General features: G+C 32.2%; 1 protein-coding gene and 2 long non-coding RNA genes across 3 annotated transcripts; all 3 read left to right on the forward strand.

Annotated features, from left to right (window-relative positions):
* The first annotated feature begins 27,675 nt into the window (after positions 1-27,675).
* On the forward strand, positions 27,676-31,307 carry LOC133176706 (uncharacterized). Its single transcript, XR_009719542.1, has 4 exons — positions 27,676-27,774; positions 27,926-28,016; positions 28,435-28,547; positions 31,251-31,307. It is a non-coding gene; the product is annotated as an uncharacterized LOC133176706 (long non-coding RNA).
* Positions 31,308-42,868: 11,561 nt separating this feature from the next.
* Positions 42,869-47,048, forward strand: LOC133176755 (transient receptor potential cation channel subfamily M member-like 2). Its single transcript, XM_061311825.1, has 8 exons — positions 42,869-42,891; positions 42,987-43,035; positions 43,394-43,522; positions 44,037-44,282; positions 44,871-45,048; positions 45,774-45,933; positions 46,647-46,945; positions 47,035-47,048. Exons 1-8 carry the CDS (start codon positions 42,869-42,871, stop codon positions 47,046-47,048), a joined length of 1,098 nt encoding a protein of 365 aa, XP_061167809.1.
* A 1,185-nt stretch (positions 47,049-48,233) lies between these two features.
* LOC133176808 (uncharacterized) lies at positions 48,234-49,205 on the forward strand. Its single transcript, XR_009719552.1, has 3 exons — positions 48,234-48,304; positions 48,633-48,669; positions 49,120-49,205. It is a non-coding gene; the product is annotated as an uncharacterized LOC133176808 (long non-coding RNA).
* Positions 49,206-72,089: the final 22,884 nt, after the last annotated feature.

Here is a 72,089-nt window from a genome sequence, read left to right on the forward strand (position 1 = left end):
GTGCTAAAAGCAACTAAATAAGGAGTAGAATTCCTGCTCTAGAGATATATTGTACAAACTATCTTTAATTTTATGTGTTTAAATCAAGATTAAAACCTTTTGCACTACCCGGACCTTTAAACGTAGGCAGACCTTTTCTTATAGGGGCCAGACCTTTTTTTTTTTTTTTTTATAAAAGGCGGACCTTATATGTTATCGTATTAGCCCCCCCCCCCCACCTTTAAACGAGGCGGACCAAATATCCTCCATGGTACAGTGAACTCGAGTGTTTTTAACGTCCGTGTATGCCCTGCTCACGATTTGTACGGTTTCAACATAGGCACTCCCCAGCTTAATTGTTAAAAAAAAATATATCTACTATACTATAAACATAACACATGTTTATACATGTAGTATAGTAGATATATAGTTTTTAACAATTAAGCTGGGGAGTGCCTATGGGTTTCAATGGACTTTTGAGGCTTATTACTGTTCGTTATCTCAATATTTGATTTAAAATATAAAACATTCAAATACCTATGAAGACAAGAATCCTAATCAGTGATGAGAACGGTGGTAATTAATGAATAAAAGGCACAAAAGGGAGTATTTTGCATTCTTTTTTGAAAATGTCCCCGATTAGATACAATGAATCAAGTACTGGTGTGTGAATATTAATGAGTGTGAAATAGGTCCCCGTTTGTGCTGTAAAAAGTGCTTGGCTTAAAATAAGAGATATTGACATATTCTCATTATATTCGCAATCAGAGTTATAGGAGGACTAATATTTTTGGTCAAAAGTCAATGAAATAATAAAAATAAAGAAGTCCCCACTTTGACAGTCTTTAACCCCTGTCCCCGTTTGACACCTTTCACATGTATGTGTGTGTGTGTGTGTGTGTGTGTGTTTATTACAATGTAAATTAATAATCTTTAAACACACTATAAAAGTACATCGCTCTGTAGATATTTAATCCGTAAATTATTTATAATTCTCTGAAATAGTTGTACCTGTATTTCTATAGTAACTGAATAAAAACTGTTAGAAATGTATAGTTTTGGTAATTAGTTCCAGTTCCATTTGGATAATCAAGCGCCTTGGATTATCATCTCTCTATCAATGATTTGCGGTCTTTGACATAATATCAAAATATTGCACTTGAATTATCCGTATGTTGCCGTATTTAAATTTCATCTTTTAGAATCGTACTAAATGAATACAGTATACTACCAACATTTATTTTTAAGATTAATTTAATAAATAATCAACAGTTAATTAAGTAAAAAAATAATGATAAATGTTTGAAGGTATTTTTTTCCAGAAAATAATGATACTTTAAACAGGCTAACCCTTACTTTCACGTCCTTTTTCCCTTTAAAAAGATAAGTACTTTCACTTTGGAGTTCCGAATAGCAATGAAGACTGAACGATGAGTGAAGACTGAACGATGAGTGAACGCTGAACGCAAAGTGAACGAACGGTGAACGAACGCTGAACGCTTTGTGAACAGAGAGCGCATGGTGGACGCTGAACCCAAAACTGTAAACGGAGAGCGAACGGTGAACGCACGCTGAACGAACGGTGAACGCACGCTGAACGAACGGTGAGCGAACGGGAAAATGGGAAAGTAAAACGTTTCAGGGACTGTATATCCCAGTGAACTTGAAATAAAAGACACCACAGAGTCTTGCACACCTGTTTCATAATTGGATATTTTACTAGAAGAGGACGTTAATAGTAACCTAACAACAAAATTTATGATTTTTCTATCGTCAACTTCCCTTACTTATGTATCAATATACCTTTTTCATCTGCATATGGAGTTTATATCTCCAAGTTAGTTCGATACACAGGAGCAAGCACTACGTACGATCAATTTTTAAAACAATACAAGCTATTAGCCAACAAGCTCATGAAACAAGGATATCAACAGTCTCGTCTGAAGTCATTATTTCGCAAGTTCTTTGGTCGATACAATGATCTTTTCAGCAAATACTTTCAAATGTTGACTGACTTTTTTCATACTTATTCTTAGGCCATTATTTACACACTGAAATTTCTATGGATTTTTCCATTTACCCGATAATTACAAAGAGCAGACGGCGGGTGTGACCTGTCCACAGGGGATGCTTACTCTTCCATGGCACCTGATCCCACCTCTGATGTTTTTGGAGGTCAGTGTTTGTTGTGCTCCTGAGTTGTATAGTTTTACTCGATTTATGATCTTGAATATTGTTCGTTACCTCCATATTTGATGTAGATCAAAATAGCTGTTTCCTCCAAAACTCAAGAACACTCATGTACAATTTAATTTCACAACGCCTGTTTTCCAATAATTAAACTCTAAAAGGAAATTTATTTAAAGGAAATGAAGCACTAAGTATCTACTTAATACTGATGTTTAAAATGGAACATATAGTGATAGTCAATTAATTGGTATAAGGACATGACCATTTAAGTGTGTATTCTATGTTTTCCCATTCGCGGAAGAAAACTTCCGCTAAATAAAGTACAGATATTTCCTATAAATTTCATTCATTGATGAAGGTAAATATATCTATATTACATTTATCGCAATGCAATTCAAATGACATGATGGTATATTATGATTATTATTTTTTAACCTGAATTAAGAGAGAAGTGAGAAGTTAATTATTACATTATCCTATTTCTAAGATTGATTGATTGATTGTATGTTGTTTTACGTCTCTTTCGAAAATCCACTCATATAGATGCGTTACCATTTACTGATGAAGGGCTTCAAATTTAGACCTTTACTCGGCACTGAGAAGTGAGGGTTCTTTATCGTGCCAGCACCTCGGTATTTAAGGTCCCATGCGAAAGACCCGCAACTTTCTTTTAAAATTGCCGAACGCTTGGGGAAGGAACAGTTGATACCTATTTTTTATCGACTTAAGACAGTCGCGCACGTGATTCGAACACACGATCTTCCGATCATGGAGCAAGTGCTCTACTGACTGAGCTACCTCGGTGCCTGCTTCTAAGAATAGTTTACCAAAATTTGAACATTTTAATATTAATATATTGAACTGGAAAATCACATAATACAGATTTATCTCATTTTCTTTTCAGATTTATGTTGTTTAATAATTTTATTTACATACTTCAATGGATCACATACCTCGGCTATCAGAAGCTGTGTATGTAGGATTGTGTCGTGAAATAGGGACTCCTACAGAAGTGAGGATGCGGAGGGAAGTTATTGACACTTTGGATATGGTGATAAACCCCGTGTACATCATGAGGGGGTTTGACAGAATGAGGAGTGGGAGTATGCGTGAGGGATTCGGACTAGTTACTTCTCATCATGATTCCATGTTCTGGCCTCCAGATCACAAGGTAATATGTGATCCATTTCAAGTCAATCTCTCTCGTACCCCACAACACACGGTGATTCTGATGGAATGTGATGATTTAATACCCGGATTTACCAGACTAAATCTAGTGAGTCCATCAAATTATCCATACATCAGTTCCTCCTGTGTAGTGATCAATAACAAAACATATATTTCTAGTACTTTATTCCGCAATAACTTCTTGCGATGCCTCTTGACCATAGATTTAATCACTGCTTCATCTATCCCTCATAGACCCTGTTCTTCATTTACCATGAAAAGTACTGAAGTTGACAACGCATTCTGTTTCCATTCACATTACTGGCCGACAATAGCTATACCATGGAAACAAAGATCTCGTCAACACGGTTGGCCCTCCGAGATGGTTACATGTTGTTCCTATTGGCAGCATACCTCGAAAAGGATTAGAATTGAGAATTTCATTCTCAATGGCTGAACAAAAACTTGTTTATGCAATGAATCACTGTCAGTTTCTGTGTTATGGTCTCTTTAAAATATTTTTGAAAAAAGTAATTAATTTTCAGAATACTAACCCAGCTCTCTGTTCATACTTCACAAAAACTATTTTATTTTGGGTCATTCAGACAAATAATTCCTTACTTTGGACACCTGAAAACTTACTGTCTTGTTTCTGGGAATGCTTTAAACTAATGATAAACTGGGTACGTATTGGAGCATGTCCAAATTTTTTTATTCCACAAAACAACTTATTCCGCATTAAAGTTAGGGGGTCTGTACAAACATCATTGTTCAATCAGTTGTTCGAATTCTATTGTGAAGGTATATCATGCCTTCTCCGAAGTTAAAATCTAAGACCTTTCCTCATTGATGCTATTCTTAGTAGAACATTGAGAGTCTGCACTCACGAAAGCAGTATCATATCTAGCACTGAGCTAGATATTAGGTTATTTCAAGAAATCTCTGAGGCTAATGGAATCATTTCTTCTGTTGGACAATTTGCAGCATACATGCAAAAAATAGAGAGAGTTATTAGTGGAGGATTGACACCTAACCAGAAAGTTACAATACAGTGTGTAACATCCGAGGTGTTACGAACTACCGCCATGATGTTGCTGAGTATTATGTATCCAAATAAAATGCTTAATAAAGTTTATAACAAAGTCAATAAAGTAACTGTATTGCTAAAACTGTCATGTACAATGGGTTGAGTGACAGATATACTTTATCTTTCTATGTATTTGTACAGAACATGTCGATATGAACAATCACTCAGTTGTTTAAAGGAAGCACAGGAAAGCATGACACCGCCAAATGTTATGTATAATGGTCGTATAAATGGAGATGTGACGTTAATGACTTTGGATAGTAAAATTCGGAAAACTCCAGTGAATAATTCAGTGTTACACTTTTATTACAAATACGTTGATGAATTAGAGGTAGAGCAGACGTATTACAAGTACCACCTCTAGTGATGTTACATATGTTGTTAATACTGAATCACCACAAACTTGGTGACACAGTCAGATCACATGAAATATATGGAGATAACGAACAGTATTCAAGCTCAAAAGTCCATTAATTAATACAAAATAGGAGCAGAGCAAACACGGACCTCCAAACATCAGAGGTGGGATCACAACAATCTCTACAGGATCTACAGACTCTGGTTATTTATGATGACGGGTTTTTTGTACCTCCTCTCTTCAGAGATATTTCATGGCAAATACTGGGCATATGTCAACAAATTTGTGGGGACTATTTGGGAGCCCGAGAGTCTTACCAGTACTCAATCCAACAAATACCGTATCACACGATTCAGGAAGCGACACTATTAAGAATAAATGAATTCCCATATGAAGTGATGTAAAAGACATATTAGTGCAAATTTGGACAAATCATATTAAGTTACAGCGAGGTACAAGGTGTAATTTTTCCTTTATATATTTATCATTTTCTATGGGATGGAAAAGACCTCGTACTTTTTTAGAACTCAGTGTCATTTTCTTTTATTTTCATATCTTTGTTATACATTTAAAAAAGTTAATTTTTTCGACAGGTAAAGATAAATTGAAATGTTACATATCATTTTTTGTGCACGCAACATGAGGCATAAGAAAATAATAATTTGACTTTCATCAAACATCCACCTATGTGTAGAATGCAAATAAGATTCATAAGTACATTTTTGTGCATGCATCATTAGACCCGCGTGTAATATGAATCTAATATTGGAAATTTTCAGTATCAATGTGTTTAATTCAGGATATACTTCATTGATTGTTTTTTTTATTATAGTACGGAAAGGTGTGGGCGAAAAATAAAAATATAAGAAATATTTGTATAAGAAAATATATATTTCTAGAAAAATATATAAATGTATTGAAATATATTTACTTTTTTAATATTCTTGATCCATTAATGTTTTACTGGGATTGAATATTTACTAAAGATTTTAAGAAGACATTCAATGTCACTTTAATATTTCAAAAACAAAACATTTTTGAAAATAAAGATCGTATAATCTTTTAATATGTTTCCTTTATACTTGATTGATTGATTGTATGTTGTTTAACGTCCCATTCGAGAACTTTTCACTCATATAGAGACTTTCTTTAAATTTGAATATCTTCTAATTCCTTTGAACTGGAATATGTTTTAGTTCCTTTAAACTTGAATATCTTATAGTTCATATAAATACGACTCGTATACTTATTTATTGTGTAGAACAGAATGTTGGCCTCCAGGGGAAAGGCAAACAGGTTTTACAATAGGGGATCAAACATAACATAGAAAGATGTATCTTATGATCTTTAAAAAATCTTCTACTAATGACAGCAGAGTCATGATTAGCCATATTAAACTGAATCATCATCAGGTAAAGGAAATTAAAGTTCGTTCAAATCATGGTTGCTAAGAGTAAGAGGGGCTAACAATAGGGAATCAAACAGAAATGGGAAATAGAATAGAAAATATATCGTTTGTAAATCCTATTCAGATAAGTCAGATTGGTATTAAAAATCCAAATATAGTGTGAATTAGGTTTTTAATTAAATTTCATGACCACTTTGGGGCAACAATCCTGGGCCAATTGTGACCTAAAATTTAAATAAGATTAATAGATTATCTTTGTTTGGGATATTGTATTTATTATACCTAAAATTCAGCTTAACTTAGTCAAAAAACTGTTTAAAAAAACAAAACAAAACAAAACAAAACAAAACAAAAAAAAAAAACAAAAAACAAAAGAGGTTTCAGGTACTTCGCCCTCTGGCATCCCACCCCGAACCCCAACTGGTTGCCTCGCTCCATTTCAAGAATGCTTTATCCGCAATTGGTATGTCTATAAACATGTATAATAAATATATTTTTTTTAATTTGGAATAGAAAAATTTATTGTTAATCGTTCTCATGCCTCTTTTTTTCAATGGAGTCTCGTGAATGCATATTTTATTTCTTTATTTCTTTATCTATTTGTTTATCTATTTACTTACTTTCTTTGCTTGTTAACAGTATGTTGTTTTTACGGGCATTGTTTTTGAGTAACGAAAATCCTACATGTATCTAATTAATTAATTTAATTTGATGTTAATACATTTTATTACATTTTCAACAGTGAAATGCTATAATTTATTTACTGAATAAAAGTGATATTCTGACAGAGTGTGAAAGGATATCAAAATGGTATTCTCACAGTGTAAAAATATCAAAAGTGGGACAAAACTTACAATTTTTCTTCTCTTCATGGAGAGTGTTTTTAAAATAATTCACAACCTGTAATAAGATAGAGTTAATGTACCATCCTGACAGAGACTAATACTTATACTGCCAAAGTTTTACAAATATGCTGTTAAAAATCCTTGTTTACAACGTTTTTCAATCTCGCAACCGCTTAACTATGACGTCTCAACCGCTCAACTATGACGTCACAGCTGATGACACTGTGTTACGAAAAGACAGAAGTGAAGGGAAAATGTAAGAAACAGAAAACTCAATGTTTTGTAGATGAATATGGAATTTATTTCACTCATGAGACAGGGATTTTTTTTTAATATTTTCACTCGTGTTTCGCACTCGTGAAAATATCAAAACAATCATGTTCCACTCGTGAAATAATTTCCATATTCATCTATAATGACTAACGCTGGATTCAGCGATAACATAGTCAGTTTTTGATTTATGGTCTTCAAAAATATATTTAATAGAAGTTATTTATTCTGTAAACGTATTTCATTTGGCTGTATATTCTTTTTAGCGCTTTGGGCGGAAAGAAACATCCGCTAATTCAAGTACGTCGCTAAGTTTCTTGTGCACATATTCATAAATAAAAACATTAAGAAGTGTGCTAAACGAAATCCACGCTAAGCTGTTCAAATATAAATTTTCGCTGAATATCGTACACTCTAAATATAAAACATTTACAATATTCAGAACAGAACACTCATTCCTTGTTCACACTTCATAAAATGTATTGTATCTTTTATGTCCTCAGGCTTTAGTTTTTGGGTCGGTATTTCTCAAGGGAACATGCTTGAAAAAAATCATTCAAAATTTTGTCTTTTTATGAATGTGGCCTTAAGGTCTCTTGTTTGCTTTATGAAGAGAGGGAAAAAAAATGATATTTTACAAACTAGGTGCAAGAGAAGCATGCACCTACTAGTATCTATTTTCTGATTAAAGGTAAGTTGTAAGTACATCCAAGGTGATACAAAAATTAAAAATGAAAAAAAAAAGATGATTGTAGACCCTTTCTTTTCCCTATTAAGCCAATTCAAAAATATGGTTCACAATATACCTAAAACTTTCACTGCCAAAAATTAAGGACAGATGATACAAACTTTTATCAAAAATTCTGAAGATAACAACCTAAGTTATATTTATATGAGTAAAATGAATAAGTTTAACCGCACAGATTTTAATTTTTCATTCCAAGTTTCACAATATTGGGATTTTATGTGACAAAAAATTTTATAGATTAATAAGGATGGTTGCAGAAAGGTTGAATTTTGAACATCATAGACAATTTAAAAATCTTAATATCTTAAATATTAATTAGTCACATCTGTTACAACCAATATAGCTAAAGATATATATCCATATTTTTGTTTGTATGATCTGTCCCTAAGAGCTTCCCCTTGTGATTTTTTCTTGTTAAAACATCATGCAAAATATTATCAAAAAGTTTTCAAATTGATTTTAATGGTTGGCTGTTTGATTGTGTATTGTTCTACGTTTCGTTTTTCACTCATATAGAGACGTATCCATATACCGGTGAAGGGCTTCAAATTTAGACCTTTACTCGGCACTCAGGGCCATTGAGCAGTGAAGGTTCTTTATCGTGCCAACGCCTACAGTGACATGGAGCCTCGGTTTTTAAGGTCTCATCCGTGAATGGTTGGTATATGGAAAATGGAATAACTTTTCAAATTGTGCTTCATTCGGAAAAGTATTTTAGCATCCACTCATGTAAAAATTAATTTATGCTTTAAATAAGCAATTCTAGATGACTCCATTTATTAAATGATACATTGTTCTTTGTCTCCATATCTCACAAATTTGTATCATAAAATAATTTTAACGTTATTAAAAATAATGTTTTAATGTGTAATATGATACAAATTACATAAATTATGGAACGCATATTATCAATTAAAATTTGTCCATAAAGGATGAAAATGATATGAACAAAAATACAAATAGAAATTAATTTCATATCACTTGTGTATTTCACATCATATGTATATGCTTAAATTCCCATCTAACAGATTAAAACACTTTCATTGGAATAAAAAACTCTCTTTCCATGCCAAAGTTTTTATTATCCGAAATTCGTTTTTTAATATATCGTTACAATATTTTTTTTCTTATCAGTGGTCAATACTGCTTCAAAAGAATTAGTTCCAATTCTTATATCTTACAGCAATAAAAAGATCGTAGAGATAGAATTTGATAATCTATCATTTACTGCATGAAATATATGGAGATAACGAACAGTATTCAAGCTCAAAAGTCCATTATACAATACGAAATAGGAGCAGAGCAAACACGGACCTCCAAACATCAGAGGTGGGATCAGGTGCCATGGAGGAGTGAGCATCCCCTGCCGACCGGTCACACCCGCCGTGTGCTCCTTGTCATGATCGGGAAACGTGAATTGTTTTCCACAAAATATTTTGTTCCAGAATGAAATATTTTACCATTAAATAAAAACTTCTGAATTAAGTTTATTTTCCCCAAGAGAGCGGCTATCTACAATAAAATTTTTTACCATATATTAGTGTATTGTCCGTGTTCCTTTAACAACTCAAGCAATAATTTATAATTAGATAAAGATTTGATTAAATTTTACGAAAATAAGTTGTTTGAATCCCCCTCCCCCTTTTAAGCATAATAAAGAGAGAAAGTTATTAGCATTTCAGTAAATAAATATTCGTTTCAACATCTGCTGAATGTTTAAAAACTCTCTATATTTTTTTTCCGTTATAACCATAACTGCCTCAGTTTTGTCAGGACAAAATGTCTTTTACAGAAACAATAATTGTTGAGGGTATGAGCAAGCACTGACAATACTATAGCCGTCTTATTTTAAGGGAGATAAACATTTCACGTTTATTTCATATTCAATGTTGAGGTAAATGGGAATTTTTTTTCTAAATATACTAATTTGAAAACATATGCAATGTTTTGAGGGGGAAAAAAGTCTACAAAAATGAATGATTCAAAGAGCCTGAAGACTTCCGACCTAACCAGTACATATTCAATGCAAAAAAATGCCAAAATAGTGACCATGGAAGTTTCTGATATGATTCATGTACTTTTGCATCATTGATACTTGATTCATTTAAAACAGGTGCTATTGAGAATACTGTGGCTGAACTCTGCATTCTTCAATTCAAATACACAATTCATTTCTAATGACATGTATAACTGTGTAAATAGATGCAAGTCACGGCGATAAGATATTTTAAATGGAAACCCTTGTTCTACCAATCTTTGTTAAAGTGAATCAACCCTTTGATAAGGGAGATAACCTCCCGAATAAATAAGCCTTAAATGTCTAATCTGACCATAATTTAGTAATGAACCCTTTAAAGATCAGTTTAATTCAAACCATTTTAAAACTGCAGCAAGCTATCGTACACAATATATAGAATTTTAACAAGACAGTATGGATAGAAAACATTGCGATATTACTTATAAATACGATTTATAATGTTTTCTTATACGAATTTAACTAAATGTGATTTTCAAATATATCTCATATTTTTATTAGACATGTGATAAAAAATCATTGGTCTTTCTTTATTCTGAGTCAAACTTTCTCAATGTCATGGTCAGACATAAAATCCGTCTGTGAAAAAGTAAGTATTGATTCGTACTGTATATTTTCCATTTGCATAAATTGCTATAATTGTTGATGAAAAAAATCAATGTTAAACGTTGGCAAGTTTAAAGAAAATGTAAAATCTATAGCATTTTACTCCCTAATAATTCTTGCTTTCAACCTATATCACTCTAGTAATGGACAAATACGTAAGTTTGAATAGCTCTTTGTACATTTGAACTGATTTTCGCGGGGGGGTGGGGGGTGGGGTGGGGGATGGGGGGGGGGGTGTTAAATTCAATCATAATATATCCACCAGTTTGAAGTATTTTTGTGGCAACTGGAGACACCTACGAAAATGTTTCCCCTTATGTTTGTCAATATTTGCTTGGTGACGTGTAACGGAATTATTATATATGAAAAAATAATTGTGTGTACACAAATTACAACAACTAAGAAATTACATCAGTATAATTTTCTCTGAAATTAAGCTGTTATAGTGCATCTTACTTTAAATCCCTCGATAGTCGCCAAACACATCGAAGTTCATTCATCCGCAAATGTTCGATATGGATATAAAGGGTTTGATGACAAGGAGCAAAAAATTAATGTCATTTATGGATTCCATATATTCAAGTTTTGTTGTACATCTATCTGTCGATGTTTTTAAATTTAACGTAAATATAATTTCTGAAATTGCATTTTGTTGTCCAAGTTCCACGATGAACAGCTGTTTTGTTTTGTCTTCTGTTTTTTTTTTTTTTTTTTTTTTTTTTTTTTCAATCTAAAATAATTGTTTTACTGAAATGCAAAAAGAATTTAAAAGGCTATTAAGCGAAAAGCCAGTCTAGTGTGGTTGATCCAAAAAAAAAAAATCGCAGTTGCATATCATGTACCTTAATCAGTGGCAGTTTAAAGGTAGGTTGAATTTGTCATGTGTAGCCTTGTCTCTTTAAATCTTTATTGACACGTGACTGAAATAAATGCATCCATTCACCTTTTATCTAATAACAAGAACTTATCCAAACAGCTTGTCATTTTTTTAAAGATCACGGATCTTATATCTTGTTAGGTAAAGAATATTTGCACTTGAGTTTAAGCATAACGTGGTCGTCCAAATTCAGTTTGCAGAAATTAAATTCTCTTCACAGAAAAGGGATTTGAATTTTGTCAACGCAGGAAATATAAATATAATTAGGAATGATAAAAGATGACCTTTTCCTATATAATATATATGCCAGTAAAAGACAGCTTAGATTCTAAGATCCATAGAGGAATTCTTCACGAAAATACAGTTTGAAGTTGTAAGTTATTTCTTTGTTATTTAATTTTACAGTTGCTAGATGGAAAATTATACTGGTGTAGAAATTTCATAAAAAATGAAATCAGAAATAATTTCTTTTAAACGGGACGGGAAATGATTGTTTTTTTTAAACCCTTCTGATAACTTTTTATACTGAAAACAAATTCAGTGTCGTATGGATTCATTTCCAATGTGGTGTAAGTTTCTGTGGCAGGATTTTTTTTTTCAGTTTTCCTTACTTCAGCAACACTTACACATTATTCTTCTGTCTCTGTTTCTTCTAACGCTATCTCAAATGAATTATACTTTAATCATGTGTCCTTGACCCTTTACATGCATTATAAAATTAATAAATTCTTCATCTTTTTAATTAAATATAAATATGGTTTGTAATCAAATAAGCGTATGACATATACATTACAAAAGTCTCAAATTTAATGGAAAAAGTTATTGGTTACTTTCTATTTAATACATAAGTTAGATACCATTCAAATTTCCACGTGTTACAACTAGTAAATGTTATACACCAATCAATGCAATCAAAGACAAGAAGAATCTTTAATTGAAAACTATATAGTTTATTTTTTATTTTAGATTCTGTGTTACTGCACAAAGAAAGAAATTTACATAAACACCACACTAATCATGAAATCTTCTTCAAACTTATTTAAAGGCTTGAAATTTAGGTACGCCTGAAAATTTTAATGCACCTGTCGACTTATTTATTTATTTATTTATTTATTTCAGAGGAAGCGTTCTTCGGGAATTGTGCCCTTTTTTGACTTGAAAATTTAAGGTAAATGTTTTATTTTAATGTCTCTCTAGGGATTCCAAAATGTGTTAAGTATAATAATTTCCTTGCTCTCCTTGTAATTATTTTGTACATATTTGTAATGGATTTAAGATTTCCAGTTTCACGAAATGTGTTGACTTTCGAAAATCCTCAAGGACATCAAATTTTTTGTGGGTCCTTCTTCCAGAACACACTAAAATCATTCTCTAAATTTAAAATACATATCTGGATTTACACCAGGGCACCTAGCATTTAAAAAAACTTTAAACGTCAATGTCAATAGAAATGAAGTGTATTTGAACAATTTAAATCGAAGTGATTTTTTTCTGTTTTGATGTTTTTAGATTCGAAATAATAATTATCACAGGAACGTCTTCTCTTTAAACACGCCTTCATATTTTATTCCTGACCTTGTTACAAGATTGTAACTGCCCATTAACAAATTGAATTTCTAAAGGTATTTCTTACCAATTCTTTGTATTCTTGTTTCGCTTACTTTCTGGAGGTGGAAGGAAATGTGAATTACGTAGTCGCTACAGGTAAAGCCAACCTCCTCTTGCTAACATTGCTCAAATTATTCATTTCAATTTTTCGTGATATCTGTGTTTTGCAAGTTTATAATGTCCGAAAAATTTAATGTTTACATTTTTAGTAATACCTTAAAGAAATAAATACATCAATCGTACATGTATATCACAACTAACTATTCAGTTAGGGTTATTTTGGCATTTTTTTTAATTTACAGGCGTAAACAATTAAAAATAAATGGACGAAACAGTGTTTCAGGTATGCTTGACATACTTTCTCGTACTTAAGGAAAGTTTATTTGTTTTTTTAATGTCTCTTCGATATCTTTTCAATTATACTGAGTTGCCGGTGGACCGATGGAGGGTTGCAAAATTAGACTTGTACTCAGCACTCACTGCCTTAGAGCAGCAAGGGATCTTTTTTGTGACATCACCTAATACGTCATAGGACATCTGTTTATAGGGTCTTATCCGAAGTAACGGTCTCCACGTCCCGCATAGGGATTCGAACCCCGTGACGTCAACTCCTTACCCTGCGACTCTAGAGCAAACGATCTAACCACTGCGCCACGTGGGAGACAATTTAGGAGAGAGAGGGATACTTAAGAAGACCGTTGGTCATTATATTGCCCATCATATTGCCCATCAGATCCATTTAGAAACATGAAGAATTGTGTATCTAGTTATAACTTATATCTAGTAAATAAATAACTTCATGTTCCATGGCTTTGATATTTAAAGCATTTTCCTATCTAATTATTCAGAGCTCTTCTTTTTCAAAATGTTTAAAAAAGCCCAAAAATAGTCACTACTGTTAAACATTCTTAAATTGACATAATATTATTATTACTGACGTGTATCTTATTAATTATTGCAATAAATCTTTTTTTTTTTTTTTTGGGGGGGGGGGGTAAAGGGGAATGATGTCGTAATGCTTTTTCTCGATCAAACATTCCTAAAACAATATACTAGTAGTCGGTAATCCCAGATATTTGTCTTTGAAAATATTATTTTTCCTTTGTTAAATTTAAGATTTAAATAGGTAATATATGATGCGGAAATCAATTTTTGTCTAAATTCGGATAAGCATCATTTAAATGTTAAAGAAGGTTTACTTAAATCTAGATAATTATGTACATAAATAAATATAAGCTCATTCAAAAGCTTAACAAACAAACAGAAACATTAATTATAACAGTTTAAGTAATATTAAAAACGCATTACAGTCCTTTATGATACAATGAAATGTCAATTATACCCTTTCATTACGTAAGAGTTACAGTACTTTTGCCCCGTTAACCACTGTGTTCACTTCATAATTATTTACAATGTGTTTAAAACAACAAACGCATTGCAAAATGTTTTAAAAAATGAATAAAATCTTTGAAATACACAGAATATCTGCTTTTCTTAGATGGATAACGAAGGGCATAGGGATAGTGAGAAGAACAGCACAGAGGAAACCGAAGTAAGATTTATTCTTTTTAATTGTTATATTATAAATTATTGCAATCTTTCACCTGACAACTAAATTTTGTAGAGAACATTTTGGTATAAGACCTTTAAAAATTAACTTTGTAATACCTATCTAGCCATGCTAATTACAATCATTCTAGCCATTCTAATTATAGGACGTATAGAACATTTTGGTATAAGACCTTTAAAAATTATCTTCGTAATACCTATCTAACCATGCTAATTATAGGACGCGTGCACTGTGTGTCCTAAAATTAAGGGTGTATTTAATTTTTCAAAATGGGACCACAGAAATAAAAAAAAAAATCTATGCCTTTGACTGAAATTTGAGCAAGTTAAACACACTCAGCATGCAACAGACTTAATGAAAAAAAAAATCCTTGTCTACAGCTAAGACGTCAGGTCTTAATGAAATTGGAAATGTACGTTAAACAATTATAGTCTATTTGGAATTATTTATGGGAAAAGTTTTGGGAGTCATTATAATGATGTTACGAATTATAAGTCCTGAAAAAAAGTTGTTTGATTGTTGCAATTTTTGAAATACAACGGTATCAAGTACTAAAAATATCAAGAAACTACCCATTTCAGTATTATGTATTAACGGTAGATATTTGCAGTTGTCATAATTATTTCAGAAAATATACCTATATGAGAATTTGTTTTCCTTACTTTTCTCACTCGTGTCGTTTCAATTACCATTATCTATCTCTTTTGATCTGTAAAAAATACAGAAATAGTGCATGCATTTAGAAATTATTTTGCTTAAAGCAAGGGGTTTACGTTCTATTAGACTAAAATATGCCTTTAAAAATTATTATTTTCGTTCCGTATTAATTTGAAAGGAGTTACTTTAGCATGCCTTTCAAATAGTAAGAAGTTTTTTTGTTATTTAATAGAAAGCTTAAAACAAACTATATTTTCGTTTCAATTATTTTTCTGAATTTCTTTGTATGGCGTAGGGCGAATGAAAAAAGAGGCATTCCATGTAAACAAAACAATGATAATTGCATATATTTTTCAGTTATAAACTTAGGAATATGGATAACAAGTTATGTCTGCATTTGATATTGAATCAGCAGTTTTTGGAATCATATATATATATATATATATATATATATATATATATATATATATATATATATATATATATATATATATATATATATATATATATATATATATATATATTCCATTTTGAATTTAGGCAGTTGGGCAAGAAATGGAATCCGATGATATCAAGTTTGAGGTATGATTTTGCAATATACATTTCATGCATTTATCAATGCAAAATAGTTCTAATTGAATAAAGGATGGATTCTTGTCTGGTTTCTGACAAAATGAAATATTCAAAGTATATTTGCTTATATATTTTATATATTTAGATGTAAGAGATTTAAAAGATCATATTTTTCTTTCCTCATCACAATTTTACAACTTTAAATAGAAATGGTAAACTGAGTTTGAAATCTAGCAAGGACTATATTTTTGGAGGAATGACGGAGTGTGAAAATATCTTATTTTCTGCGTCTCAAAGTTATTATAGAACAATGAATTTAGTTATAATTTTTACACAATTAAAGACTTGAAAAATTTTTAAATGAAAGTTGATTTAATAATAAGGGACTAAAGTTTTAAAAAATGTCAAGTAAATATGATTTTCCAAACAAACTACAATTATGTTAACTTTTAAAAGCTTCCAATCTAAGTTCAAATTTGAGCCAAAAATCCGTATAAAGTGTTTTTTCTCTCTTAATTAGCTATCAAAATATTCTGTTTTTAAATAATCTTTTTGAGACAATTTTATTATATGTGAAAATAAGAAAAAAATTAGATATCGGAAACATATGAAAATAACTAAAATATCCTTTAAAAAAAATTAAAAATAAGAAAATTCGGAGTAGCCAATATCCATTTTGTTTGAATTATTTATGTCAATTTGGTTATATCATCGTACAGACCCTATATGGTAATATCTCTTTATGCAAAAAGAAAAACATTTAATCTTTTGAAATAAAAGTCGGCATTGTATGATTGGCAACAGTAATTTTTTTTTTATTCCTAATGTCCAGGGAAAACGTAATGACCTTGACTTGACCTTGCCTCTAATATAAAACGATCAACTGATATCATCACTTAGTGATGTCTTACTGATTCTGTGAAAATTTCATTGATTTTTACTAGAAATATGAGAAGATTTCCTCCTTAAGTGTTTTATCAAACTGTATTAAAATAATTTCTGGCATTTAATGATGAAATTAAGTAAGCAAACCTACTGTTTTTATTTTTAAATAAATTCCTAAATTTAAATTAAAACTGGGGTTCATAATATGATAATTAATGGCATTTTAGACATCCAAGTCTTTTCTTTCTAATACTAAGACCGTCAAGGTAGCTGAGTCGGTAGAGGGTTCGCTCCGTGATCAGGAGGTCGTGTGTCCAAGAACTGGCTGCGACTGATCTGAAAAAATTAGGAAGCACTACTTTGGAATAAAAAGTTGAGTCTTTTGGATAAGACCTTAAAAGCCGAGGCCCCGTGTCATGGCAGGTGTTGGTACGATAAAGATCCCTCATTGCTCAATGGCCCTGAGTGCGAGTAAATGTCTAAATTTTAAGCCCTTCACCGTTATATGATGATGTCTCTATATGAGTAAAAAATTCTCGAATGGATCATACAACAACGAGCAATCAATCAATCTAATACTAGGACTAAAACACCGACATCCTGACGATATGTTAAATACATGATGATTTCAAATTTAGCTTCATCTCCTAGTGAGGATTAAATAATTTATAGATTAAGATAATGTTTACATAAAAAAAAAACTTGTACCTTTATATATTTACATTTACAAATGGTTTCTTTCATATAACACTATTGAAAGCAATGCGTATCTATATCCGTATAAACACTGGTTCCTCACGTCATAAATGTTCGATGTAATTTCTCAGTGACGTCAATAAGGGTCGACACGCAATCAATAGATCACACTCGTTCCGTAGAGTTTGAAAAATAAAACAGTTCACGCGTTAAAGATAATAATCAGGCAAATATAAAATATGAATAAGTCACAAATGTAAATATAAGTAATAAGGTATCATTTTAAACATCTATCGGGCTTTATGGAATTTGATCTCGTGACCAACCCGTAGTTATATCCCGATAGATTTTTAAAAATGATACCTCATTTCTTAATTGAATTCCTTTGCAATTGTTAGAATGAAATATTTATGTTAACACTTAGTCAATTTACTGAAACAAGTAAGATTTTTTTTTATGTGAAGAAATTTTAATTTTATAATCATTACATTTTCCCATTTTATTTGCTTGTGTACAGGAAAAAAACGATGCTTAATCTTTACATTTTTATACCTTTTATTGTAGCTACATATTGAACCTCAAGAAGAAAACGAAGACAGCAGTTCAGAGAAAATAGAAGTAAGATCAATATTCTATCACACTTTAAATTGCTGCAATGTTAAATATTTTTCAATAAAATTTTACTTTCCCCAAATTTATTGATTCAAGAAGTTACAGTTTTATCTTAAAATAATCACTTTACCCAGGCACTAACAGAACACATTCACTGGAATTTACGGAATAGTAAAGGTCAATAATATGTTCAAAGTAATTTCAGAAAACATTTTAAAAGTGGCGGTCGGCCAGGTGGCGCAGAGGTTAGAGCGTTTGCTCTAGAATCTCGGAGTAAGGAATTGATCCCTACGCCGCGGGTTCGAATCCACTTCGTTACGTTGAGCCCGTCGTTCGGATGTCCCGTGTCACAGTAGGTGCCGGATTGAATAAGATCCCTCACTTCTCAATGGCCCTGGATACCGAGTATAAGGTCTAAATTTGCAGTCCTCCGCCGGCAATTAGTGGCGTCTACATATGAGTGAAAAATTTTCGAGAGCGGGACGTTAAACAATCAAACAAAAATGTCTTTTTAGAATGAAATATGCACTGAGCTTGTAACAAACTTGAGATTTTTTTCACCAGATTATCCAAAAAATCAACAGTTGTATTTTAAAATATTTTTCTAAGGGAGTTGTAATTTTTGCATTTTACTTTTGGAGAATATAAAGCAAGTTAAAATAATTTGTTAAAATACTACAAATAAAGCATGAATTGTGTGATTTTTATAGTATTTCATAAAGTAATTTTTTTAAGTGCACATTCATATCATGATCTTGGTATTTGATGTGGAAATAATACTTTCTATGTCTGATGAAAAGTATTCTTGTGATGAGTACATGGTTACTATTCTATATAAAACCTTGATACCTTAGATCACAACCAGAGTTTGGTGAGGATAACAACCGAAACCAGCGTGAAATTAGTTCCTGATTTTTTATATAGGTTACATGTAACAAAGGCACTACAAGATAAAAGGATTTAAATAAAAATACGTTTTGATTACATTTCAGATCATGGAAAATTTGTTTTTGTTTGTTTCCTTATATGTGAATAATAAAAAGAAATGTTTTACTGAAACAAACACACGTTAGAGCCTTAATAATTCGATTTCGCTTAAAATGTCACGTATAATCATAAAGAAGGAGAGTCTGAGTAAAGTAAGAAAAATGGCGGTTTAGCGAATTTAATTTGATTATGAATGGATCTTAGATTGAATTTATTTGTATGTTGTAGATGTTAAATCTATACATTAAAGTGTGCCGAGCTCTTGAGTATATGTATAAAATGCATGTGTGTAAAATTCCAACGAAACAGAACTCGAACAATATCTTGAGATGTCCAGATCTTTGTAAGAAGTATCTTCGAGTCAAACAGGGTCATCTGTTTTTATCTGTAAAATGATGTCAAAAAAGAATGAAATTTATATTAAACTTCATGATATTGATTTTTGAGCGAATCATGTCAAATTAGCAATTAATACGTTCCTTAATGGTTGGGATAATGAGGGAAAAGCAAAGGCTTCGTTTTCGTGTAGCAAAGAAGATTAACTGGATTTATCTTTCTTATATCGCTTTTCACATGTTAAAAAATGATTTAGTTAACAAATGATTTAGATATGTGTAAGAATAAATCTAGGAAATATACCTTCTTCTTTTTTTTAAATTCATTCTAGGTAAAGAGTGAGCCTCATAAAGAGGAAAAAGAAGACAGTACAGAACAGTATGAGGTAAGATTGATGCTGAATAGTTTGATTTGAAATTTATATTAGTAGAAAAAAATACTTCAAATCATAAGGATAGTTACATTGACAAATTTTATTGAAAAGAAATATGTAAAGAATAAAAGTAAAATAAATTCAGCGGGACGTGGAGATGGGTCCTTCGGATGAGGCCGTATAAATCGAAGTCCCTTGTCGCAGTAAGTGCTGGCACGAAAAGGATCACTCACTGCTCAATGGCCCTAAGTGTCGAGTATAGGTCGCAATTTGTAGCCCTCCACCGGTGAGTGGTGACGTCTCCATATCAGTGAAAAATTCTCGAAAAGGGACGTTATATAACAAACAAACATGAATAAAATCATATGTTTATAATTAAGTGGAATAAGAGAATAACATTGTTTTCATATTATGTTTGCTTGAAAAAACAAAACATTTGTATCAAAATAATTCTGTTTGTATTTTAAAGCTTTTACCAAATAATTAATTGTTCATCGTAAAACTTAAATTTATTCAAGGTTTGGTTCCTTATCCAGTTTTCAATTAAGTGAATAACAGGTATTGTTAAAAATATCTTTTGAATGTGAACAAGTTTCTTTATCAAAGTCTGAAATTTGAATCTGGCAGTTTGGATGTCGGAGAACGTCCTCAAATATATGCAAATGTAAAAAAAAATGTGTGATTTTTTAGTGTTATCATAATGGATTTTTTGTTAGTCAAGTTTTTTGAAATATCATAGCGTTTATGGTGTTTGTTATTTTGGACGTGAATAGCTAGGATCTTTCTCAGAACCCCTGATTATCTTATGTTTTGCTTGCATAAGCAAAATAATAAAATGGCAGCTGTATGGAGAAAAAAATCAATTTAAGCAAAACATTTAAAGTGGAAAATATGGAAAATTAAAAGTAAAATCATAATTTCAGAAAGAAGTCTACAAAGAGGACGAAAACAATACAAAAGAGAGTAGTGAAGAAGATTCTTCGTCACTGTCGTATGATGAGGTAGGGTAACGTAATGTGCTTATTTGCTAAGATCAACGATGCCAGAAGTATTGCTTGCACATACATTTATCAGGTTTTAACTTTCTACTTAATAGAAGTGGTGGAGAGGATGGTTGAGTTCTGACGACAATAGAGATAAACAAAAGAAAGGGGTACCTTCTTAAGCTTCTTACACTATACGGCAATTCATTACATAAGCTTATTCAACATGGACCTTTATTTATATATCAGAAAAATCCGAAATATATTAATTTTATAGGAATATACTGAATCTTTTGCGCAAGAAATTTTCAAACTATTGATTAAATGATTTATATTTTACAATATTTGTAAATGTTTGAAAATTAATGCTTTAAATAGGATATCCAAGATCACCCAAAGATTAAAGATAAGATCTATGAGTGTGAAACATTCGCAGGATATGATGTTACAGAGGCATACGAGGGAGGTACGTGTTATTCATTATTTTAATGAATTGATTTATTACACAGTAAAATACTGTACTCTATACTCTTATAAAGTAATACATGTATTTTTTTTCAACCGAGGGCAATAAACGCTTTTTAAAGGATTATTTTTTTATTTAAAGAAAAGAAAGTTTCAAAAGATTTTTATTTTTTCCTTCAATTTTTATTAGATAAAATTAAGCAAGGACAACGAGTTGTATTAAATCCGGATGTCGAAAACAAAAACAGCGATTTCAAAGGAAAACACTGTATTGGAACAGTGGTCAAAGCAAGAGACACCAAAGTTCTTGTTCTCTGGGACTCAGAAGACAAACCGGAGGAATATAACGTGCAAGATAAAACAGGCAAAAATCTGAAGAACAATTTGTTACTACTGGATAATGCTCAGACTGGTAATTCTTTTACCATAAATCAAGATCTGCTCAATAATCAAACCATCCATTTTATTCCTTTACATTCCTCTGAATTTAAGAGAAAATGTCAAAAAAAAAAATCCCCAAAAGGAACCTGAACAGAATTATAACCTTTAACCTTCTGTGTCAAGTCATATCAATTATCTTATTTGGTAAAACACTAATTGAACAAACATACTGAAGACTTTGAGAATCACAAATCGTCACATAAGAAAAATACTCAAGAAATATATGCACCAAGTTTAAAGTTTAAGGAGTGTCAGGTTTGTATTGTCTGAGGAAGGTTTCGTTTTTAAAAAAACAAAATGATATAATTTGACTGGCTTGTTACTAATAAACAAAGTCACCCTTATGGTACAATGGTTATGGCTATTACTCAGAGTCACGGAGTAAAAGGTTGATCCTTCCGTCGCTGTTAGAATCCCAATATAGGACTTGGAGACCGGTCCTCCGGATGAAACCCTGAAGTAGTAGGTGCTTGTACGAAAACGATCGAAGACAAAAAGTGTCGAGTATAGGTTTAAATTTGCAGCCCTACAAAGACAAATGGTAGCTTTTTAATATGAGTGAAAAAATCTTGAAGGAACGTTAAACAAATAAGTGACAGGGATCCAAAAATGGCACCCCACTTTTCGACTGATGACAATGCTTGGTCATTTGCTGAAGAAAAAAAGGTGTTTCAAAAGGGTGTTTGATTTATTTATTTCATAAGTGGGTCTTCTACCATGAATTTAGTCTGTGAGGAAAATAGTGATTTTAATAGAATTGCAGGAATCAAGGAAATGTTATTTAATTACGTTTACAAGCAACAGAACACTATTTCCTTTATGATACATTCATACATATATTTCGACATTTTGTGAATCAAGATAACAAAATATGACTATGGTATAAGCAAATAGACCTCCTATTCTTGTTTAAATAACAATTTGATATTGTATTCTGTATTATAAGGAGCTATACACGAAGCCTACGAATGTGACAATTGCAGAGAATTTCCCATACGTGGTATAAAATGGAGATGCCTTCACTGTAAAGACTTCGATTTATGTACGCGATGTTACATGCTTGATAAGCATAATATCAACCATCCATTTCACAGAAAACTAGACAATAATTCTAGGAGGTAAGAATTGAAAGACAATAAGAGATGTTAATTTCAAGTCATTTAAAAAATCCATATTTATAAAAATGAGAGAGAGAAATATTTTTTAATCAATGAATTAATGTCTCAGTATTGAAGTTGGAATTCGTGGTATGGACTCAAAAGAAAATAACCACAAAAATGTTTATGGAATATTTCCCGGTGCAAGAGTAGCACTACGAAGAGACAATAACAGAACAGGTAACCCTCTGCCTAAAGAAAAGAAAATGATTTAAATTCAAAATTCAATCCTCTACGTAGATGAAATGAGGTCTCAATGATTGTTGTACATATAATTTATGCTGCATAAAACAAAACAAAAAGAATGAAAATCCTGAAACAACAACCAAAAATTCAGAGGAAATGATTTAAAAGAATGATGATGCATTTTAAAAACATCAACAATAGAGTCATTCTAGTAAACTAAACTTATGCATTGCAATAGCTCGCATTGCATGATTGTAATAATAGAAATAGCATCTTATCTTTAATGTACACTTTGACGCCATAGTTTTTAAAGAATGACTATTTTTAAAGGTACAGTAAAAGAACTTAATAACGAAGAATCGAATCTGTTTAACTGTGATGCGTTCGTTAAATGGGATGATGCAAGGAGCGAGGAAAGATACAGAGTGGGAAGAGAGGGAAAAGTAGATTTAAAATGTGTGACGCCAGGAAAAGGACTCAAATATTATGAAGATCACTTACAGATTATTACAAAAGGTTTGTAAATTTAAATGTAAATAAAAATCATGAAATTTTGAATAAATGGACGAAAAGTCGGTACAGCATACATTTATTTAATGATATGAAATATATGGCTATGTTAGATTTGATTTTTTGCAAGAATTTTTATGCATAATTTTAAGGCATTTAAGTTGTATACATATAAAAGGCTGGGGATCATGAAATAGACATAGACTTGTGGATTAAAAGCTTTAAATTTGCAGACAATAGGAATTTATTAATGAATCGTTAATTACTACTTTTAAGTGTAAGGAAAGGAAACCATAATCCAATGAGGTTTGTCGGTAAATCAGTCAAATATATAAGTAGTATTTTACGTTTCATTATCATATTGATATTCAAAAGCTTTTTCGAATAATCTAGACAATGCAAAACCCGGGATGAGAGTTGTAGCAAAACACAAAGATGGAAAAAAAGAACAATATGTTGGAACAGTAATTTCAAACGAAGTAAGTTTTATTCTTCAAAAGTACCGATAATTGACACTTTCTATCGAATAAAGACACATACACACCGTCTGTATCAATAAAAAAAAAATCATATTTTTTTCTTATAGTAAAAGTGCAGACTAAAAGAATGTTTCAACACATTAATTATTATTTCTATAACAGCTAAACAGTGTTTTTTTAATGCAAAATCCAAACATTCAACAGTACAGTTCTTTTCAGTTCTTATGTCACCATTTTATTGTGAATTCAAGTCTGAGTATTTCTACTTATATTAAGAGAAAAACTTTCTTATAGACTGAAAAAGATTCCAAATTCTTCGTACAGTGGGATGGTGACGGAAAAGTGAAACACATTGGAAAGAAGAAAACAATTTTTCTTTACGATAACAGTCAAATAGGTAAAATATTTACTATAATAAACTCCATTGATCAAGGTTTTTCATAGCATTTTTTTGAAACATTATCTACTTTACTATTATTCAGTTTGATTTTACAGGTGTTGAACATAGTAACGTACGATGTGATGAATGTGGCAAAAAAATTAAAGGCGTGCGTTGGAAGTGTGAAAACAAAGACTATGACCTGTGTTCAAGATGTTACATGTCTGGTAAAGGAGAAATGAAGTTGAGGTTCTATCGAATGATTGATCCCTCTCAAAGGTATTAATTTTTGACAAAAAGAAAATTGCTAAGAACTTAAATACGATAAGGACATGACTTTTCCCATTCGTTGGCCCTTTTTGCGGGATTTGAGAAGAAATATACTGAATGATTATTGAATGTCTCTTGAAAGTACCTCTTGTTTCTTCATAATCTCACTATTTACGAACACTTATACTTATGCTAAACAATGATAGATTCCCTATTAATGAATGTATACGATAAAAAATAATTTTACTAGATTTAATTCATTTACTTATGCCACGCATTCCTGTTTAAGCGTTTGGTCTATTTTGCAGAGAAAAATTAGATCATCCCAGATCGGCATTTTCATCAGAAAACAAAATCCAAGCACTTGGATTATTTGAAGGTGCAACTGTCTGCGAAATCGAAAGTGCAAATGGTAAGCTTTTTGATACCAATAAGGAAGAAAACAAAGTACTTATTAGTCTTTTTTGATTGACATTCTGTTATTATCATCTACAGAAAATAAACAAGGAACTATTTCAACAATTACCAATTATAAAGTGAACGCAGGGAGGAATGTTGTTTCTGTGGAATGGGACGGCGATGATTATCCTAGGAGCGGATGGAAATTTACTGACCTGAAGTTGCATGATTTATTGCCAACCTTTAGATTTTATCCTGCTCATCTTCCGATACTTCAAGACGGTAAATCAGTATCTTTCAGAATAGTACAGTCAATCTGATTGGTCTAGAGCATGATACGCAAGTGCACTGGGGGGACCACCCTATTCAGACCTGATAATTTGGGACGTCTAAGTACTTAACAGTCCATAATTGTAAATTGTATCACATGCTTTATTATAATAATTAATCATTTGTAATCGTACACAAAAGATTTGATTCAACAGTGTATATCTTTTTAGAAGTCGTTTTATTTGACAAACGTACATGTATAAATTTCAGAGAGGGAAAAAAACCCTCGGTAAAGGTATGCAGAAAAGAGTTCTTGTAAAGTTTTAAGAACAGTAAGGTTATTATTTTTTTTTTATTAAGGACATGTTTCATGAAGAATAATTTAGACTTTTTTCAGAAAATATTTAGGAATTTTGAACGACGTTAACTTTATTTCGAAATGAAATTTTTCATAGGAAGTCAAAAATCTCGCATGAACAAAAATTTTGTAATTATTCTAACGTAAATTTTATCAAATTTTGCATACAATGCGTGTAAAGAATTTAATTCTTTAAAATGAAAAAAAATTATTTTACAGCACGATCCATTTTGATATTTCCCCCTCAAGAACATCTGACGATATTATGATTTTAAATTAAGAATATCTTGAGCAATTATTATCAATGGCTATGGTACATTTTACGATATGCTAAAAATAAAAATCAAAAGTCGTTGATAAAGTAAGCCTTCGTTTTATTTTTTTTTCCTTCAACGTTTCAGCTCCATAACTTTAAATATTGCATTTAAGTAAAAACGACGTGAACATTGATTTCAGATATGCATGGATATATCAAGGCTGGTGATGGAAAAACGAAGGTATGCAAAAATATAAAAGGAATGCCCTCAGCCTTTATTTTAAAGCAATTTACATGTAGATAGCAATGTTTTTATCCACATTTACAGAATATTACAAGCCAATCTAGGACAATAGAATTCATTCATAATTATTGCACTGAAATGCAAAACCATTATCAAAAGAATGAAATGTGCCTTACACAAAAACTAAATATTTTAGTTTTATCAATCTGCATTTATTGATTTGTATCACTTATAAATGAAATATAATTATTTTTTGAAAATAGTATGTAAAAAAAAATATTCATGAAAAAGATAGTTTATCATTAACACGTGTAAATCCTTTGGTTTTAACTAAAGAATGTTTCTCAAGCAGAAGTAACTTTTGAGTCTCTAGCTGTACTGCTTACTATTAACAGAGTGTGATTAAAATACACTTTAACTTTTTTTTTTTCTTTCTTTTTTTTTTATTAAGAATTCAATATTGATATATGAAACTGTTCTCCAAACTTGACCAAGGTGTATTTGAGTACTGAACAATTATCTGGGAGAAGAATAAAATTCATAGCTTATTTCTTTTGTTAATCATGTACAAAAATTCTAATTAAAATCAAACAAACGTAAACTAAAATGTGTTTTCTCTTTAGTTTGAAAACTTAATAACTTTATAACGAATATACTGTTTAAATTTTCTTCTGAGTCTTTTATCTTTTAGCTTTGGAATTATATATATATATATATATATATATATATATATATATATATATATATATATATATATATATATATATATATATATATATATATATATATATAGAAATATATAATATAAATCCACACACTTCGTAGTATATATATATATTGATTTGAAAGAAACATTTTATGGTCTTCAAGCAAGGATTGAAGAAATGTCTATAGAATAGTAAAATCTACAGTAACAAATTCAATGTTGTTTATTTTCGGTTGTTTAACGATACAATAAAAAATAATATTTTAAAGATATCTTTGAGTTCTACCTAATCTGGTATATAATTTGTTAGCTATTTTGTCCATCCTTTGGGAAAGCTATTATTTTTTTCAGAATAATACTGTATTCTTGTAACAGCTTGTGCTTTTAATTGCCCCTTCGCTTGACTTCTAACGTTAAAATGTCTATTGCTTACGTCGTTTCAGATTTCCGTCGATTTCTGGTTAAATGAGAACGAACCGCAGCTTAAACAAGAGAAAGTCCTACTGTATCTTCTGTTTGCTAGCAACCCTTACAAAGATATAGACAGCGAACAAGCAGAAAATGAGCGCAAGACGATGGAGGGTAGAAACAGACTCCTCCGCAATATACGAAGTGTGTCAAGTATGTAAAAAAAAATCGGTGGTTATTTAAAAAAATTATAAATTTGACTCTTCTGTGATGAGACATATTTGTTTTTTTTAATTAGAAAAAGCGGGGTTGCCGTGCTTGGACGTCGTTGGGAAAACCTTGTTCTATCAGGATAAAGTGATTATTCACCAGAAAACAACCAAGGAAACAATACAAGTATATCATTATTAAGTGATTATGATATTTAGAAATCTATCATAGTATTTTTTATCCTATAAGTAGTGGTGTAAGGTAAAGGGCATATGTTATTAAAGGTATTAGTTATGATAAATTTTGGATATATTTTAAATCCTTATTCAATGTCTAGATGTTGGTTAAAATGGGAGAATATGCATTTGAAAGAGGCGATTCAAAATGGAAAGAAAATGAAGTGAAATATTTCCAACGCATGATCGAAGGTATTGCATTGACGTATGATTAATATGAAAATGACCGTAGTTGGTTTCTTTTCTAATGCAATTTTAAATGGATTGCTAAGTTTGTACGGTCTACCTTTTTTTTTTTACTAATGAAGAATCTTTATATTTTAAAGAAATTTTAGTACACTTTCGTTTGTGTTTTGTATTTCATTTATGTACAACAAATATAAAACAATTCCAATTCATGAAAGACAAAGTTAAGAAATCGAATTAAAACATATACTGTATAAACATTGACGCTTTTAATCAACATTCTTACAAAAATGCAATAGATGAATATGAAAATTAAGTCAAACCATTTAAAATATGAAAACAAATATTGAAAATGAAGTACTAATTAAAAAAAGTTTTTATTTATTTTGGATATTATGTAAAGGCCATTTTCACTAATTTACAGCTATTTGTGGACACGTGGTGTTGCCTGTTGCTTTATCGCTTGACAACGGAGGTTTCCAGAAACAAATTGTTGCAAATGCAGTTGACATGAAATTTCCTATATTATCTTCCAAGGTACATGTAACAAATAAACAATATCTCAAATCTATAAATATTTGGTTCTCTTGAATCTCTCTGTGCCGCTTAGAATAAGGTTATTTGTGGGTGAATTAAAATAAATGACCACCAAACTGAAATTTTTGGGAAAAATTCAACTATTTATAACATATTTTTTCACTTATATCATCATATTGCACATGCATTTTAGCTTAAAATCCTGAAGTGGCAATAGAATAGACAATTGGATTAAAAAGTTTCAGAATTTTTGTTAGTAAAATGTCTTTTGAAAAAAGAAAATATCATTACACTTTTAAAGACCCTCTAAAATACATGATCACAAGAAATTATAGTTTTTTTATGCTTCAAAATGGTAAAAGGGGTATAAATGATTAAATCTAGACATTGATTGAGTATCCAAAAAATTGGCTTTTTGATTGTTATTTTACATTATTATTTCAATTCTGGTTTGAAAAGTTTTAATATGAAAAACATATGAAGCAATAAAATTCCCCGAAATTCATTTGCTTTTGTCTGTTCAAGTCAATTCTTTGAATCTAAGTAAAAAAAGAATTTTATATACGAGTTCTCTTACAAAAAATACTAGATTTTGAGGTGACCCTATGTTACATTATTGTGTTGCACTCCTGACATATGATATGTATTTTATTTAACATTGTTATAAAAATCATAACACACAGTAACCCATTCTTACTTTGTAAATCAATTTGTCGTTTTGATATTTTTCATCACTTACGGCATATTTTTCATATTTTTAAGACCTTAAAACATGGTTATTTGCAAAGTGTAATATATACAAATTGCATTTAAAAATATATGTGAAAATGATGAAAACTATTCCCTGAATTGACTGAAAATTTCTGTAATTTGTTGATAGACATAATGTTTTGAACATCAAATAGTATCAAACATTTTTTTTTCAACTTATTTTTTAGTAAAGATAGATAAAAACATTGGTAATTATAAAAGAGTTTTGTTGCTCTCCTGACTGCAGTAAAATTTAAAATTAAAACCATAGAACATAAAAATTCATAAAGTGTTGGCAGTATCAAGTGGTAATGAAATTGTGCAATATTTATTGTCCAATACTTCATAATTAAAACAGATGAAAGTATTTGAAATTCGCATCTTTTTGGAATTATTCCCTATTTATGCCAAAAAAACTAGCTTAAATGTATATTTAGAAGATAAAATATATTTTATAGCATATTTTCCCTTAGAGGACAAACACAGTAACCCACTAGAAAAATTCTACTCATCATTTTTTCTGTATTTTTATTCTTATTGGATGATTTATAATTCTAACATATTTGTTGCACTCCTTACAAAAAGCATTTGGGCCTTTAAAGTAAAATTGTGAAGTGAAAATTACATAAGATCTTGTTCTTTTTTTTTCGGTGAAGTTGAATAGGAATTACTTGAAATTTTTTAACAATTTTTAGTGTGTTTATTTTTAATATTCAATCAAAAAAGCACAAAAAGATAAAAACACATCTGAATTGATAAAATTGGAAAAGGAAGGATTTTAATAATAAAACTGTCAATTATTTAGTATCAAATTATACAAAAACATCATTATCAATTAATGAATACTTCTAAGCATGAATGGAAGTGTTTTAGTCATACAACTTGAATCTTTAAAAAATGTGTTGCACTCCTGACCATAGAAATATAGACCTGAAGCACTGAGAGATCCTGTAATTGATAAATCTATTTGGTTAAAATGTTCTTTGTGTCTTTATTTTCCAAAATAAAAATCAGAAAATCATATAATGATCATAGTTTTTTCATGCTTTGGAGCAAAATATCAAATGTTGCACTCCTGAAATTATTGGGTGTGCACATATACTTGACTCTCATTAATGCTGCTTGTGATTTATATAACAATATTTAAGTTTTAGAATGTTTATCAGTTATTGTTTTACACTTAAAAATTCATTTTTGTTTTAATTTTCTTTCAGAATTTTACAATTGATGTTTTTTTTTTTTTGGCAACACTACATTTTTTCTGTTGCACTCCTGACATGGTATAACAATTTTTCAAACATCAGTCATGATCAAAACTTGATTAAACAAAAGTTACTACAGTCCACATTTAAAGCTCAATACTTTGACTATTATCAGGAAAGTCTTTATTTCCAACATAAAGCATTATTATTTATTTCACAAATCTCCAAAAAATATTGAAATTTCAAAAAGTCACAAAAAGCTGTTGCACTCCTAACAATTTTAGCATCATTTTTGGGCATAACGTTTTTGTTAATTGAGATATCTACGAGATATTCGGCAGGTATTTAAACACAATCTAAAGACATATGCTAAGACATAGAAATCTATTTTCATTGCCTGTATTTTTAGTGTGGGTTGATAAATATGCGTTTGGTCATTTTTTTTAATTCAGCCCTGTTGACTCTGTAATTGCTTTTAAATTATCAATGACATGACGAGAATATTTACGCTTCATCGATTTGGGTAGAAATCAATCCACATAGTTTCACAGAGATAAACAGATCATCTAAAAGTATGTGATTTGATATATGCTTTATCCAACGCGTTGAAATGGTGTATCTTCGCTCGGCAAGCCTGGCGAAAATACACCATTTCAAAGAGTTGGATGAAGCAAATATCAAATCACACAATATAGATATATATTGCAATGACATTTTTTTTTTATTTCTTGTTTTCATTTTTGCTACGAAGAAATCTACCAAAGATGCAAGCGTGACCTTGATTGATTATTATCGGGATAATTTTAACAGAGAAGAATATACCCATGTTTTATTAGCAACGGAATACTTATTTAATATTAACATTCCTTGGAAAGTAAAGAGGGAATTCGACGCCCGAGTGTTTCACAATACGGAGTCCATACTCAAGGATGACGAATGTGAAATTTCCTTCACAGATGAAATTCCACATGACCTTTACGAATTGGATGCAATAGTATGTTGCATGGTTATTGCTGGTATGTATATATAAAAGGTGATTACTAAATACAAACAACTGAGATAGTTCCTGAAAAGAAAATAGAAGCTAATTATGCTTAATAAAATTTTACCTTATATGACAGGACGTTTTTCATCAGGAATTTGACTCACTGGAAGGAGTCTTACACAAATTGTGTTGATTATATATTATTCCTAATTCGCAGCTCTGTTAAGGCTGAATAAAGGGGGCAAGGCCTAATTTATACGGAAAATGTCTCCTGTGACATCACACAAAAATAGCAATTCCTCACAATATAAGAAAATGAAATAATGTGCGGTTTTAAACTGGCTAAAATTGATGAACTACATCAAAACTTACCACTGCATTCATTTTTGTCGCTAGTTAAATCCCACATAGGAAGATATAAACAAATCACTGATCGCAATGCACTTGTCGACATGACGCCATCATAGTAAAATTTGACGCATTTTGAGTGCAGTGAGAGGTGGATCAAGTAATTTTTCAACAGTGAAAAACGCATTTTATTATCAAACAGAATATTATTTTCAAATCTTAGGTAGACCATTAATACAAATCTGAAACCTTTGTTTAGAGCCATTATTTAAAAACTATCGAGAGAATGTATTGAATTAACTCTACGTGTTTTTGTTTACAGGGTGTGTATGTTTCATGCCGAGGTGCCTCATTAAATCGCCTTTTCGCAAGGGCATATACTTAATAGATCCTGATTATTTTTTGAATATGCATAACGGAAACATTCCTTAACTTTAAAAGTGCTGCCGCTTTCCCGAATTCGAGAACATTACTTAAAAAATAAATAATATACCTGGTAAAGGTCACACATATTTCGACTAGAGCCAAATAACTTGAAATTTAAACTAATAAAATTCGAATTCTATTGAAAGCAGCAGCACTTTTTATAAACTACAAGTTATATAGATACAATATATTACTGAAATTTTTAATTCTAACTAGGGTATGCCATTGTGATATTGAAATTTGTTTATGACCTACATACAGTAAATATTTTATGCATTTATCACGTGACTGTCAAATAATGTGACCGAACCAAATTCCGTACAGAGGGGGGGTATACAATGTTATTCCAATTAATTAAAGTCATGTGATAAGATAGTAGCTTATAGAAGAAAAATCACAGGTTTATAATATAATTCAAGTAAAGAGCCCCTCTATACACTGATGAACGATTTCTTTGAATATAGAGAAAATTATATGATGTAAAGGTGTAAATAATGAGTCTATTGGCATATAAAAATGTAAAGTATGCTTGGATATATTACAAATTGAGAAATACTCCGTACATTTGTTTATATATCAAAGACCAGACAACTCTTAGTTGATGAAAATATAATGAAATTAAATTTCTTTAATGTGTATTGTAAAGAGGATCCTTAAAAGAAAATGTTTCATTCAAATGTTTGTATGGGGTCTATGCCTTAGTTAGTACATAATACAGTATTCATGTTTTATTGAATGTTTAGGAAAAACAAACACATACTGCCATTCTTTTTCTTTTATTTTTATGTGAGTGTGGGGGTGGTTCTATAGTAAAAACAATAAATTAATCAATTAAACAAATTATGATATAGATTTGCATGTCTTGTGGCTTTTTTGAACCATGTATTTCTTACAGTGTGCATGACAGAAAGAACTCCAACGATGTTCAAGGTAAAAACAGTTCCTAGGAAAATTCCTTTAAAAAGCTTTTGACTTTCTGTCTTTTAATAAAATTATTTAGGCTCTATTTAATCATTATTTTATGAATGTTATCTTGAGGATTGAAACACACATTTTTAAAGATATAGATCCCTCTCTTTGGAAACGAAATTCTTTGGGGCTTTCGTTCTTAAATACTTGGGAAAAAGTACTATTGATGGGTATTTTAATAGCTCATTTTGGTATTTTTTGCCTTTATTTCCTATTTCTTTTTATTTTGTTTCAATTGACATACATTTTTGCCAAAGTAAATTACATTTATTTTATTTTCTTATCTGAAGATAATGATAAAATGAAGAGATCAAACGTCTTTGTTTTCTCATATAAGATCAAACTTTGCTGATTAACAAATGTTTAAAATAAATAAAAAGAGTATTAAATATGGAAAACCCAATTATTAAAAAAATCATTTTATAATTTAGGAAAAATATGCCAATCCTCTTTGTATGTACCTTCTAAAAACAGGAAAATGGAAAATTCCAAAAGACAACATAAAGGACTTTTTCAGCCATCGTTCCATTGAATATATATTTGAAAAGGTATGCAAGGTTCTGGAAAAAGTTCGAAATACTCGAACAAAGTCATTATTTATTGCATCTTTTGGGAATAATCTCCCGACCTAAAGAAAATTATGCATGTTTTTTGAAAGAACAATTTGCTATTTTTTTTCTCCTGTTAATGTATTTCAAAGGACATGGCACATGAGTTCGAAAATGGTCTTTGGGTGGATTTAAAGGAGTCAACAAAAAATGTATACCTGCCACCTGTTTGGAATGGTAGGTTTTTATCCGTTATTTAATTCAACTTGCAATTTAATTGGATACAGTATTTTGTTAATATCGCAAAAACTAATTTACATACGTCGCAATGTTTTGCGTCAAAAAACGTATAATTTGTTTTTAGAAGTTACGTGTACAATTAAAATTTGTATACTTTGAAAGCATTCTTGGGGGAAAAATAGTTTTATACAATATAAATGATAGCAAATTAAATCATATGGTTTATACAGCTTAAACTGCCCAAATTCAAGTAATACAGTATATCTTGGATAGCTTATGAATTCATACCTAAATTACATGAATAAGTGTTTAATTATGTATTATTTCTGTTTTTCTTTCCTATAACTGATTTATAATTATAGAATATCAATTTTGTTCTAGGTGATAAGCTACAGATCTCAATCTCTGGCTTGTTTGGATTGATCTTTCTAGCTTTGTTGAAAGAAAAATTTTACACAGGTGCTAAGCAATTCATTGAAACAGGATGCGTAAGTTTGTTTTTTTATTTTTTTTTTAATTTAATCACTTTTAATCATTTAATTAATTAATTTATTATTATTATATTTATTTATTCATTGCATGGATTGGAAATTAAATAACTTAATTATGACTAAAAATCCTAGCAAAACGATTTTCTATATAATCTTTAAAAAAAACGACAGCATAATTTGACTGTAATGAAAAGGTGCTCATTTTATTCTCTTCAGCTGTATAACTACTAAGTGCGTATTTGCTTATTCTTATTGCCTTTGTAATTAACAGGTGCGAATTCCCTTTATTCTTGTTGTTTCTGTAATTTACAGGTGTGTATTCAATTTATTCTTGATGCTTTAATTAACAGGTGCGTATTCACTTTATTCTTGTTGGCTGTGTCATTCTACAAGAAGCCGTTGATGACTGGAGAACAAGTGAAGCAGATAAAGAAAAATTTCAGCTAATGATAAAGTAGGTGTAGAGAATTTCAGAAAAAGCTTTTGACATATACATTAAAAAAACGATAACAGAAGAATAAAGCTAAAAACTTCTTGTAACATCATCTCCAGAAGAGTATACTGCAAAAACTAGATACCAATTATCTAAACTTCATTCAAAGTCAACGTTATATGAAAATTAATATTAAATTCAGGAACATCGAGATGTTATTTTCATACCAATTTAAATAGAAAGTAAATTCTTATTTTAGTCAGTTTGTTATTTTGAATATAAATTAATCTAACTACATGTATAACCATTACATGTCAATAAATCTCATATCAACCACTTATTGATATAATACTAGTAAGGAAAACAGTTTATATACCAAAGAATTATATAGACACTAAGATGGTTTCTTGTTTAATAGACTCGCACTTATGCACTGCCTATATTTTTTAATTATCTTCTTATGTTTATCAATGTTTATTATTTTTTATTAATAGAAAATTCACACACCAAGCAATTCGTATCATCAGCTGTGTTCATGAAGCTGATAAACAAAAAGATCAACAAGCACAAACAGAGGAAAATAAAAAGAATGAAGTCGATAAAAAGGAGAAAATAGAAGTAGGAGCAAATATTCAACATTCTGGCAGACTTCTTCTTAATCATGGTTATCTTACTGGTGGCATTCAAACGGAAAACCGAATTTTTCTTGACAATGAAGTTGTGAAAAACATTCTTAACCAAATGTGGTACGGGGGAGAGAAGATAACCAAGCTAAAAGTTAGTATTTATAATTTCAAATCTTTATAAACACACGTCTTTGAAGAACTTGGATTTAAACATTTGTAAAATTTAAAGGTTAATTTATGATCAAAACATATTTCTCTGATTATCAAACACCACGTTTCGTTTAAAAAAAAGTAGGAGAGTGTGCCGTGGAAAAGAACAAACAACAGCTAAGTTTGATATTCATTTGAGCAGCTAAAGTAAATGCTTATTATAGCTGCTGTACAATTAACATTTAAAATGTATCCGGTCAATGGCTATACATTTTTAACATAAAGTTAAAAATTCCCATACCGTAAATCTGGAAATTTTTACTGTAGATAAATTTTTAGCAAATTTGTGCGTGCATTGCATTCGCAAAAATATTATTCTTAAAAATAAATCTACAGCAAAAAATATAAACAGCTGACAGCTGGTGTCTGTTTTGAACCTGGTGAACCCGATATCTGAAGGTTAGTTAAAGTTGACATCGTTTTTATATATTACATGTACATGCGTGATTTCATAAAATGTTATGAAATCTTTAAACAGTTTCGATGATTTTTCTTTTCTAATATTTTTATCTGATAATTGAACGTTGACATTGTTTAATATTGTATGTACATTCGTAATTTATTGTATGTACATGCGTAACTTATAAACTGTTATGAAAATTTTAAGCTCTTTTTAATTTTAGCGCCGAAGATAATTCGCAAAACTTTAAAACGTAAAAATTAATCAGCAGCTTTTTGATCCAGTTTCGCAAAAATAAATCGACGTAAAAATTTCCAGATTTACGGTATTCTAAATTATAATATGCTTTCTGTCAATTTGTCTCCATATAATTACACGTAATACCCAACTATTTTCGCATATTGTTCTAAGGATTTATATAGCGTAAGCATACTATGCCAAAATAGTGCACAGCTTCTTTTCTAAAGAAAATTCGACAACACTCACGCTGGGTATCGAACTCACGACCTCAAGATCGTCAGTCTGACGCACTACCGATTACGCCAGATACTTCGTTATCTGAAACACAATATTTCAATATATATAGACGTAGTTTCATACATTTGTCACATAAAATAAAAATAAACAAAGTAATTTTGTCGAAAATTGTTTCATTTTTTTTTTCTTTTACCCAACTTAAATTATTTTGAAGCTATCTGTTCATCATACCTAACTGCATGAAACACTTTTAAAATTATGGCCTAATTGCACCACAACGTGACGTCATAATCTTGGATTACTAACATGTTTATTAGATATGATGAAACATTGGAAATGGAAAAAAAAATATTGTCGTTTTTATAAAAGTCAGCATAATAATAACAAAAGTGCACGAATATTCGGGTTACATCAAAACAATTGATATTTTCTAAAACTACAGAAGAAACTAAACAATTTTTCTACTCAAAGTTTTTCTGTGCGATGTTGAGAAATTATCATAAACTTGAATTGAATATTGCATATCATTGCAGGAAGTTGATAAAAATACGCATAAATGACTGATTTTGTGCTATCTTCTGTTAGAATTTTCTTAATAACAAACACAATAAAATAAAAAATGAATGCCATAACCTGAAAGCTAGGACTTTTCCCTACATTTTTTATTCCGGACATTATAAGGTACTTGCATCCGTTACAGAGATATTTGTCGTTGAATATTGGAACTTTTACGAGTAAAACACACAAAATGCACTATGACGTCATTTGACCTTTCACATGCACAATGAAATCGTTCATGAGCTCAGTGTAAAACAAACTGGTTCTTTTGATATTTGGAAAATATTTATTTTTTTTAAAAAATGAATTATTTGTAAAGAAGAGTTAATGTACGACACGTTTTGAGCCATAAACATGTAATAAAAGGATTTTTCCATAGCTTTAGGAGACACATATTATATACATGTATAGTAATAGTCTTTGGCCCAACGCCCCGATTGCGTGCACCCATTGTATCAGAAATCCCTGTTGAATTTTGTGTCAGTCCTACATGTAGTAGGAATAATCAATCAAATAATTAAATATTTACCTTTACCATTTTCCTAATCTTCAGATTTATTATTAAGAGTGAAAAAAATGTAAAAATAAATTTCTAGTACTTGGTGTACTTTGAAAGGAAAAGTGCATTTTTATGAAAGCGACAGGATAGATAACGCAGTTAGTCTTTTTTTTTCTATGATAAAAAGATAATAAAAAAAAACTGTCACAATGAAAAATATATCAAAAGTACTACGTAGTACGTCGTAAACGTAGACAAACAAACAGCTGATTTTAATCAGATTGCTATATTTACAGAAATAACTTCTGAATAAACACACAGGAAACTGGGGTTTCTTCGTTCGTGTTAAATTCATTTTTTCAGTCATCACAGAGCTAAGAACAAATCTATATCAAACTGGATAAAATGGAAAACTTGGGATAAACAAACAAATTCTCCCTCACTGCCTAATCCTTTACAGATTAGCCGGGATTACAAGTATGTGTATTGAGGAAGTTGAAAAGTTGAATCTACTGCTACAACAAAAATAGAACGGGACAAATACGTAAAATATTTGCCAGAACAGCTCGCAAAAATAGTAAAATGCGCTATTGGATATAAAAACCACCATTTTACTATTTTTCAAAAGCTGTGGAGAAATGTTAATGAAAGTACAATCAGAAGTATTCGGAAACTATGCCTAAGCTCTATAATTTTGGTAAAACCTGTGTTTTTTCACTATAGAAATCAACGGAAAATATTTTTAAAACACCCCCTTTTTCCCTTTTACAGCAATTATGAGTTATTTAACAAATGTATACCAAAGCTCTTGTTGTTTCATGATGTTTAAAGATAAATTAACATGAGTTAAACATATGGAAAAAATGAAGGATCATTTATCCATGTCCATGAGTATTTTAAAATCTGAGTACTATTTTAAAATCTGGTGATGTTCTAAAGCCTGATTTCAATGGATATACATCTTTTAGCCCCCTTATAAAAAGAATTGCAATGAAGACCAATTAACAATTTTACACTGTTATTAATTATGTAATATTGTAATTTTTGAATTTACCGGGTGGTAGTAAACAACAAGAGGCCCATGGGCCATGTCGCTCACCTGAGCTTATTGGCGAGGAAGAAGCAGAAATCAGTTCGGTATTGAACGGGGAAAGGGGGGGGGGCAAACTTTAATTCAAATTACCTCAGGATGCTTCCATATCAATATTACTAATCATGGCTTTGCTTCTTTAAACAGGAGAATTTTAAAGATTTTTTTCCTATGTTTTCCACCGTCACGGTAGCTTATACTGTAGAGCTTTCGCTCCGTGATTGGAAGGTAAGAGGTTCGAGTCCCGGCTGCGACTGACCTAAGTCGATAAAAAATAGGTAGCAACTGTTCCTTCGCGAAGTGCTCAGCACTTTGAAGTGAAAGTTGCGGGTCTTTCAGATGATATCTTAATAACCGAGGCCCTGTGTCACGACAGGCGTAGGCACGATGAAGATCCCTCACTGCTCAATGGCCCTCGGCACTCAGCCGAGTTAAGGTCTAAATTTGAAGGCCTTCACCGGTATATGGTGAAGTCTCTATATGAGTGAAAAATTCTTGAACGGGACGTAAAACAACATACTATCAATCAATCCTATGTTTTCCTATGTAAAACTCTGATTTCTCATTGTGGCCCCACCATAAATTTGAACAAATTTGAATCAACACATCCTGAGGATGTTTTTATTTTATAATAATATGACTAATCATAGCTTTGCTGTTCTTGAGCAAAAGATTTTTCAAGATGATTCCTATATTTTCTTTTCTTATGCAAAACCTAACTGACCCCCTGTTGTGCACCCATGATTTGAACAAACTTGATTCCACAATACCTAAGGTTGCTTCTGTATAAATATGACTAATAATTGCTAAGTTGTTCTTGAGAAGAAGATTTTAAAGATATTTCCAATGTAAAAGCATTTCACAGTAGAAAAGGATTTATCATAAGATAGTTTCAAAAATGTTATTTACTAAGAAGTAATTAATTAACAAAAATTATATTGAAGTCTATGGGGACAAGCGATTCCTTTTAAAAGTAAATGTTCAAATAATATGAATATTAATAAATACTGTGGTGGAAAGATGCATTAAAACATTAGAAATAGAATGACAATTGAAAACGATTTTTTTAACCAGATAATTTTTTTATAATTGATTTTATTCATTGATTATAAACAGAGGGAGATAACCCTTACCAAAATTCAGGGTCATAAATTAGGACACATCCCACCCTTAGATGCTAATAGTAATAAATAGTAATTACGTCAGAATATAGTGAGTACAAAACACATCTGTTGTGTATTCAATTTCATTGAATCTGTTGGTATTAGGGATGGAATACCTAAACTTCTTTGCTGATTCAGCATCCAACTTCTTCTGCTAGCTTCTGAATGCCTGACTTTCTCAAAGCGTTGCCTTATATACCCTTTGGTTTGGCTAGTCCATTCCAAAGGTTGTTAGGTCATACCATTATTAGAGGTCTTCGGTGCGTTTTACTCGAATATGTCCCTTAACCATTACACCTATATATTTCTATGTAAAATTTCCACCCCCTCTTGCGGCCCTGTCCTACCCCCGGGGGTCATGATATAAAAAAAACTTGAATCTACGGTATGTAATGAAGCTTTCACGTAAGTTTCATTTTTTCTTGTCCAGTGGTTCTTGAGAAGAAGATTTTTAAAAGATGCCACCAGATTTTCATAAATTCTTAATCATTTCCCTTTGAAAGACGACGTGACACTTCCTGTGAACAAACTTAAATTCTCTTTACTCAAGGATGCTTTTTAGCAAGTTTGGTTGAACTTGGCCCGATGGTTCTTGAGAAGAGGTCTAAAATGTGACAAGTTTACGGATTACAGACGACAGACGGACGCCGGACACTCTTTGATCAGAAAAGCTCACTTGATGATTAATTGATTGATTGTATGTATGTTGTTTTACGTCCCATTTGAGAATTTTTCACTCATATAGAGACGTCGCCATATACCGGTGAAGGGCTTCAAATTTTGACATTTACTAGGCACTCAGGGCCATTGAGCAGTGAGGGATCTTTATCGTGCCAACGCCTACCGTGACACAGGGCCTCGGTTTTTAAGGTATCATCTGAAGGACCCGCAACTTTCACTTCAAAGTGCCGAGAGCCCGGCGAAGGAACAGTTGCTACCCATTTTTTTTTTATCGACTTAGGTCAGTCGTGGCCAAGATTCGAACTCAAGACCTCCCGATCATGGAGCGAGCGCTCTACCGACTGAGCTACCTTGAACGGTAAAAGCTCACTTGAGCCTTCGGCTTAGATTAGCTAAAAATTACAATATGACAAGTTGTCATATTGTAATTTGTGGTATTTACCTCCACTCGGTATATTCAAAAATTACAATATGACGATACATTTGTAATATAAGTCAATAACTAGTGAACTCTTGTTTGCAATAAAAAAATAATGACAAAATTGTCATTTTTATTGAATTAAGGCGCGTAAAATGTAGGCTGGAATCGAGAGTTAGTGTGCGTAGTTCTTTGCCATACTCTCCCCATGGTCATCTTTTAAAACTTAATGATGAACTAGTGATATTGTATGTTCGAGTACATATCAGGGTGTTGTGATTTCTCAGATGCAGGTCGCTGGAACTAGGCAAGTAATTTTATTCAGTGATAAAACTCTACTTACACTGTAGTAAATGGGGGCCCATTTGATGTAAAAAACGACTGGGCATTGTTTCTTCTTAAACACATGGGTTTTCCAAAAAAAGAAAAAAAACGTGTATTTAAGGCGAAATATTTTCTGGCATGATTCCAAGAACATCAAATCAACATTTAACAAACGAATAAGAGACAATGTTCAGCAAAATCCCTCCTCCTCTCACTTCGACCAACGTTTTATAGATGTCAATTTTTGTAACGTTGATGTTTGTAATTTTAATGTGTACCATGACGTTGAATATATATACATGTATCCATGTTTTGTTAGAAAGTCCCCTTCTCAATTTTTTTTTTGTAACCATGGCAACACTCTTCATTGAAATAAAAATACTAAAATAAAAAATTGTGTATCTTAGTGTACTTTACATGTGTACCAAATTTTATTGAAGTCAGACAAAAACTGTAGGAGGGAAAGCGATTTGGAAATTGCTGAATATAGTATACCCGTGTTTTATTAAGAAATCCCATTCTAAAATTACTATTTTTTGTAACCATGGCAACACTCTTCATTGAAATAAAAATACTAAAATAAAGAATTGTGTATCAATGTATACTCAACATGTGTACCAAATTTAATTGAAGTCAGGCAAAAACTGTAGGAGGGAAAGCGATTTGAAAATTGCTTATAATTACGACAATCAGACAGCTGTAAAGCCAAAGTCTTAAGGATTAAGGACATTGTGTGATTGTATAAACTCTTCCTATGAAATAAAATTGACCAGTATAACTAAAAACTAATTGACTGCATGCTTTGTTTTAGTAGTATCACTAAATCCTCTTTTATGGAAACATTATATGTAAATTTGTTTGCATTTTTGGGATGAAAAATTTGAAAAACACATATTTTGGCAATTATGGGTCTCATGCGTTGCCATGGCAACCACGACGTCATTTTACTCTGCATAATTAAAAACCTTAAGATTTTATCTTTCAGAGAATGTATAGGTTGCTTTATGCAAAAATGACTAGAAAATGTTAAAATTTCAATTTAAAATTTTTAAGCTGTTTTGCAGAAAAAATGCAAAATCTCTGGTAGTTAAAGGGTTAAAGAATGAATTGAAGTGGCATACTCATTTTCAGTTAAATGATTATTTTCAAGAAATATAATAGCTTGATTAGGTTCCTTTCTTTTATTTTACTCATTTCCGAATCGCCTAGAAGTTGTGATTATGAAATTACTGCTATTTTATTTCAATTAGACTCTCACCATTGGAGCTTCCTTAATCACTGACAATCAAATGAATGGTACATTAAAAGAGTATATAATAAATATTCGCTTTGAAGAAAGTTTTGTATCTAATTTATTGTTAATCAAGAATGCAAACTTTAAAAGTTGTCTTCCTATTGCTTATTTTTATTTGTTTTGCAGGTATTTGGCTTTGTGCTGTTGACAATTTTTCATTTCATTTTTTTACCAATTCTGATGGTAACTATGGAACGTGGGCCTCTTCAATGGTAAGGTATACATGTAACAACAGCATTTCAATAATGTTTATTTCAATAATTTGACTAAATTTGCATGATCCAATGGTATTGCATTTCATTTTAAGGTTGTACAGACAATATAAAATTCCATTTATGAAGGTTTTTCTGAACGTGGTAAGTATATTTTAAAAAAATAAGTCTTAATAATTATTTTTTAGAATGTTTTCCTTTAAAAAGGATGAATGTAAAAGTTCCAAAAAGTAAATGCACAATGTATAATCCTTCTTGGCTAACTTGTTTCACAGAAATAGTTTAGTCTTTGTTTTTGTACTAAATTTGGCTACGGAAGGCTCTTTCTACTTGATCCATACATTCCAGTCAACAGGGGATGCTTACTTCTCCTAGGTACCTGATCCATTCTCTGGAATTGCCGGGGGTCCGTGTTTATATACACTGTTTACAGATTGTATTGTTTGTAGTTTTTTATGAGATTGGTCGCTGTTTGTTATCTTCAACTTTTTTTATTTTTTAGCTGAGTCTCTTTGCTCTCCTGACTGCATATGCTTATATGCTTCTGTTTGATTTTGCAAAAGGAATATCTAACACAGATGTATTTCTTATTGCCTGGATGACTAGCTTTTTTATTGAAGAAACAAAACAGGTACTTTTTCCAAGCGCATTCCTTATGTATTATTACGAACAGTTTTTTTTTTTACCTCAACTACTTAATTATTTATTGAATTATTTCATTTTAAATCTACTGTTTCGAAAAACAAATCGCAGTTTAAAATGTCATATAGAGCCTTTCAGCATATTATAGACACAGTACTTGACTTTTTATGCGAAATGTACTTTTGCAATTTTTTAATCAACATTAGAATCACAAATATTATTCATCTCTTTTTACTATTTTCGATAACATGTGGTTCACATGTACATAGGTATAATATATAAGTATTCTGTAACTTGTTTTATTGATTTTGACATATAAATTATATCTTTTAATCTATTCGTCGTTGTAACAAGGGGAAGATAAAACGGGTTGATTATGTAATTTCAATAAAGTTTTCAAGGTTTTGTCGATGTAATAAGACAAAGAAAAAAAATCGTATAATGTATCAATGTTCTGAAACTTGAGTTATAATGATTTTGAAATTTACATTATGACTTTAAAGGTGTTTGTCGCTGTAAAAAGGCAAAGGAAAAAGCAGTATATTACGGACCCTTGGAACATTCTTGACTGGTTGTCTATGATTACGTACATATGCGGCATGCTGATGAAACTTGAAGATACGAATGACTACTTTACTGCATCAAAAGTTCTGCTAGTTGCAGCCTTCATCATGTTCAGTATAAGGATACTTCATATGTTTTCCATGTCCGAGTTGCTGGGTCCAAAGTTGGTTATCATCCAAAAAATGGTAAGTGAATACGAAAAAAAAAGATAAGGTGTTGTGGATTTTCAATATAAAATAATTTCATATGAGTAACATCCAAAGAATGGTAAATATGAATGAAATAAAATAATCGATTTCTTATTAATTTGAAAATGAACAATGTACCATATATACATCATCGATAAATATGTCGGATTAATGCTACTGAAGTTTAACTGAAGCCAAATGAATTGAAAATTTTAAATATCTGTGAAAACCAAATACGATAAATAGTGCTATTTCATGATTATTTCAAATTATTTTTAAATTTATTTTATTTCAAACTGCTTTTTCAAATAACTGCAGATAACTTTTTCTCTTCTTGATCATTGTTATTTTAAAAAGGAGTTAAAATAAGAAATACTGCATTTTTTTTATAGAGTACAGTTTTCATCATTCGTCATGTTATAATTAAAATAATAGAGAAGACCTTTCCTTTGAATTATTCGCATATTCAGAAAAAAATACTTAAAAATTATACTTTTTAATAGCGTTTATTGTTGTGTTGTTTTTACCCATAGGCATTTTGTATTGAAAGCACTGCAGTGTCACATTTACTTTTTCTATTTCCAGTTTAATGACACAATTGCTTTTATGGCAATCATGTTTGTTATCTCCATGTGCTATAACATCTCATACTATGCCATTCTATATTCTGAAAACTCCGAATTTACTTTTGAACAACTGGAGAAAATTACGAGAAACGGATACTGGATGTTATTTGGGGAGCTGAATTTGGAAGGAGATAGATGTAAGAAAAAATTAAATCAAATCAACATGTTAATCTATTTTATCATATTTAAAAAAAAAAATTGAAATGATTTTGATATCTTTGATATATATTAAATTTAAATGTTCGTTTTTCCCAATCTTCATGGATTTGTTTGGCAAAGTATGCTTTAGGTATGTGATACACATATTATGTATTATTACACTGTTCATACTTAGTTATTAATTGTTTTCCATTTTTGTTTTGTTTTTGTTTTTGTTTTTCGCATATGCAATATATATCAGACGTCACAATAGCCACAGCAGCTTTCATGACTGATAAAAATTCTGCAGGGTCCATTTGGATCTGCAGGATTCATACGGGTTTATATCACATCCCTTGTACATTACAAACCATACAAAAATCTTGTGATAAGTTTAGTATACCTTTTCTTCGTTCATTAATTTTTCGTAACAGTTACCGTTCTTTGATGTAATAAGATGTATTACTATTTATTTGCATTTTTTCTCAGGTAGATATATGCCGTTATAACGAAGTATGTAATAAACATAATAAAACAAATCATTCTGCATAAAACGTCCTGTTGCATTCTTTGTACAATATCAGTCTAAAAGGCTGCAATTTGTGCCCTGTGTTCATACAAGATGTGATATGTTGAAAATTATGTTTTATTATCCATTAGTTTGATGTCAAAGAAATAAAAAAAATATATTAGACCAACTAAACATATTTTTGCATATTTCTAGTGACGGAACCTGAGTGCACATTTAACCAAACTGAGTATAGAGAAGGGTCAAAAGAAAGATGTCCTTCATCACTTGGGAGGTTTTTGGCTCCTTATCTAAAAGCTGTTTACGTGCTCATTGCAGTCATACTGCTTTTAAATTTGCTGATCGCCATGTACAGGTATGTCATAATAAAAGCTTATTTCTGTCAACGTTTCAAGTTTACCTTTTTGAAATTTTATAGCATTTGTCTGTTTTATCAGTCCATTTTATCCTTTTCCTGATTGGATCTTTTCTTGGACTTGTTGAACCAGTTTGATTTTATTGGCCATGCAAAATTTTTCATAAAAATACTAGTTACAAGTACAATTTTTTTAATAAGAAAAAATATAAGGTGGTGAAAACAAGATCGATCAAAAATAATTCCTTATAGAAACTGTTTCAGAAGAGATGAAAGACCATATACCAAAATCCTTGTCAAATGCTTTTAGAATACACAATCAGTATTTCATAATGCTCAAGGGTATAGATAGCTCAGTCTACCTGATCAGTATATTTGGCGGGTGTGACCAGTCAAGAGGGGATGCTTACTCCTCCCAGGCACCTGATCCCACCTCTGGAATTCCCAGGGGTCCATGTTTTATACCCTCTTCACATATCTGAATTGTTTATGGACTTTTTTAGATCGATTATCGTTCGTTATCTTTATCATTTACATACGGAGAGAGGTTGAAATTATGTTTTAAAGAAGTATTTATTCAAGAGGCTATATGTGTTCAAATAATTATTGAAAATACCTCAGTTTTTGATTAAATTTGTCTAGAAATAGCTTATGCTTAAAACAGGGTTACAATCTGAAATGTATACTGATAAAAATCATATTTTTTCTTTTAGTAATACGTTTGCTGAAGTACACGAGAAGTCAAAATTCTATTGGTCTCAACTTCAAACGGATTTTTTGGAAGAGTTCAGTTTGAAAAGTATTTTTCCTGTACACATGCAACTAATCGCGATCCCATTCTTTGTCATCCATGCCTTTGTGTGGTTAGTGAGGTCCTTACCTCGATGTAGGACTGTCAAATGCTGTGATGCTTCGGTTCATGCCAAAGATGACAGTACTATTCTCCACCACGCACCATATACACATGAAGATGATATAAAAAAGTTTAACAAAATTCCTATGTTTGTAAGAGGTCAGTATGATAACATTGCTTTCTTACAAGGGCGAAGATCGATTTTTTTTATTTATTTGTTAGGTTTTTTTTGTTTTGTTTTGATTTAGCTTACATGAGCTGAAAGCTAAAGTGAGCTTCTCTGATCACAAGTTCTCCGCCGTCTGTCCGTCTTTCCGTCTGTCCGTCTGTCTGTCCCTCCGTCTGTAAACTTTTCACATTCTCAACTTCTGATGAAAATCCACAGAGATAATTTTAAACAAAAATAATACAAAGCAATCTTGGGAGAAGGGGTAGGGGGTTAAATTGTTAAAGGGCGGAACCCCCTTATAACGGAGATAATTAAGAAAAGACAAAAATAGGTTGGGGTCATTAAAAAAATTCTCCTTAAGAACCACTTCGCTAGAAAAGGTAAAATTTATATGGAAGCTTCCCGAGGTTGGGTAGATTCTATATTGTACAAATCAAGACCACGGTGGTGGGGAAAAGCCACAATAGGGAATCAAAGTTTTACATTGAAATGTAATGAAGAAATCTTCTCAAGAAGCAGTGGGCCAGAAGGATGAACTTTTGTGGAAGCTTCCTGTGGTAGTGTAGATTCTTAATAGTTCAAACCATGCTCGCTGGGGTTTGGAAGGGGCTAGGATAAGTATTACGAGGGGGACAATCTGGTGAAGTACAGCAGTGCCTACTCAGGTGAGTGTTGTGACCATGGGCCTCTTGTTATTTTATTCTGTTTTTATTTTATGGGTTTTTTTTCCGTTGTTTATTTGTTTGTTCGTTTGTTTTTGTTTTGTTTTGTTTTTATTTTTTTGTTTTGTTTTTTTTTTCTTTCTTTTTTTTCATTCTGTTGTGTGTTTGTTAACAGTCTTCATATATGATAGTAACTACGATTTAAAACTGAGGAAAACGAGGGAAGCTGAGGGCAAGGCTGCTTTAATCACAAAGGGGTAAGGGTGTACTTGATTGAACATTAGTCAGAAAAAAAAACTGTTACTTTTTATTAATGATTTTTTGTTTCATTTTTTTTCATAAATATTATTGCTTTCAGTGAAATGGATATCAATGAAGAAAATAAGCTCAAGGTATGTCGTGTTGTAAATTTCGAATTAATTTGGTTATTGTAAAAACAAAATTTACATGATGACAAGTTGTCATGTTTAAAATTTTATATTTACTATCAAGATTAAATTCAATATTTAAAACATGAGAGTTTATTTAAGCGCGTATCTGATCAGAATCTAAGCATTTATTTCAAGGCTTGGTAGTTGTGACTGAATTTGTGTCATAATTCTTCGTATACGTTCGCAGGAAATGAGTAAAAACTTAATGAGACATCGGAGAAAAATTCAGAAGAGTATGATAGAAAACTTTCAAAAGGTATTGTATTGCTACTACTTATTTTTTATCGGATGTACTAAACGTCATCATGTTACATGTAAAAAGACACGTTAATTTCAAATGTGCACTAAATTATTATCTAGAAGCATTTTTTTCTAAATTTGAAAAAGGTCTCTGAAATCCGGTTATGTATATGATAAAAGTAGCATACTAAACAAAATGAAGTATCAGAGGATTATTTTTGTGCAGTAAATTTCTTAGTTAGCTTGTTTTTGGCATCAATGAAATTCAAACCAATTAGGTTTTTCTTATTATTTTTGGTGAAAGATATATGAAATACAAGCATAATATACTTATTTTCTGACAGATGGAGTCAAACCTTCTGACAAAGTTGAAACCAGATTGTAAGTTAAAAAAAAATCTTTTTTTTCGAGTAATTTAAACTTACATACGAACAATGTATGTGTTTTTGTAAAGTTTCAGAAAAATTATATTTTGTATTAAAAGTTTTACTACATTTTATATATCTTTATAGTAATACATTTAAGTTAATTTAAAAAGAAGCACGAAAATATATTATTTCCTTCAAGGCCTACTAGAAATATCAAACTATCTATGTTTAAAAAAAATAAAATTGTGCTTATAATATTAAATATTGTTAATTAAGTTTGAAAAGACGACGTTTTGACATGCCGCTGCATGACTTCAAGTAGCTTGTGCATTGTTTGAAACAGGCAATTAAAGATTGTCCTTTTCATGCTATTTCTAAAAAGCGGGTATAGTGGAATATGCGTTCACTTACATGTAACTTATATGGTTGAGATATGTATTTATATCTTTTTTTTGTAATGTAGCTTACAGAAGATCAAAATCTGAATTAAGTCCAAATTCATCGTTCCTGAGATATCGCAGACAATCCTCAATCAAATCAAGAAGATCCTTGAATGTATCTGATTCAGAAAGTGGTAAATATCATATTAAATGATACAATCTGATAGTGGTGAAAGTGGTAAATATCATGTTCAGATAGTGGTAAATATAATATTAAATGATACAATCTGATTTAGAAAGTGGTAAATATCATATTCAATGATGAATAGTTAGAGTACGTGAAATTTCTCTGACATGGTCTCATTCATAAACTAGTGTGTATCGTATGTATTTATTGAAAAGTAGTGCAATATCTCTACTACAAAATTATTAAGAAAGTCGTATATGTCGTATTAAAGGTCAAGGTCTAGAAAATATATGGAATTGTATCCGTATTACCTACAGACAGTATCGGGATTGCGTTTCACATTATTTTAAAACTGAATTCCACGAAAATACTTCATTTTTTATATAATTCTATTGTAGCCGTTCAGTACGGTAAAAAAAAAGTTAAATGATGAATAAATTGTGAAATCTGTCTTGAGCAATGTGCACCTTTGTGTCATAATAGACAGAGGTTAGAACTGAACAGCATAAGCATAGTGGAAAGGATTAATAATGAGATAGATTGCATATGTGTCGGAGAAAACAAAATTAACTTTAAAATCAATTTTTGTATCAAATACTATGCTGTGAAATAATTTTAAATCCATTTATATTTCAGACTCGGACACGTAGAAGTTTTGACTTTTACCAAACATTACAACTCAATAACGATCAAATTAAAAGAAGAATGGATGGTTTTAATCAACTTTAAAATTTTCACCATTCTTTAAAAAAAAACTATAAAAGAAAATTGTAAAGCTTGTGAAGAAGGTGGAAAATATTTATTATGTTCATGCAATGGGGGAAAATAACACTGTCAAATATGTTTTATTTCATATTTTGTACATTAACATTTTGTTAATTTCTAAAATTCAAACTAACTATTTTTCTATAATGAAAAAGATAAAGATAACAAACATAAAAACTACAAAAAAATACATTTATGTAAACAGGGCATAAACAATGCTCCATAAAATTTTATTATTTAACCTCATATAAGTTTTCATTTTTAATAGGAATTTTAAAAACCTTCACTATCAAATTGCTTTCCTTTATTTATGTTTCGTTAAGGCCCTTTCACAATTGGCGCACGAGCAGAGGCGACAAAATATTCGTGCGACCAAAAAAGTTTGATTTGGATCGTAAACTGTTGCCGAAAAAATCGCATAAAAAAAAAGTTTTCGTACAAAATTCAAACGATCTAAGGCTACCGTTGTGCGAAGCAAACGCATTAAATTTTTCGTCTATATTTGACTTTTGTACAATGAAAGCGGGTGTTGTAACAGATTGTGATAGGATCGCGCGAGTGATCAGGTGACCGGACGATTGAAAGTGCGCCAATGTGATTGGACGTGTGGCGCTCTCGCGAACATATGTTCTATGGTACGAATGCTCGTGCAAGTCAAAGGGGGTATATATACTGCCCGTTTCCGATTTTGGAAAGCAATAACGTACTGTTGGTCAGACGTTAGTGGAGCACTAATATCACTAGAATTACTGTTACGAGTAAGTATGGCAAATTAAAGCTGATAAATCGTGCAATTATAGTAAAACGTTGAAGATTACATGAGACACGTTGAGCGACAGTCTCATGGTCGCGAAAAACAAGCATTATAAAACAGCTGCGATTCATCTTACGACCTTTAAAAATCGTGCTTCACTCTTGCGAGTACACAAAACGTTGTAAGACGTTTGTACTAATGTTCGTGCGTTGCATTGCGACAATTTTTATCGCATTCGGTCGCGTTTGAATAAAGTGCATGTCCACTATTTTGAGGAAACTTGATGCGACCACTAAAACGCATGCAACGAATGCGTGACATCGTGCAGCGTATACGGGAGCTCATGCGAAGCTATTTGAAAGATTCCAATCGCAAAGTGTTGTAAAGTGCTTGTGCACCAATTGTGAAAAGGCCTTAAAGAACGTAAGTATTATGTTGTAAATAATATCCATTAAGCCATATTTTAAATTCAAGTAAAGATAATTAGTATAAAATTTGACATCATGTTTTTTTCAAATAAAATGTGATTTGCAGTCATCATTTCGATTTTAATAAATCTTTATAATTATTATCAGAATTGTTTGTTTGTTTGTTTGTTTTTCAAAAGGGAATCAATGCACATATATGTAAAAGCATTAGTTTTCTCTTCATATTTATTTATATATTTTTAAATGATTTTTTTTATTTTTATTTTTTATTATTTAAAAAATTAAACAAGAATTTAATAAAATATTAGTGCTCTCTCGGAGTATCTACTACTTATAATCGGGAGCGAATCTTGGTTTTGAGGTGGGTGGGGGTGGGGGGTGGGGGGGGTATTGAGCAGGTCGGGAGTCTTTGAACAACTTTGAAGGATCTTATTCGTCCAGCCCCCGAAGATGTCATTGCTCTTGCATGAGATTTAGAAGGTCAAGAATGAAATCTTTTTAGTATACTTCTGATTAATATTTTAAGTTTGAAAATTAATTTGTACTTATTTCAGGTTCCCATAAATTCCTTCACTGTAAATTAAACTTAGTCATTCTTGTCATTCTCTAATGCACCACTTATACATGTAGGAATGTGCAGAGAAGATCAAATTAACCTTGACGGCCAAGAGGAATACAAATTAACAACAATTGGAGAATTTTTTTATGCATGTGGGATTTGCATTAACATAAAAATGGGGAATGGGGGTGGGGAAATGGGTGGTCAAGGTAGTGGGCACTACTTCTCAATTGCCAAACTCTCAGGATCTACTGTTATAGATGTCATTATCAAATATCATCTTAAGAATGTCCCCTCCTCAGCCGGGAAGGATAATGCTAAAATTTAGATTAAAAAAGTCTCAAGATGAAGCTTGAAATTTAATTTTTTTTTCTTGCAAGAATTTTTATTTTATGCATCTCAATAGATTCAATGTTCTTTGAAGTCATCGAAACGGTCTTGTAAAAAGTTGACATTTGTATCACATGAACGTACAAAAATACATTTTTAGAGAAATCGAATTTTCTTTTAATTTAGTTTCAAATACATTTACCTATGTTAATCTGTGTAATATGAAATTAGAAGTGATCTGTGATGTTTTGCTATGATAGCAAAAGCTTTTTACACTATGTATTATGCAGCAGTTGAAGGAAATAGAAGGACTACAGAACCGTATAGTATAAAAAAAAAGTGTGAATGCCTGGATACCTGTATTTTTTTTCTATCCTAAAATATATTTATTGGTCAATGTTCAATAGGAAAATGCAAAGCTGGCGTTTTTATTTGCATTTCCTAAAAAATGTTTGAGATTTGATAATTTCCTAAATAATATGATTAACTTTAATATTTAACTTTGAAGAATTACCGTGGATAAATATACGTTACTTTAAGAATTCAGAGACATTTTTATGAGCATTTTTTAATTACTCAACTTCCAATTCTCAGAACCTGGGGATCAGACTACCTTAACTTGTCATTGGGAGTTGGGCGGACAGGGAACTCCTAAAACTAGGCCCTATTTTTATGATGACCATACAACAAATCGGCACCAGTCATTCATCTGCCTTAAGAAAAACAACCTTATAACAAAGGGAATGATTTAAGGAAAGGATAGAAAAAAAATTCTGAAATATATTTACTCTAATTTCTTCATAATTCAATTTCATAGAAAATCTCCTGGGGTTTGTGGAATTTACATGTACTCCATTAAAAAAGAGCGCAAATCGTCGATATTGGTGTTTGATTTTAAATATTGGGGATTTTTTTCTTCTGATTAAATGAAATTGGTGGACTCTGAAAAATTCAGATATTTAAGTCGTCGTTTACATGTATTTACACATAACTTTTAACTGATATAGCCATTGATAATCTTCTGGCTTCTATGTTTTTTTTTTTATATCAAGAAAATAAGGGATCACACTCCCCATCCTATAATAAAGAGATCAAATTTTAAAAGTTGTAAATAAATTTAATTTTGCAGAAAGATAGATTTAGATTACAGGGTCAAGAGAGAGGTACATTGTACGTAGTATCGGGGAGGGGGGGGGGGGCTCACTTCCAAAAAAAAAAAAAATATTACTGAAAATCTCCACTCAGCGGATGGTCCCACTCCACTTTTTGTTGCAGCATAGTCAAATTGCTCCATCGAAATGTATTGATAGAGTTTGCTAGTGAAAGAGCTGGAACCCACTATCATCGGTATATGGATTTATGCAGTTTGTTTGTTAAAAAAAAAAAAATCTGGAACCTTTCGGCCACTAGTAAGGTGTGCTAATTGATACTTCCTGGCACCCTCAGTGTGACTAAAATAGGTTTGTCTTCGATAATATTTTGGGGAAAAACATTTTGATTAAAAAAAAAAACTTTTATTTTACTTCCAATTTATTGATATATTTGAAATTGTTTATCGTTGTTTAAAACTGCTGTTGAAATCTACATATTTGTTTCTTGGAAAGAAAAAAATTTGTTTCCGGGAAAAAAATGATATAAAGGAAAAGAAAGTATGAAATAATTACCCGATAATTAATGAGATATTGATGTAATATACTGTGTGTCTATTATATTCGACACATTCAGTCTCTAGGCAAAACATTCCTACATGAGTCAGGCCCGTAGGAAGCAATTTCATTTTGAGGGGGCACAACCATACATTTTCAGTTTGGGGGGGGGGGGCACTATCAACTACCAAAATTCCTTGACAAGCAAAAAAAAAAAGAAAAAAGAAAAAGGTCATCAGACGTTATTATTGAGGGGGCACAAGCATATAGTAGCTATGTTTTCTACAGTATTCTATATATCGGCAGAATTATTGGGGGGCACGGCTCCCCCGTAACCCCCCGGTTCCTTCGGCCATGTGACTACAATTATGAATACCGTGCGACATTATAAAAACGAAAAAAAAATCAAAATGCAAAAATGATTCCAGACAAATTCTGAAAGGAATGAATCACAAAATGTTTTCATCAAAGCAAAATGTACAGGATGTGGGGAAGTGTACCTGTCCATTCTTCTTGACCTCTACAGGTAAGTACTACCGAGGTATGTATTATTTAAATCAATCTTAAACTTAACTTAAAACACAAGGGCCGTCACTAAGTTTCTTGAAAGGAAAGGGAATGGGTGCTTATGGGTTTTTTTTAGGGATGCAATTATACCCCCTTCTTCCCACAATCTTGCAGGGTTTTTTTTTTTCTAAATGCACCATAAGACGCTGTTGTTTTCATTTTTTTATGCAACGACCGTCTTTTACATGTACTCGGAGGACGTATAGAGCTAGCCTATTCATACAGTGACAATAAATTTATGAAATACGGAGTAATTTCATCCGAGTAACACCTCTTAATTATGAATCAATGATAGCCGTGTTTTTATGTCAAGACCCCCCCCCCCCCCCCCCCACTTACCGAACACAACAAGAACAACAGGTTATTTATAAAAATATCAATTTAATTAAGATTAGATATGACCATAATTCTACTTATTCAAAAATGTAACTGAGAATTCTACCTTATATTTTAGGATACCATTTATCCACCAAGTAACGCTTCACTAAATAAAAAAAAAATCATAATTAAGATCGGGTTCAGAGTACGTCCGTCTGCCTGTTCAGAATCTTTACAAGGCCGACTTTCTCATTTCATTGTAGAAGTAATGTTGGGGGCAATAAGCCAAAGGTATGTTTAATTGTTGTAAGTGTTTTGTTCTTAGTCGGAATCTAAATGACTTTAAAGAATGTGGTTGCGTGTGGGAGGTTTGAATAATTCATTCAGCTGTAAAAAACGAAACGGATGAATAGTGTATAACATAAAATTTATATTTCAGAAAAGAATCGGTAAAGTATTCAGCTTAATTTAACCAAAAGGTATATACAAAGACCCCATGGTCATTTTTTTTAACCTGAGCCATAAGGCAAAACAGTTACTGCCAATCGCATGATCGCACGATTAATTGTATATTATTGACAAAAATATGAATTATGATTCATTCAGTTGCACACTCAGATCACAGGGGCATCTTATCCACCCCGTTCTCTACTACACATATAAAAATACACCCCTTGTGTATTTTTATATGTGTAGTAGAGAACAGAGCGGATAAGATGTCCCTGTGCTCAGATCAATGTGAATTTTTCTATGTACGTACATAGTCAGCAATTGCTACGTAGCTTTGCGTCATATTATTTGATATAATCAATATTTGAATAACATGTAAGAATTTTTAAACAATGATTTTAGAAAGGAATCAGAATGAGGCTTTCTATTCCTGCGAAGGACAGAGTACAGAAGAGACAACGAACAATTTCAAAGGTATGTCAATGACAGTATATCTATATACATGACAAGAAAAGGTAATTTTTTTATGTTAACTTGTAATAATAAGATCAGTTATAATCAGCAAAATTGTCATTGTCTGATACTTAAGAGTGATCTCGCGGTTTAATCAACACCCTTGGTTAAACTCGCTAAAATGTCTTTTTAATTGGTTTTAAATATGCACAGCCGATGCAAAAGATGGAACTCTTCAGTTTGGAAAATACAGTTATTTGTTTGTTTTGTTTGTTGTTTAACGTCCCTTTCGAGAATTTTTCACTCATATGGAGACGCCACCACTTGCCAGTGGAGAGCTATAAATTTTGTCCTATACTCGGCACTCAGATTAGGGCCATTGAGCAGTGAGGAATCTTTTTCGTGCCAGCACCTACTGCGACACTGGACCTCGGTTAAATACGGTCTCACCCAAAGGACCGGTCTCCACCATGCAGTTATTTGTTTGCTTACTTACGCTAAAAGGTTGTGGCCCACAGTCCCATAGCAACGTTTTTTTTTTCAAAGTAGAGGGGTACATCTCCAACCCCCCCCCCCCTAAAAAGAACATAAACTGCCCAATCTCGGAAAACCTACTTCATGTCTGTCTGTGTGGGAGGGGGGGGGGCGTTCTCTAACTTTTCGGTACATTCTCTTTTTATATCCTGAAATTTGCCTAGGTTTTAACGTACAACAACTAAAAGTGAAGGGGGGCTTAAGCAACAGCTTCAAAATGAAGTAAATTCTCCGTCCCCCAGCGGCAAGCGTACTACGGGTTTGCTCCTTTCAACGTGCATATTTTGTTTCAAAACGATAAAAGACAAGTCGTATAAGTCACCGGCATGAAATATCAGTTAGAAGTAACATAGGGGTACGTTTCTCAAACTGCGAAATGCACTCATAACAGTGAGTTTGTTTGCTGTTGTTTTGTTACTTTTGTCGTTTACTGATTTTTATTTGAAAATTAAAGTATAGTCATGTACTTATTTTAATTTTCAAATAAAAATCAGTAAACGACACTTTGTCTTTGGCGAACACTGTGATTCGTTGAATTGCCATGATCGTGATTTTGTGCTGTAATCAATGAATGATCCGCGTATATATCAATAAAATATGTAACGATGTTTCAGCGAGTTTGCCCAAGGGTGATAAGTAAAAGGCAAAATCACACCTTAGGTATCCGACGCTAGAAAATTGTTTTCTTAGAAATGCTTTAGGAAATACAGTTCAGGTCCAAAAAATTAATCGTGCACCGCTGCATCAAATCAAACTTTGCTGCATTGATAAATTGTCTGAACTTTCGAAAAGGAAAAGAACTAAACATTTCCAAGTTGTAAAAAAATAAAGTTTTGCCCCTTTTAATACTTTATTAATTGAAAGACACACAATGAATTTCTTGTTAAAATCAAACTTTATAAAGTATCTTTTATAACAATGTTTGAATTAAAATAAATAGAAATTGAGTCGAATTATGATTAATGTAAGAGATGTAGTCTAGTCAGAAAACTTTTAACATTTTCAAGTTCATTCTCAGAGCCACTGGGCAAAGGTCAACCAAGGCTATGTTTGTATTATTTTAATTATTATTAGGTAAAGGAAATTGAATTTATTTCAATTGAATGGCTAGGTCATCTTTGAAGAGAAGGCTATCAAGATTATGTACAAATTCGGTAGGGTCATTAAAACGAGTGTTCCAAGGGACGCATGTATGTCCCCTCCTTTAGCATCGTTAAAGACAAAAACAAAACTATAAAGGGTGGTCATCTACTTTTTGGATATTTTACTAGCATTACAGTTAAAAAAAATCAAGGATATTAAGACAAATATAAAGAATATTTATGATAAAAGTTACATTCAATATAAATTAAAGTTAAAATGTATAATCAAATTGAATTAATGATAAATACACATACATTCAAACGAGTTTATTTCAACAATCTCCTAAAGATTCACGAACCCAAGTCCGTATACTGATCCTGAACTAACGGAACAATCGGAACATCACACAGACTTTTCCGTCAAGTCGGGAACATTTGCCGTTTCTGTAAAGCCGAGAAAATTATGCTAGAAAGAAACATTAATAGTACTGAAGATGTTTTCAACAGATGCCGTGTTTCAAGATCGAAAGTACGTCTACTTTACAGATCCGTTTCATTTTTTTCTCAGAAAACTTATGGAAGAATCGGAAATTCATATGGCGTTTTTCTGTCAAGTTCAGAACATCACTCGGATTTTTTCTGTCAAGCTAGGTTTTATCTTGGTTAACGGAAACGGCTGAATGATCTCCGATTGCTAACAGAATGCATTTTAATTTAAGTTTATGTTATTAGAATCATTAGTACATTTGGAAGAAAATGTCAGGTTTTGAAATACATGTGATTATAAATGCTAGTTAACAAAGATATACTGCCCAAGCATAAAACATAACAATGATGCAAAGAATAGACCAAAAGTCAAGGTCATGTGAACTGTAACGCTATTTTTCCAGATGTCTTATGACAGGCAGTGGACTTGAAAAATAGCCCAAACTTAGCTCTAAAAAGTCAAAGAATATATGTAAATTGCCACTGTTATTTTAAAAATTAGGTCAAAAGCTAAGTTCAAAGGTCACGAGTAATCGTGGTATTTTACAAAAGGCGTTCTTCCCAGCAGTGCAGGAACCTAATTATGAAATCCTTACATTTAACAGTTCTGAAGGTACGAGGCGTGACAGATGGAAGGACGGAAGGACAGACAGACAGGCGCCAAGCAAACTGATCCCTAAGTGTTTTTCTGCTCTGCAGACGACACAAAAATCTTTTCCTCAAGAACTTCTGGGCCAGAAAAGATGGAACTTTCGTGAAAACTTTGACATAATGTGAAGTCAAATTTATATATAGCTAGTAGTATGAATATGAAAGCATCCTCAGATACTAGTGAACATTCAAGTGTGTTCAAATCATGACTTCTGAGGGCAGGTTGAGGCTACAATAGGGATCAAGGTTTTACATTAACATGCAGTTACATGCAATTAATAAATCAAAGTTTCTAACCATAGTAAAAGCCAAAATATTGTCCTACATGTATATCGGTAGAATCCTCATTATTTTTGTTGTTTCTGGTAATTACATGTTATGATATCTCCAATTATAATAATTGTAGACAGATAGAACTTCTGAAAAGACCAACAAAATGGAGCAACAGGTATATCCATTAAGAGTTCAACAGAAGCTAAATTATATGGATGTGGAGGTTTCAGATGATGACGATTTTATTTGTACGTATGTTTAGCTTTGTCATTAAAGTTGTGAAATGTTAGAGAATTAATTTGTATGCACATCAATGCTGTTAGGCCAAGAGTGAAAAAGGAGAAGATAACGAACAGTGTTGGATCTATAAAAAACCTACGAACAAATCTGTGAATAAGGCATAAAACATGGACACCTGGAACTTTGAAAAGGGATCAGGTGCCTAGGAGGAGTAAGCTTCCCCTGTTGACCGGTCACACCCTCCGTCGCGTAGACGGAACATTCTGTAGTCAAATTAAAAAAAAATAGTATGCGTTATTACTGTTACATACTAATGGATTATGTTATCAATATTATTTTTTAGTACATAAACGCTACATTTTTTATGCTTTTTTTCTTTATTATAGAATCTTTAGTGACATTTAAGGGCTGCTAAAAATTGACCTTAAGGCATTGCTGTGTGGTTATGCCTATGTAATTGTAGTCCAAAAGTTTATCCTTGGTAATCCTATAATAATATTTACCAGTCACAATAGTATATTGTCGGACTGCAGCGATAACTAATAAAGAAATAAAACAGTAATTAAACTACAAGTTGTAGAGTGAGATCAATGTTTAATATTCTTAATAGCTTTCTAAAACGTGTAAAGTAAAAGTTTCTTTTATTTGTTAAGGGTGCTTACTTTTTGGAACAGTTCCTAGATCAGAAAAAAAAAATTCGAAGCGTTTCACAATACTTAATTATTGATCCATCCACATAAAAGATTAATTCAAATATATCTTACCATGTAGACAGAAGATAAACTCCTAATTTAATCAGGATGGCTTACTTACATCAGAACATGTAACATCTGTCGTATCATATATTATTTTATGCAATGATCAGTAAATACGCTATGACTAGATGAACCATTTAAACACATCCATATACGTCCCACAGACATCAGAGGTCATGAACTTACAAACCATATGCATGAAAGCATGAATGAATGAATGAGATGACGCATGCGCAAATATTGTACATAGTAATGGTCCTGTGACATAATAATTATCGTCCCTTATCTTTTTGATTTTTATGCCCCCGGATCGAAAGATCCCGAGGGTATATTGTTTTTGTCCTGTCAGTCAGTTTGTCTGTCTGTTTGTCTGTCTGTCTATTGTCAAATTTAACCTTGTCCATAACTTTTGATTGGTTAGAGCTATGACTTTCATATTTCACATGTGTATTTCTTGTGAAAAGACCTTTGGATACCATCATATTTGACCTTTTGACCTAGACCTTGGAGTCTGACCCACTTTTGCAAAATTTTATGAGACTTTAATCTTGGCCATAACTTCTGAACAGTTGGAGCTTGGGGTTTCAAACTTCACATGTGTATTCTTTGTGACGAGGCCTTCCTTTGGATACCAACAACTTTGACCTTTTTACCTTGACCTTAGAGTTTGACCTAATTTTGAAAACCTTTAACCTTGGCAATAACTTTTGAACAGTTGGTGCTTGGGATTTCAAACTTCACATGTGTATTCAATGTGACAAGTCCTTCCTCTAGATATCAACCTCTTTGACCTTGACCTTATAGTTTGACCTACTTTTGAAAAAAACATTAACCTTGGCCATAACTTTTGAACAGTTGGAGCTAGGACTTTCATACTTCACATATGTAATCCTTGTGACAAGACCTTCCTTCAGATACCAACCACTTTGACCCTTTGACCTTGACCTAGGAGTTTGACCTACCTTTGAGAAACTTTAAATATGGCCAAAACTTTTGAATGGATAGTGCTAGAGCTTTCATACTTCACAATTGTAATTCTTGTGAAAAGACCTTCCTTTGGATACCAACAACTTTGACCTTGGCCTTGACGTTTTACTTATTTTGAAAAAACGTTAACCTTCGCCATAGCTTTTGTACAGTTGCAGATATGGCTTTCAAATTTCACAGGTATATTCCTCGAGACAAGACCTTTCTTTGGGTACCAACATTTTTTATCTTTTGGCGTGGATTTTGACTTGCATTTGAGAAACTTTAACCTTTGCCATAAGCTGCCATACGGGGGCATCAGTGTTTCACAAACACATCTTGTTTTTAAACCTTGTTGACTCAGTCATTAAAAAATAAAAAAAAATACTAGATCTAAAAGTATTGTGGGAGTATTAAAATATGATAGAGAAAAGAAAAGGAAAAGTTTTGCATTATTGACAGGTAGGTAATCTGATTTTATATCATAAACGCAGAGTCTGACAAAGCAGAACAGTTTTTAAACAGTGTTCAAGAAAATAATTATACCTGTGACTGTCAGACTAATAGTTTTCTGGCTTTTACTTTGATTTATATAGACTGTGAAGAATGTAACAGGGAGCTTGAAGGAGAGTGCCCAGTACACGGACCACTGTCCATTGTGAATGATACATTGGTATGGATTTGTTTTATCATTATCAATGCATTCATCTGAAATAGTAATATTTTCAGATATCTCTAAATATCCTCAGCTTTTGAAATGTAATTTCATATCATAATTTACAATGACTTGAAGAAACTTTCTATGGGTTTTATTGATGTTAAACTTTAATATATTGCATAAACTGATTTCCTTGTAATACATTACATGTGAATGAAACATTGGTATGGATTTTGTTTCATCAATGCATCCATCTGAAACAATAATATTTTCAGATAACTCTAAAAATCCTCAGATTTTGAAATTTATGGTGTTCAAGAAATAAAAGATTTTCTAAATATATGGTTAATATCGTTTTGTGGTTCATTGATTAGAATCTCTGTCACGTGATAATGCACTAGTTGTCAGGCAAACGTCACCAGAGAAAAGTGAAAGTTAGCAGAAGCCGCGCTTACACTTTTTGATGGCTAAAGAAAGGATTTCATGCCTATCCTGGACTTCGATCTGACGATTGATTGATTGATTGTATGTTGTTTTACGTCCCATTCGAGAATTTTTCACTCATTTAGGGATGTCACCATATACCGGTCAAGGGCTTCAAATTTTGACCTTGACTCGGCACTCAGGGCCATTGAGCAGTGAGGGATCTTTATCGTGCCAACGCCTGTCGTGACACGGGGCCTCGGTTTTTAAGGTCTCATCCGAAGGATCCGCAACTTTCACTTTAAAGTGCCGAGCGCACGGCGAAGGAACAGTTGCTACTTTTTAGCTCACCTGAGCTGAAAGCTCAAGTGAGCTTTTCTGATCACCCGTTGTCCGTCGTCCGTCCGTCTGTCTGTCCGTCCGTCCGTCCGTCTGTAAACTTTTCACATTTTCAACTTCTTCTCAAGAACCACTGGGCCAATTTTAACCAAACTTGGTACAAAGTATCCTTAGGTGAAGGGGAGTGGGGTCATTAAAAATCTTCTTCTCAAGAACCACTGGGCCAAAAAAGCTGAAACTTATGTGGAAGCAACCTGGGGTAGTGGAGATTCTAAATTGTTAAAATCATGACCCCCGGGGGAAGGGCGGGGCCACAATAGGAAATCCAAGTTTTACATTGAAATATGTAAGAAAAATCTTTAAAAATCTTCTTCTCAAGAATCACAAGGCCAGAAAAGCTGAAACTTATGTGGAAGCATCCTGGGGTAGTGGAGATTCTAAATTGTTAAAATCATGACCCCCGGGGGGTAGGGCGGGGCCACAATAGGGAATCCAAGTTTTACATTGAAATATAAAGGAAAAATCTTTAAAAATCTTCTTCTCACAAACCATTAGGCCAGAAAAGGTGAAACTTATGTGGAAGCATTCTGGGGTAGTGGAGATTTTAAATTGTAAAAATCATGACCCCCGGGGGTAGGGCGGGGCCACAATATGGAATCCAAGTTTTACATCGAAATATGTAAGAAAAATCTTTAAAAATCTTCTTCTCAAGAATCACAAGGCCAGAAAAGCTGAAAGTTATGTGGAAGCATCCTGGGGTAGTGGAGATTCTAAATTGTTAAAATCATGACCCCGGGGGGTAGGGCGGGGCCACAATAGGGAATCCAAGTTTTACATTGAAATATAAAGGAAAAATCTTTAAAAATCTTCTTCTCACAAACCATTAGGCCAGAAAAGCTGAAACTTATATGGAAGCATTCTGGGGTAGTGGAGATTTTAAATTGTAAAAATCATGACCCCCGAGGGAAGGGTGGGGCCACAATTCAGAATCCAAGTTTTACATTGAAATATAAAGGAAAAATCTTTAAAAAATCTTCTTCTCAAGAACCACTAGGCCAGAAAAGCTGAAACTTACGTGGAAGCATTCTGGGGTAGTGGAGATTCTAAAAGGTAAAAATCATGACCCCCGGGAGAAGGGCGGGGCCACAATAGGGAATCCAAGTTTTACATTGAAATATGTAAGAAAAATCTTTAAAAATCTTCTTCTCAAGAACCACTTGGCCAGAAAAGTTGAAACTTATGTCGAAGCATTCTTGGGTAGTGGAGATTCTAAATAATAAAATCATGACCCCCGGGAGTAGGGCGGGGCCACAATAGGGAATCCAAGTTTTACATTGAAATATAAAGGAAAAATCTTTGAAAATCTTCTTCTCAAGAATCACTAGGCCAGAAAAGCTGAAACTTATGTGGAAGCATCCTGGGGTAGTGGAGATTCTAAATTGTTAAAATCATGACCCCCGGGGGTAGGGCGGGGCCACAATAGGGAATCCAATTTTACATTGAAATATGTAAGAAAAATCTTTAAAAATCTTCTCCTCAAGAACAACTGGGCCAGAAAAGCTGAAACTTATATGGAAGCATCCTGGGGGTAGTGGAGATTCTTAATTGTAAAAATCATGACCCCCGGGGGTAGGGCGGGCCCACAATAAGTATTACAAGAGGGGAAATCTGGTTAAGGACAGCATGGCTAAAGTTACTCAGGTGAGCGATGTGGCACATGGGCCTCTTGTTTTTTTTTTGTCGCGGCCGAGATTCGAACTCACGACCTTCCGATCACGAAGCGAGCGCTCTACCGACTGAACTACCGTAAACCTCGAAGGTAGATAAAAAAATAAATAAGAGTATTTTTTTTTATCAGTACATGCTTTAATTTACTAAAGTTGATGCCTAAACAGAAGTGGTAAGATGCACCAGGTACCTGATAATTAGGTCACCTCAGTCACTCAGGTGACCTATTGCTATCTCTTCGTTCGTCGTGCGTAACACGTAACATGCGTTAACATTTTTCAGCTTCTACTCTGAAAGGGCTGAATTAATTTCAACTAATTTTGGCATATAGCATCTATAGGTGATGTGGAACCAAAATTTTGAAATTTATGGCCCCTGCCCCCCCCCCCCTCCCCTTGGGGCCTGAGGGGAGGGGCAAAAACCATTAATATTAATGCAATCTTTAAAAATCTTCTTTACTCCTGTATATCAAACAGTTAAACTGTTGGCATATTTGTATTAAGCATTGGGCCCTCTACCAAAATTGTTAAATTCATAGCACTAGGGTCAGGGTTCTGGTGCTAGGGTGAGGCTCTGTTGAATAATATATAGTGAAAGTGCATTATTTCTTAAAAATATTCTTCTTCTTTCTTGGGTATAATGTAAACAAAATGAGTTCATGGTTATGATGTGTAAAAAGAATGCCTATTCCTAAATTGTGAATTTCATGGCCCCTTGGTCAGGGGGTCTGATGTCAGTACAGGATTCTATTGATTACATAGTGAAAATGTATTCATTCTTTAAAAAATCTTCTTCTCTGCTTTTGGGTTTTATGTCGATGAATTAAATGCATGATTATGATGTATTAGGATGCCTCTTTCAAATTTGTGAAATGTGTGGTCCCCAGGGTCAGGGGTTCGGGGGGGGGGGGGGGCTCTACAGATTACATAGTGAAAATGAATTATCGCTTTTAAATTGTTCTCCTTTCCTCCTGGTTTTTGTGTAAACAAAGTAAGTCCATTGTCATGATAACTAAGGATGTCTCTTCCTAAATTGTGAATTTCATGGCCCCTGGGTCAGGGATTCTGATGTTAGGGCGGGAGTCTTTTGATTATATTGTGAAAATGCATTAATTCTTTGAAAATCTTCTTCTCTGCTCCTGGGTATTGTGTAAACAAACTAAGTGCATTGTTATGATGAACAAGGATGCCTCTTCCTAAATTGTGAATTTCATGGCCCCTGGGTCAGGAATTCTGGTGTTAGGGCGGGACTCTCTTGATTATATTGTGAAAATGCATTAATTCTTGAAAATCTTCCTCTCTGCTCCTGGGTATTGTGTAAACAAATTAAGTGCATGGTTATGATGAGTACGGATGCCTCTTCCTAAATTGTGAATTTCATGGCCCCTGGGTCAGGAATTCTGGTGTTAGGGCGGGACTCTCTTGATTATATTGTGAAAATGCATTAATTCTTGAAAATCTTCCTCTCTGCTCCTAGGTATTGTGTAAACAAATTAAGTGCATGGTTATGATGAGTACGGATGCCTCTTCCTAAATTGTGAATTTCATGGCCCCTTGGCCAGGAATTCTGGTGTTAGGGCGGGGCTCTTTTGATTATACAGTGCAAATAGATTAATTCTTTGAAAATTTTCTCTGCTCCTGGAAATTATGTTAACAATCTAAGTGCACAGTTATGATGAGAAAAGATGATTCTTCCAAATTTGTGAAATTAATGGCCACATGGTTTGGGGTTCCAGTGGGGGGTGGGGGTGGGGGGTGATTTTATAATAAAAATGCATAATTTCTTTGAAAATATTTTTTTCTGGACCTGTTTATAAAGCAAAGAAACTAAGTGTTTAGTTATGGCGAGCAAGAATACTTCTTCCAGAATTGTGTTCCATGGCCTCTGGGTCAGATATTCTGATTTAAGGGTGAGAATTTATTGAATTCCATAAATGAAAAAGGGGGAAAAAGAAGTGCTGTACAGTGTACAGATGTATATGAAGCAAGTCTTATTTCACCAAGATGGAGACATATTCGTGAATATATTAATCCTTATTTTATATTTAAATTAATTTGAGAATGTATAGACATTTAATAAACGCATAGGAACGAACACTTGTAGAGTAACTTACTGGAAGGACAGAAAGGGCCCCTCGAAAATCCTTAAAGATCAACAGTATCCGCTTCAATATGAATTCTGAGATTTTAAGCAAATAAAGCTATTATTCAAGAGTGCGGGGAAGTGATTGTGAGTATATCTTTATTCTGTAAATTAACATTATTTCAATTCGTATTATGGCTCGGCCAGGCGTTTATAGAAAGTCAGCTAAATTTACATAATTTCAGAGCATACGAAACTTGCTTCAAGCACTTTTCAGGTAAAGGAATTTGTCTCGAAGAAAAGCTATATCAATGTATTCTTACCATCTTTGCAGGCTATACATTTATATTTTAATATTTAAACCTGCCACGTGATAATCAGCTGGCAGAGACCAGCCATATACAAATGCATATTGCAGAATTCAGATTTATCAAATAACATACTGTTTTACAAATACATTATATCGTATACATTTTCTCGTAATATTTTGATATATCTTCCATCGGGTACGTAACTTGGTGCTTTAATTAAGTTACATAATTTTGCCCCCAAAAATCATTAGCTAGAAATGCATTATTTAGCATTTTAATTTTTCACATTTTCAGGGGTTCCCCCCACGTACTACTTGCAAGGGAGGGGGCTATTCTGCTACCCCCCTCCTCGCTTTGCGACTCAAACAGCAGTCTTTGGCCTCTAGACAACTAATTCATGACAGGGCTTTCAGGAATTAAAAATTGCTAGTCTTGCGGGCTACTATGTTTTTAAAGTTAGAGTCAGTCCATGTCATATGATCAAATCCCATATTCGGCCAATGGGTTTTATGTCGGATTTTACCGAGTTTCTCACCAGAGTATTTATATTGGTATTTAAAAAAAAAATGAAACCTTATTACTTATCTTTTGAGACTGATTAACAACAAACATTTGCGTATTAAACCCATAAGCTGATTCTTTTTTTCCAAACCTCAACAGTATATGTTGAAGGCATTGAAGAGGCCGACATCAATGTGAAATTTCTCTATTTGTTTATACTTTAACAATAAATTTATGGTCAAGGGACTTACCTGTATATATACAGGCGTAAATATGTCTTGTTTAAATGATGTCATTTGCAATTGACCGGCCTTTTCACTCTCCAAGAAATAGGCGTATTTGTCTTAAAGCTTATAACTTCTGCAGCGAAAATTAGACAACAAGGACAATTGGTACATGCACCATGAGCATTGACTCCATTGTCACATTTACGGTGCTATAATATTTGTTTTGTAAAATATTATGTTTCTAACTGTCTTTCATTGTATTTTTAAAGTAAGCCTATACTCGATTTCCATTTTAATACCCTTCATGGTACCCCTCCACTACCTGTGTTTCACAATAGTTTAGGCTTTCGCTCTCTTTCAAACCGGCTTTCTTACAATTACAGGTCTTGTATCAGCACGGACGTTTACTGACCAGCAAGTTCTACTTCTTAAAGATTTGTCAAGATTTGTCAAGCTTAAAGTTTACAGACATGGATTTCTGGGGTGAGTAACATAATTATTTATTTACATTTCCTTCTTTGTTTTGTTGATTTAACGGTCCTGGGATAACTTTGTTATTTCAACGTTTTTCAAATGCAGTTACTTTTTGTGTGAATATTCCTTTCGTTTATATAGTTCGTATTTTTCATAAATATAAAAGTGAATAGTATGTATTAGGTGAAAGTATTTGGCCCTAGTATTTCAGTATTTATATACATGATTATGATTCTAAACAGTAAAGTTACTCTGGAAGTTACAGTGTTTAAGGTACTAGTAAGATAATGTAAATGTTATTGAAAGCACTAAATACAAGTTCCGTAATGCAGGGCTGCTATGTGTACCACATTAATGTCCCATGATTGTGTACAATGGGCCATGTGGGTCCTAACTTGTATAAAGTTTTGTGATATATATAATTTAATGTGTTAAATATTGTACCCTGAAGTTTATTTTAAAAAAGTTTCTGATTGACAATATCTATGTGGGTTTGGAGCCCAGGTCTTTAAATAATCTGTTGGAATTCCCATGGTTAATAATTGCGTCCCGTTGTTAGCGGACCTATTTTTGTATTCATATGAAGCAAAATTTATTGCAAATCTTATATATGACAAAAAGAAATTTCTTGCTGTGGCTTTCAACTCGAATTTAGATATATCAACGATATATTATCAACTAACAAAAGTTATTTTCATTCATAATATGTTGACACGATATATCACAGTGAGCTTGAAATTAAAGATACCATAGAGTCTGACACACCTGTTTCATATTTGGATATTTAACTAGAAAAAGACGTTAATGGCAATCTAACAACAAAGCATATGATAAACGCGATGACTTTTTAGCCGTCGACTTCCATTATGCAGAAATATACCCTTATCACCTGCATACGGGGTGTATAATTCTCAGTTGATTCGGTACGCAAGAGCATGCTCTACGTATGTACAATTTCTAAAACGAGGTAATTTATTGACAAACAAGTTGATTAAACAAGAATATCAACAGTCTCGTTCAAAGCCATCATTTTGTAAGTTCTATGGTCGATGCAATGACCCTGTCAGCAAATACAATCTATCAATAAGTCATTTGCTGACTGACGTTTTTCATACTAATTGTTAGGCCATTATTTACACACTATATTGTCGATGTATTTTCCCGTTATTTCCCGATCATGACAAGGAGCACACGGCGGATGTGACCGGTAAGCAGGGATGCTCACTCCTCCATGGCACCTGATCCCACCTGTTTTTGGAGGTCCGTCTATGCTCTTCTCCAGAATTGTATTGTCTAGATGGACTTTTAGCTTGAATACTGTTCGTTATCTCCATATTTCATTGTGTATGTAGATCCCGGTGTTCGGTGTATGAATTATGAAGTACTGTGGAAACTGCCAATTGTATAGTGGAATATGGAATATACAGTGGAGTGACAGATGCTCATATTAGAGCCAAAATCACATTAATGTGTACATATATCAATATCTGACGATAAAATAGGAAACACTATTGTTATTTTTTGGAAATAGTTGTTGCCACACGGAATGAAATCTTAAATTTACTTCTACCTTTGATATTTATACCCTACGACTTGTCTCACTGATAACCTGCCTTCTTGTAACATATAACAGACAGATGATCAAATATTCATGTACTAAATATTTGTAGGAATGTACTTGATTTTCTTTGTAAAGTCAGGAGACATTCCATACATTGTGTTTTATAACTAGAGTCAGACACAAGGAAGACGTACAGGCAATTTGCCTTGTTTTAAGGGGACAATGATTATCTAAGCTTTTATTGTTCTTATTTCGAAGCATTTTTGCTATATATAATTTTCTTCCATGTGAAACAAGCTGATTCAGCTTACGGAAAAAAGAAGAGCATGCTCAGTTCGGGGGGGGGGGGAGGGAGGGATTGGACCCCCCCCCCCTCTTTATTTGTAGAATCATTAAATGTTTACATGTATATTGAAGCAAATAAAAATTGCCAATATGGATATAAAGATTTGATTGCTTATTCTATAATATGTGTATGGAAGATTCTTTTTGTATAGAATAGTTATCACACTGTTTGACAAGCCAGACGTAATAACTTTTTTATTTCACATGCTGAATACTATCATTTATATAGTAAATCCAAAAAAAAAAATCCCCCCCTCCCCCCAAAAAAGGATCGACTGGGATTTAAACCCGGGGCCTCTCACATGTTAAGCAAGTGTCATACCCCTAGACCACGGAGGCATTTGCTAACACAGCAAATTAAATGTAAACATTAGGTCACATATACTGTTTATATTCACGTTCGATATTGTCAAAATTTTACACAATACATGGTGTTTAATTTAGCCTTTACTAAACAGTTCTAATAAATGTAATTAGAATATACTTAGTAAAGTCCGCCGACAACCAGTATTATACGTAACAGCTCTCCACATGCCCCTGTGCTAAAAATATTGCCAAGCGACTTTTAATACAATAAATAAAAAAATCGGGGCGGGACACTTTGCGAGGGGCGAGAGAGGCCATAGGGAGTTATGGTTTAAAATTTCATTGCAAAAGCTCTTAAGCTTCTTGAGATATCGTCCGGAAACGAAAGTGTTACACACAGACGGAATGTATGAATTTACGACCTTGAACTTTGACCTTTTGACCTCAAAATCAATAAGGGTCTTCCTTAGGCCACAGGGAGTGATTATGTAAGATTTCATTGCAAAAGCTCAAAGGATTCTCGAGATATCGTGCGGAAACGAAAGTGTTAAAACAAACAGAATTTATTAATTTATGACCTTGACCTTTGACCTTTTGACCTCATAATCAATAGGATTCTTTTTTAGGCCATAGTGAGTTGCTATGCAAAATTTCATTGCGAAATCTCAAAGGGCTCTGGAGATATCGCGCGGAAACGAAAGTGTTACAGACAGACAGAAATACAAACGGACGGACGGACAGACCGACCCAAACTAATATCCCCCTCTCTCAGTGAAAGCGGGGGACAAAAAAAAAATACAATTAAATGACACATTATAAGTAATACAAAATGATTTAATGATCACGATATAAATGATAAGCACTGAAAATTGTGTTAGAGAGAAAAATTCTGTTATGTACATTTTATACATGTACTAAGAAGATATCATTACAAAAAGCACCTCAGTACTTTATTCCAACGAAGATACCCAGCATGTACACAAAGTTGTTGAAACGTTGAATACTAGTTGAAGTTAGGTTTAAACGTTGATAAATCTAGATTCAATATTGTTTCTACGTTGTCTTTTCAACGTTGAAAAAGTAACGTTGATTCAACATTGAATTCAAATTGAGTTGAATTGCCAACATTCATGTGTAAGACTTTTGCTTTGATGGAACACAAACTTTTAATATATTTTTTCTTTAGTTTCCTGTTACACTTTAAATTAACTCTATTTTATTTTGTGTTTCATGAACAATAGGCATGGCTCATAAAGAGATTGAAGAGATATCATGCAGAAATAGATTTAATCTCACAGCCAAACAATGATATAGATGCACCTTGTAACGGAAGGACATTCCAGCACCTAACAACTCTAGCAAATTTGAAGCGGCTGATGAATGTTAACATATGGAAATCAAATGATATAGTGTATTAACCATTCTCATTACAGTTTTAAAAACTGCATTTTCAAGTTTTATTGAATAAATATCATTTGCAATGCCAAGAAATTGGCTAATTTAGCATATATATATTCATGTTAAGCTTCTTTTTTAAAACATTTGTCTTTGGATTAATTATTCATAATTTGGAAAAAGCGTAAGATATTGTTTATTCAAGTGTTCGTCAATTTTCATTGAAATATAATTTTGGAATAAAAAAACATTATGAGATTGAACGCAGTTTTAACATATTTCATTATAAAAATATTTATAACATCAAATTGTACATTGTAGGGGTAATCAACTAAAAAGCTGCACCACTCTGTCCACTCAGATGACCAACATAATCCAGGAGAGAACACTTATCAGGAGACCTACACCACCCTCAGGACTCTAACACTAAGATTTAATTAAAACGTATTTAAAAAAAAAAACAAAAACAAAAACAAAAAAAAAAACATTTATCGGAATTCTGATTTCAAACATTTCGGCATGAGCATCATTGAAAAGACATAATTTGTCGAAATGCGCATCAGGTGCATCAAAATTGGTAGCGTACATGTACAAGATTTACATCTTATCTTCGGATGTTTTCATGTACTGGACTATTTCTTGTCCACGTGTGAGAATACAAAACGTTTGTGAAATGCTCGGGTTTTGTAACATGATTAATTTATAAAATGTATTTTTGTGAAATTTGTTGTAACTGATCTATTGATAGGAAGTTAGTAAAATAGTTACATGTACAATATTGATTCTATTCATATATGTTTTCCTTTATACAATTATGAAGGCATCTTAGTTACAGACCCTGAAACGTGCTACTACCCCACACGCACGCTGCACGAACGGTACACGCTCGCTACACGGTTTGCACGAAACGCTGCACGGTTTACACGAAACGCTACACGGTTTGCACGAAACGCTACACGGTTTACACGAAACGCTTTGCACGAAAGGCTGCACGGTTTACACGAAAGCCTGCACGAAACGCTTTGTACACGTTTCTCACACGCTTTGTACACGATTCTCGCACGCTTTGGCCTCGATCTGGATTTTCTATTCGGAATCTCTCGGACTTTATTTAAATTATTACGGATTAATCAAAGATTAGTTAAGAATTGCAATCATTCAGTTTAAGATTAAAACTCGCTACACCAGTACTATATTAACAGGTAAAATACTCAATCTTCGGTTGTAATTAATTAATACAGATGTAGTTATCATTGAGT

The sequence above is a fragment of the Saccostrea echinata genome, unplaced genomic scaffold, assembly GCF_033153115.1.
Source record: "Saccostrea echinata isolate AGI-Se365-2 ecotype Australia unplaced genomic scaffold, CSIRO_AGI_Sech_v1 ptg000081l, whole genome shotgun sequence".
Classification (NCBI taxonomy): domain Eukaryota; kingdom Metazoa; phylum Mollusca; class Bivalvia; order Ostreida; family Ostreidae; genus Saccostrea; species Saccostrea echinata.

What these genes read in the sequence shown, in the direction of transcription:
- LOC133176755 (XM_061311825.1), top strand. Translation starts at nt 42,869, where the DNA reads ATGGAACGTGGGCCTCTTCAATG. An exon ending in GAATTTGGAAGGAGATAGAT is followed by an intron (nt 45,049 to 45,773) that starts GTAAGAAAAAAT and finishes GCATATTTCTAG; the next exon opens with TGACGGAACCTGAGTGCACA. An exon ending in TTGCTGATCGCCATGTACAG is followed by an intron (nt 45,934 to 46,646) that starts GTATGTCATAAT and finishes TTTTTCTTTTAG; the next exon opens with TAATACGTTTGCTGAAGTAC.